We start from the raw sequence: 71,596 nt of genomic DNA, 5'->3' as shown, positions 1-71,596 counted from the left end.
GGTGTAGAGGACAAATTCTTTAGCAATCAAATAGTGTTCCCAGGTCTTTAATGCTCTTACAACAACATAAAAATATTTATCATAAGTGGACCATTTCTTCCTGACTTCGCATAGATTTTCACTAAAGAAGGAAACTTGTATCTTTTCTTGTGATAACACAGCCCCTATGCCGACTCCACTAGCATCACACTCAACCTCAAATAATTTGTCAAAGCTTGGCAGTGCTAAGACAAGAGCGGTGCATAACTTCTCTTTTATGAGAGCAAAACTTTGCTCTTGTTCCTCTCCCCATTGAAACCTACCCGTTTTCAAACACTCAGTGATAGGAGCTACAATGCTACTAAAGTGTTTGATAAACCACCTATAGAAAGTTGCTAACCCATGAAAACGCCTTACGTCTGTGACGTTCGTTGGGGTTGGCCACTCCCTAATGGCTCACACTTTCTCTTCATCCACCTTAATTCTGTCCTTACTTATTATGAAACCCAAGAACAACAAACTATCTATCATAAAAGTACACTTCTTTAGATTAAAATATAGCTTGTTCTCCCTTAATGCACTCAATACCTCTCGGATATGTCCTATGTGCTCATCGACAGTTTTGCTATAAATCAAGATATCATCAAAATATATCACAACAAATTTACCAATGAAAGGGCATAGTACCTGATTCATCAGTCTCATGAAGGTGTTGGGTGCATTAGTTAGTCCAAAAGGCATGACTAACCATTCGAACAATCCATCTCTGATCTTGAAAGTTGTCTTCCATTCATCTCCGGGATTATCTGATGGTAACCACTCCTGAGATCAATTTTGGAAAAGACCACAGTCCCATCAAGTTGATCAAGCATGTCATCCAGCCTGGGAATGGAAAACTTGTAGCCAATAGTGATTTTATTGATTGCTCTGATGTCGTCAACACACATCCTCCAACTCCAATCTTTCTTAGGTGTTATTAATGTTGGTACTGCACATGGACTCATGTTGACCTGTATATGACCCTTTCTTAACAATTCTTCTACCTTCTCTCATAAAATCTCGCTCTCTTTAGGGCTCATCCTGTAGTGTGGCAGATTAGGTAGGCTAGCACCAGGAACAAAATCAATGTGATGTTGGATATCTCGCATGGGTGGGAGCTCATTAGGTAACTCGTCAGGAACTACGTCATGAAACTCGTCGACTAATCCCTACACTTCCACTAGGATTTTATTCTTCCCTAGTGATTTACTCACACTTTCTCCCTTTACCACCAGCAAGTGGACCTCGCGGGTATCCTTACATTCTCTTACAAACTCAGAGTAGCGGTGTGTTATGGTAAGAAAATTCCTCTCTTCTGCCTTCGAAGCCTTGGTTGGGTTCTTTTCTACCATGGGCAATAGTGTATAGCGCACACCCTCTTTCTCAAGCTGGTATGTTTTCTTTCTACCCAGGTGTTTGGCATCTACATCAAACTGCCAAGGCCTACCAAGCAAAATATGGCAAGCATCCATATCCACAATATCACAATAAATCTCATCAGTATACTTACCAATAAAGAATGGAACCTTACAGCGTTCCTCCACGCATACACCCCCGACTTCCTTGATCCACCCAATTGTGAAAAGGTTCGGGTGTTTCTTAGGAAGTAGTTGCAATTTCTGTACCACATCCCTGTTAGACAGTCTTGTATGCCCTTAGCTTCAATCCGATTTGATGTACTTTTGTTATTTAGTGGAAATAAATAAAGTGCATGTTTGATTCATGTTGTTTGATTTAATTCTGTGTAAGACCCTAAAACTGGACACTTACAGAGACTCGTGTTAGTTTTAAATATTCACAACCGTTGGATAAGTCTGGAGAGATTTATCCTGCCAAGACTGATACTTGTGTGCCACCAAGTGTTGGGATGGCCTGTCTCAGCCACCAGGGTAAGACCCAAGGCACATGCAGTATGGGATTACTTGAATCCTTGAACTGGACTAGATTTCCAGTGTTGCCCTAGACCTTGGAGACAGATGGGCAAAATTGGAAAGTTACACCTGACCCCTAGACTCGATTATGACATTTCACTAGGTGTCGGATCGGGCTGTCTTTGATATGCCAATCAGTGAGATCCTTAGAAGGGGATCAAAACCTGGGTATGTTGGGACAGTCTGAGAATTCATCTGAGTGGGTGATCATAGTGACAGGATCAGCCCCTTTGTCGGACAAAGGGTAATGATCGGGAATGCACTCTCTCTGATGGAAACCAAACTGCCGACAGTTGATTTCAATCGTTGGAATTTTGTTTTGCAAAATTAATATATATATATATATATATATATATATATGTATATGTATATATACGGTTTCGAAATGTTTGCAAATGGTTTTAATTCCCGGGATCCATGTGTGGAGAGTGTGGCATTGTTCCTTGCAGCCGAGGGAGAGGTCCTCTCTTGTCGGGCAGTGCTTGATCATTAAGGGCTGAGAGGTTAAGTGTAAGACCATTTAGGATAGTACCTGATGGGCTAATCTTGCACCTGCCCACAGTCCCTGGGTTTTTATAGGATGGCTTGGCCCAGGGACCACTTAATGTAAGTGTTGGGCCCATAGGGTCCATATGATGGGCTCAGGGGTTTACTGAGTCTTTCAGTGAATTCGGCTGGGCCTTGTATTAAAGGCTGGGCCGAACCCATGTGGCTGGTGTGTAGATCAATGCTTGGGTCCCACGCCATACAAAGAAGCCCAACTGGGTAGCAGATTGGAAACTAGTTAAACACTGAACATCTAATGGGCCAAAAGCCCATTTCGAGCTGGGCTGATATGATCACCCATCTATGGGGCAAATCTGAGATTAATGTTAGTAAAAGGATTGGGCCTTTAACCTTATCCACTCCAGGAGACCAAATTCATATTAGATTTGAATCTGGTAACCTCCTGATAAGATCAAGAGTAAACTAACTTAATCTGTAAATAGGATTAAGATAATCCCCTATCCAAATATAGATTTGGATTGGGATAACTCCTGATTAGGAGGTTTCTTAATCAAGAAGAAAAGAGGAGAAAAACAAGAGGAAATACATCAGAATTCAAACTAGGGTTTTGGTGAAAAGAGATCTCCCTGCGAATTGAGATTAGATCTCATTCATACTCCAGAGAGAGAAGAAAAGCATTTCAACCTTTTTCGCCCTTGGAGTTCTCCTCCTGCCGCCGCCATCTACCTTTGCAAGATTCGATCTTTGCAGAAATAGGAAATCAAGAAATTTGTTCTTGACATCAGTCTTACAAGAAAGACTGAAAAAGACTCAGTGTTTAGTGCTTCCAGAGGGTTCTTGCGAAGGATCCAGTGTGTAGGACGCACCCTGCTGGTTCTGTTCCATCCACAGCTGTGTCATCTTCAACAGGAACGGATCTTGGTGCATTCTTTGGGCGTGAACACCAACTTTGGGAGATACTGCTTCTCCGGATCAGGTATATTCCTCCCATTTATCTTTTGGTTCAGATCTAGTTTGATTATGGTTCAAGTATGATCCCTGAATATTGTATTCTAAATCTAGGGAATATGATTCCCAGTTGGGAGAAGGTAGGAAATTTTTGAAATTCGCCTCACCCATTCCGCAACCTTTATGGCGTCCATTAGATGGATCCTACCATTCTTTCAATCCCTGCAAATAATATTTTCCTGACTGCCGCTGTCAATAATTAATTCAAATAGTTTACCCTGTACAGTACACCTAGTGCGAAATAGTCGGTGTCGTTGTGTGGTATCCTTGCTTCTCTGAGATAGCATTAGCTTCCTCACTACACACGTGTATTCTTCATGCTCATAGGTACTTTCTTCGTCCTCCCCATCGGGTCCACAATATACTTCATCGTCACACACTTCTTCCTCATCCATCTCCACCATGTTAACTGCCTTTATTCTGGGACAGTCACTAGACCTATGCCCCACTTCATTGCACTTGAAACACTTAAAAGGAACAGGTTTTGCATAGGGATTAATGGCTTTAGGAGGGTTTGTAGTATTACCTCGATTCTTTCCTCCCGTGGCGGCTTTATTGGCGTTGGCTAGACTCGGTGGGTGGGAGGGTTGTACTCCTTGGGTCAGCTTGCCCTTGTCGACTGTTGCCAGCCTGTTGCCGCTCCCACTATACTGTCGATAGTTATCGCCTCGGATTCTTTCTTGGAACATTAACTCAGCCTTCAAGTTCATTGCTTCTTGTACACTCAGATCCATCTGGACGCCAATCTTGTCTCGAATAGCAGGTCTCAAACCACTCAGATAATAGGCTGCCTATTGATTGTCACTTTCTGGTAATTGGTTCCATTCAGCCAACCTCAGAAATTCTGAGGTGTACTTCGTTCACGCTTCTTGTTCCCTGCGCACACCGTTGATATGACTCAAACATATATTGCTCATAATCAGGAGGTAAAAACCTACCTCTTATTAATTGCTTCATTTGCCTCCATGTTCGAACTGGACCTCTTCCTTCTTTGATCCGAGTCTCCCTCATTCATCCCCACCAGATAAATGCTCCTCCCTTCAATCGAAAAGCTACTAATTTCACCCTTCTTTCTTCCAAGATCTCCATGTACTCGAAGAAACGGTCGACCTCGGTGATCCAATCTAGAAGGCCCTCTATATCAAGATCTCCACTAAAAGTAGGAATATCCACCTTGAGTTTAAATTCATCATTATTTCGACGGTGATTAAAATTGTCGGGATTTCGCCAATTCCTACCGATCCTGCCATCACCGGGAATAACTGGAGCAACGCCGAACTCTAGCTCATCGTCGCTATCATCATCAATAATAGGGTTCCTAGGTATAGGATCAATGATTAGCCTACCGTGGTCGTCTCCTCCGGCTTGGTACAGCGTGTTATCCCTATTCCTTGGAACATCCTCCCGTAACAAGGTCCATAGTTGTCCAACGATCTTTGCCAACTGATGCTCAATGTTACGTGTGGTTGTGCGCTGCTCTTCGATTGCTCTCCAAACAACTTGTAACCCCTGATCTCCGTCACGGGGTGGGTTGCGACTGCTACCGTCTTGGTTGGCCATCTGACTGGGCGAACTCCTGCTCTGATACAACCTGACGCAGCATGACGCACTCAATCGAGTGACGACACAAGCCCGGATGATCAAGCGGCTTCGTTCGTGAAGCCTTACGTAAAGACTAGGCGTATGCCTTCGTAGAGAGAGAAAACATGGCGAAAGAAAATTCTTGTGTGCCTCATTAAACTCAGAACAAAACTATTTATAATACATACTGGTAGTCTTGTAGAATAACTAGGAAAGTAAAACAACTAAAGCAACTAGGAACTAGACTTGACGTCCACCATCCGATAGCCACTATCATCCAATGCAGGTTGGATACGTGAGTTGTCGACATAATCCACTGCATGGTTCTCTCTAGATGTCCTTATCTAATGCAAGTTCCCTTCTATTTGTGAGTTGTTGTCAGCTGGTTCGGTGGGTCGTGAGCTGGACCTCCATCATCCAGTAAAACCAAGGCAACAAGTACAGAGAATTTGATAAAGTCATTGCTGTTTGTATCAACCCTTTGTATTAGAGCATAGAGCTGGTCCTAATTCGGCTTAAGGCGATGTGATATCAATAATGAACTGTCGAGAACAAAGATAACTATGCCAACTTCTATTATGTGTTTCCCACAAGACATAAAATTGGGCATTTGTAGGGACGGCCAAAACTAGCAAAGCTACTACATTGCATTACGAGATCACATCGATTAACGCCCCATAAGCAACTAGTGTGCATTGCGAACATCTCCTATGTTTCTAATACAAGGTTGGGATGTGTTGTGGGGCATTGATGTAAATTCCTCCATTACTACTCAACAAAGAGTGACAACAAAATGAATGGAGGGCCAGAAAGACTACTACATCACAGGAGAAAGCAATAAAGCAGTTGAGAACTCTCCATTTTTTAAGGGTACAATGGAAAGGAGATTGTGTCGGCAACCAAGGAGAAAAAGGAAAAAAAAAGAAATTGTTTAAAAATCGATTCCTTTTTCAGATTTTGAGAGGGGGAAGGTCATTCAATGGGATTTTGGTTTCCAGATACCAAAATACCCATATTCTTTTTTTAGATTTATGTGGGACCCACAGAAAATTCATTTTTTTAGGTAAGTTATACCCATCTCCTAGATAGATAAATAACTTTCTCACTCAAGAGAAAGTTGTTAACACTTGGATAAAACAAAACTGTCCCTTCTAATAATGATTTTTTATGATTAAAACGATAAGCTAAGAAATAAAAGAACATGGTAACAGAGAATTTGATAAAGTTGATGTTGTTCGTATCAACCCTTTGTATTAGAGCATAGAACTGGTCCTAATTTGGCTTAAGGCGATGTGATATCAATAATGAACTATCGAGAACAAAGATAACTATGCCAACTTCTATTATGTGTTTCCCACAAGACATAAAATTGGGCATTTGTGGGGATGGCCAAAACTAGCAAAGCTACTGCATTGCTTTACGAGATCACATCGATTAACGCCCCATAAGCAGCTAGTGTGCATTGCGAACATCTCCTATGTTTCTAATACAAGGTTGGGATGTGTTGTGGGGCATTGATGTAAATTCCTCCCTTACTACTCAACAAAGAGTGACAACAAGATGAATGGAGGGTCAGAAAGACTACTACATCACAGGAGAAAGCAATAAAGCAGTTGAGAACCCTCCATTTTTGAAGGGTACAATGGAAAGGAGATTGTGTCGGCAACCAAGGAGAAAAAGGGAAAAAAATTGTTTAAAAGCCGATTCCTTTTTCAGATTTTGAGAGGGGGAAAGGTCATTCAATGGGATTTCGGTTCCCAGATACCAAAATACCCATATTCTTTTTTTAGATTTATGTGGGACCCACAGAAAATTCATTTTTTTAGGTAAGTTATACCCATCTCCTAGATAGATAAATAACTTTCCAACTCAAGAGAAAGTTTAACACTTGGATAAAACAAAACTGTCCCTTCTAATAATGATATTTTATGATTAAAACGATAAGCTAAGAAATAAAAGAACATGGTAACAGAGAATTTGATAAAGTCATTGTTGTTCGTATCAACCCTTTGTATTAGAGCATAGAACTGGTCCTAATTTGGCTTAAGGCGATGTGATATCAATAATGAACTGTCGAGAACAAAGAGAACTATGCCAACTTCTATTATGTGTTTCCCACAAGACATAAAATTGGGCATTCATGGGGACGGCCAAAACTAGCAAAGTTATTGCATTACGAGATCGCATCGATAAATGCCCCATAGGCAGTGTGCATTGCGAACATCTATGTTTCTAATACAAGGTTGGGATGTGTTGTGGGGCGTTGATGTAAATTCCTCCATTACTACTCAACAAAGAGTGACAAAAAAATGAATGGAGGGTCAGAAAGACTACTACATCACAGGAGAAAGCAATAAAGCAGTTGAGAACCCTCCATTTTTGAAGGGTACAATGGAAAGGAGATTGTATCGGCAACCAAGGAGAAAAAGGAAAAAAATTTGTTTAAAAATCGATTCCTTTTTCAGATTTTGAGAGAGGGAAAGGTCGTTCAATGGGATTTTGGTTCCCATGTACCAAAATACCCATATTAGTTTTTTAGATTTATGTAGGACCCACAGAAGATTCATTTTTCTAGGTAAATTATACTCATCTCCTAGATAGACAAATAATTTTCTCACTCAAGAGAAAGTTGATAACACTTGGATAAAACAAAATTATCCCTTTTAATAATGATTTTTTATGATTAAAACGATAGCCTAAGAAATAAAAGAACATGGTAACAACGAAGTAGGGCTTATGAGTCAAGGTGGAGGGGATTGTCATTTCCTATAGAATTGTCGACTCTCCTCGTCGCCTGGTGACAAGGGGTATACTTATAAGCACTAGTATTATATAAGATATATACTTGCCTTCCATACAGATCATAAAAATTAAATTCAAATGCAATACCATATATCATATATGGTTTAATTCTCATTTGCACACTTTCTTCAAAAAAAATCTCACTTGCACACGTGCATAGCATTAAACCATATATGATATGTCCATATATTTTACTTGCATAGGTCCATGGCACTTGTCTTTACACTAATAATAAAAAGAAGAAAATTATTACAACATTGACCCTTGTAAACCTAAAAAGAAAATAAATGTTCCATAAATATAAAAAGAGAATAAATGAGTTCACAACCACAAACCATCACCCAAGAGGAATCATCAAGTAAGCTTAATAACTCTTTGGTCCCTCCCTATTCAATGGGATGATAGAGATTGTCCTTAGCAAAAGGTTTGTTATTTATCACACTTTGGTGCGTGGTTTGTCCAACTACATTTTAGCATTCAACTTCAGCAAAAATTTGATGGATTTTGATTAGAGGGTAGGTCGGTAGGAAGGCCCCCCTAACTGCTAGAAGAAATTATCCACAACCATGGTAACCATGGTTCTGAGCTCGAATCCGGAATCCTCCTCAATGTGCAGTAGAGGATTTCATAAACCATGGTTTTGAAAATTGGACTGGACCAGATGGTCAGACTTGATTTGGGAATTGGTCAGACAATCGATTCTGTTTCACCCCAAAACCTGTTTTGGGCCAAAAATCATTGATTTGATTAGTGATTCATTGATCTGAGCGGTCGAACCGTCAATTCAGATAATGGTTTTAGCTGTTTTATTTTAATTATTTTTTAAAATCAGAACCAGTCATTTGTTCAAATTAGATGGTCGGATCGTTCAACCCAGGAACCAGTCCCTAAAATGGTTCCATGTCCAGTCCAGTTTTTAAAACCTTGCATAAACCTGTTGCGACTACGCTAGGCTTGTCAATTGGTGGTTCTGGTTTGGGCCAGGTCAGAATAAACTCTATCACAAAGCAATAAAAGAACATGAAGACTTGGACCTGGCCCAAACGGTCCCAACCTTGCCCTGATAGTCCAATAGACCCAATTTGAAGCATTATTGGCCATTGCATTGAGCATAACTTATATATACTGAAACATGAAATAAAAACAAATAATAGAGAAATTTGTAGTTTATTTCCCGTAAAAAAAAATATCTATTGGTTTTCACTTTTCAGAATGTATTATCCCAAACTATCACCTATACTATAATACCCCCTTATCTTGTGATAGATGACCCCATCTCTATCTATCTATAAAAACCGATAATAAGCCCATATGTTTTCGTATGGACTATGGAGGACTCTAGCTTAAAGCTTGAGTTACAACCGAGGGCAGAAGTTTTAGATGTCCAGTCCATGCTAATTAATTAATTCCAAATGTATTTAGCAAAGTTGCATTTAAATAATAAATATATTACTGCTTCTTCTTCTTCCTGGTTGTTGAGAAAGTAAATTTGGTTTATCTCCAACCTGCCATAATTTCATGGAGCCGAGTTGAGCCTAGTGATGATCGTGTAAGTTTGTGGACCTAAACACCTCTCATCGTGTAAGTTTGTACCAATAAAAAGAGTAAAATATTTAAACATATCCTAAGTTTTTATAAATTGAGATTTATACATACCCTGAGTTTTGCAATTAAACTTGAATATACATTTCCACCTTTATCTTTGACAGTTTGAACAAAAAGAAAGTTTTGCCCTTAGTTGTGAAGTGAAACAGGATTGATTGTGTTTTACTTTAAAAGACACTACCCCACAAGCTCTACTTTCTTAAATATAAAGAACCAGTCATCATCTATTTATTAAAATGGAAGAAAACAGAGGCAAATGGACTGTCCTGGGCCCTGGCTGATTCATGGTCTTCTTGTTAAGTTAATAAGCGACCCTTTTACTTCTAATTTCTAACAGCCCAATCATATTATATGGGCCCATCTCAAGAGTCCAAGGCCGGAAGCTGTTTCAAGTCGGATGAAGGTTTTCATTTTACAGACTACTTCATGAGGAGATTGATTACCAACCATTTGTATGAATACGCAACCTTTGGGTTGGTAGGCTACTGCAAGGACTGGGACACACTGGGGGCATCAACTGTGCTGTGGTCTGCATCCGACCTACTCAGCCTCACACAATTTTGGGGCTCCAACCGGATCGATTTGAATTGAGTAGTGGTAGATTCAAATTCGATTTGTTTATATTTGAATTCCGATTGAATCTTGTCCATCGGATTTATATTGAATTCATATTGCAATGGATATTGAATAGCATAAGAAAATTAAATTTAAAACTGATCAAAATATTATATGTTATTAATGAGAAGAATTAAAAATTGCTTTCATATTGTATTTCATGAACAAATTGAATTGAAAATTGCTTCTATTAAACTTGAACCTATGATAATTAAGACCTATTCATGGGTCAGTCCCATTCAAATTTTGCTAAAAGTTAAGCCTGTCCAGGAACAGGTTTAATGACAATAGTAAAAACATAATTTCCGAGCCAATTTTAATAATAAACACAATAGAATTTTTTTTAAAATATATATGAGCATATATATTTAGACAGAATCAAATTGGATTGTATTAAATCGAATAGGGAGTGGACCCATATTTGGTCCAATTATAAACAGACCAAATTCAAATGACCCTTAATTGATCCCATTTGAATCCGAATTCAGACAATGGAATACCGTTTGCAGCCCTAATGCTCAATCCAAGGCACAGATTAGTAGTAGCATTATATGAAATATCTATCGATTTGGCAGAATAGTATTCTTAGATGTGAGAAGCCCTTACAATGAAAAAAATTTATTGCTTAGTTACCAACAAAGAGAGCTCCGGCTGAGGGAGAACTCTATGTTGAATAGGTGCTGCTCTGCTAGAGAGCTGTTGATCATCTCGCTGCAAGAGAAAACTGATCTTACTTAGAAATTGTTTTCTGTTTTTCCTGATAGTCTCTTGTCTGTGGTTCGGTTAGAGAGGAGTCAATGGAGATTACTGAAGCAGGAAAGGAGAAAGAACAACCAAAAGCACTGATCGAGAACTCTGAGAAAGGGTTGGTCTCTATGCAAAGGTAATCTCGGATAAGCCCCTTAATGTATCAGGAGTAATAGAACAAATCAAAAACATGTAGTGGTGGGTTAAAGGGGAGATACAGATAGAACGAGCAAGTGAAAACCTTCTATGGATTTTCTTTTCTAGAGAAAAAGATGGAAAGAATGTGACGAGGGATGAACCGTGGGTAGTGAAAGAGCCTCATCCTGAAAGAATATACTGATGACATCTTGCCTTCAGATGTAAAGCTAAACACTCTGGACATGTGGGTAAGAATTCTGTATGTACGAATGGCCTACAGAACCGAAGAATCTGGAGCTCTTCTGGCTCAGACTGCTGGGGAGGTGGTGGAGATGTTTGAGACTAAGAGTGAAAATAGACATTACAAAACCACTTGAAGTGGGAGCAAAGGGAAACTTAGGGGACGGGAAGGAAAGCTGGTTCTCATTCCAGTATGAGAACTTACCAATCTTCTGTTACAAGTGTGGAGTGTTGGGGCACCTCAAAAAAGCTTGCAAAGATACTACAGATACCAGCAAACAAATGGAATCCTTAACTACCAAAATAAAGGAACAATGCTTGGACGAATCCAAAGCCTTGACTGGATATGGGCCATGGCTGAGAGATGGAGTTGGAGAAGAAGATGATAGGTTCCTGAATATTGAGAAGAAGAAAAAAGAACAAGGAAGAGCCAAGTCTGAGATCCACAACCAAAAAGAAGAATCCACAAATGAAGGAAGAACAGCAAGAAAACCAGGAGAGGTCTCAGATGAAACCAGTTTGGATGGCATGGTCGAATGAAGAAAAGATCTGGAGGATAGAACAGAAAGTGCAGAATGCAAAGATCTTACCAGAACCCCGGTGAGAAGGAAGCTCTTCAATGAAGAGTACGGCAATGAAGAGGGTCTGACTCCCATGGAGGAAACTCACCGGAGCTTCAATGTAGTTCTGTCTCCGGCGAGCTTTTTCCGGCAAAGCAGGCCGAGCAGAGAGGAGGTGACGTGGAAGAGAAGCAACATCAACACCAGCCGCACAAGTTTTTCCTTGCCTGGCTAGTGGCTACCTAGGAGGGAAAGGACAAACAGATCTGGTTACTGATCTGCACAAAATGGGTAAGACGTGCCTAACACTGCAAGTCTTTCCAAACATGGAAGGTGAAAGGATTTTTTCGAAAACAGAGGAGAGGAAATGCTTATTTCTATCAAAAAGAAAACAGAGGATGAGATGGAAGCATCCTCAGAAGTTATCGATAGCTGTGCCAATCAAGAAGAGAAAAACAAGGAAGGTGAAGGGATGGACACGCGCAGGCGATCTGATACAGTGAACACAGACCAGAATCCGGATCCAAACCCAAATAAAAACCTGGAAGCAAACGGGGATCCAAATCTGAATCCGACCACGGTTTCTAACCTAGACAAAAACCCAAACTTGAAAATGGACTCAGATTTGGACCCAAACCCAAATCACCAAGAAAAAAACTGTGGAAAAGGGGATCTTCGACTGACTGAACTAAGCAGAGAGAAGAGGGGGAGATCTCTGAGCCAGGAAGAGGAGGCGCAAGACTTGACCAAACGAAGGAAGAAAAGGGCCAAGCAATGGATGATATTGAAGGTGAGATCCTCAGCTTCTTCAAGAGCGATATTGAGCAACAAACACCAATCACCACAACCTGGAGGCTGGAGCTGGCCGGCGAACAGTGAATAAGTATGTCAAACCCAGTTGGTTAAATCTACTTCACTTTTTTTCAACTCAAATGAGCTCTCACTAGATAGCAATATGAAAATAAATTTCTTGCATGGTACAGTAGATTTGTTGCCAACTTCCATGCCAAATAAGTGGATCTTGCACAAAAAGAAAAAAGGGAGAAAAAAAGGAAAAATGAAAAAACCTGAAATAAAAAATTAAAAAAAAAAATGGTGCTCAATGTTTAAATGTTCACTAGGAAATAACAGTATAAACACAAAAATCCAAAATAGTCCAAAAATGAGTACCTTGTGGAGAATAATTGTCGGAGCCACAAAAAAGGAAAAATTATCTGGTCAGCAAGATTAAAGGTAATGGAATTAGAGATAGACTGTTCAAAACTCTATATTTTTTCTCCTTGTACAAAAAGGAAAATGCAGTTTTTAGGACAAAAGGAAAAAATTTAAAAAACTTCAAAAAACATCAAATGCAATCCAATTATGTTGAATTAAGTACTCGGGATCTTAGTGGGCTTGCGGGAGTTGACCCCAAACAACTCCCTATGGGGAAATGAGGTCATCTGCTGGAACTGTCAAGGTGTGGATCTCCCTTGACAGTTCGATCAGCAAAAGAGGCCCAAAGGAAAAGTAAGCCCAAATTGTCTGAAACAAAGTGCAGTTCTTAGTTTGTAGGATTGGAACTGCTGGGGTGTACATAACAAGGGTTTGGCAGGTGGTCTAGCCCTCTTCTGGGATGCAAGTCTGAGCATTAATGTTCTAGCAGCAAATAAAAACCTAATTCACACCAAAATTGTTGAGGTTTCCAAGAGTGAAATTGCACCTTTGTTTATGAAGAACCAGAGAGAAATAAAAGAATGCAGTTTATTGAGAAAATAAATTTCTTAGCAGGCAGAAACTTAGGGCCTTGGTCTTAAGGGTGTAAACGGTATCCAATTATCCGATTCCGAATTACTTAATTGAATCGAATTCAAATGGTTCACGATCGAATTTGAATTTATACATTTTACCGATTAGCTTATTGAATTCCAATTCGAATCAGTGTTGATCCGATTCAATTAAAATTCTAATTCGATTAATTATATACATTTAATATATATTAGTAATAATTATATACATATAAAGTCTTAAAGAATGCTCACTTCCCTCATAAAAAAAGCTGACAAATGATGTCACCTTCACCTACCTACTTGAGTGGTCACCCTTCCCCTCTCTCTCCCTCTCTCGATGGCCCTTCCTCTCCCCTCCCTCTCTCTCTCTCTTGTCCTTTCCTCTCCCTCTTTTAAGTTTTAATTTCATTCTTCTTCCTCCTCTTCTCTTCCTCCCTCTCCCTCCATCTTTTCTATTCGCACTTTTCTTCTCTTCCTCTCTCTCTCTCTCTCTTTTATTTCCAATCTTTGCAAACTATCAGCACCAATGGCAGCATCAATGATAGCAGTCGAGCCACTACCATCTCTTTTGTCGCTGCTCAAACTCAAACTCAACGCCTCAAGGCCCTCAACTGTCCAACATCAAGGGTCATTGTTCTACAACAGTCCAACATCACCGGCCAACACTGCTCACTACCATCGCATTTGCACCGTCAAGAACCCATGACTGTCGCCGTCACACACTCACACTTGGCCCACCGCTGAAAACCCATGACTACTGCCGTCAATCCCATGCTTCTTTTCTCAAGCTAATTATTTGCTTTTCTTTCCAAAATCAATCATTTAAGATTATAGGCCTCATGTCGGTCGAATTCGAATTGATTCGAATATTCGATTTAATAATAGAATTCAAATTCGAATTGAAATATTCGATATCCGTCGGATATTGAATCGAATTCGAATTTGAATCTAGCCTAATTCTATTCGAATTCGATTCGTTTACAGGCCTACTTGGTTTGCATAGGTGATTTTAATATGATTTTTAACATGGATGATAAAGTAGGGGGAAAAGCAATCAAAGTGGGTGAAATAAGGAGGAATAGAAATGTTATGCATAATTGGCGGTTGGAAGAAATTCAAAGCTTGGGACCAAAATATACTTGGAACAATAAAAGGGACAAATAAGCAAATATCAAAGAAAATCTAGATAGGGGACTCTATAATATATAGTGGAAAGAAAATTATCCTAATGCAAAAATCTTTATCTTCATAAACCATGGCTCAGATCACCTCCCAATCTGTTTGGACACAAACCCAGTAACCTTTAAAATCAGGAAACCATTCAGATTTGAAGAAATGTGGCTCACCCATAAAATCTGTGCAGAGTTAATAAAAAATGTTTGGACAAAAAATCACAATGACCACATAGGTTTCAATGTTCCAAAAAAATGTGAATTACTAAGTAAAACCCTAAGAAATTAGAACAATAAAGAATTTGGAAAAGTCCAGGTGTGCATAGAGAATCTTCGGGGGGAGCTCACTATGGAAAGGGAGAAAAAGGGATCTAATTATGATCAATCCAAAGTAAATCAAATTAAACAACAATTAGATGAATGGTTAAAAAGAAAATAAATCATGTGGGCCCAAAAAGCTAGGGCTAATTGGCTAAAGTTTGGGAATAAAAATACAAAGTTTTTCCATAATCAAACAATTAGAAGGAGAGCAAAAAACAAAATCTTGAAACTGAAAGATGAAAATGGAAAGTGGATAGAGGGGCAAGAAAATATCCAAAAAATCATGGAAAACCATTTCCAAAGAAATTACACATCTTCTAGGCCTACAGATATGGAAATAGCCCTGCAAGGCATCCAAACAATTTTAAATGAAACTCACAATGAAAGCTTAGAAATGGATGTCTCAAAAGAGGAGATTAAGGAAGCCTTGTTCCAAATGGCTCCCAGGAAAGCCCGGGACCAAATGGTTTCCCAAACTTATTTTTTCAAACTTTCTGGGAGACTATAAAGGAGGATATAGAAAAAGATGTCCTAGCTTTTTTTAACTCAGGAGAAATGAACAAAAATCTCAATTCAACTTTCATAGCTCTAATTCCAAAGGTCAAAAATCTAGAAGAAGCTTCTCAGTTCAAACCAATCAGTCTGTGCAATACTGTTTACAAAATAGTTGCAAAAATTTTGGTAAACAGAATGAAGCCTATTTTATCCCTAGGAGAGCTATAACTGATAATATCTTAATTGCCCATGAAGTAATGCACTATATGACTCATACAAAAGCTAAGCAAGGCTTCATGGCAATTAAGTTGGATATGAGCAAGGCCTATGATAGAGTTGAATGGGATTTTCTGAAGTTAACCATGCAAAGAATGGGATTTGGTAATAAATCTAATGTTTGGATCATGAAGTGTGTATCCACAGTTTTCTATCAAATTTTAATAAATGGATCCCCATCAAGGAAAATTTACCCTCAAAGAGGGCTAAGACAAGGAAACCCCCGGTCCCCTTACCTCTTCCTTCTATGCTCAAAAGTTTTCTCATCTATAATAAGGGAAAAAGTGACCTAGAATGAGCTCTCTGGAATTAAAATATGCAACCTAGGTCCAACAATATCTCACTTGTTTTTTGTAGATGATAGTTACTTTTTCTCTAAAGCAAATCCCAAGGAAGTTAGTGCTCTACTGGAAGCCATCTCCCTCTTTGGAAGAGCCTCTGGGTAATAGGTGAATTATCAAAAATCTGAAGTCTTCTATAGCAAAAACATGTATCCTAAGTTCAAAAATATGGTTTCAAAAATTCTTAAAATTAAAAAAAGTAGAAAAGCCTACTATTTATCTGGGATCCCATCCTCTTGTTAATAGGAAAAAGAACCAAAATTTTGAACATATCTCAAAAAGGGTATCAAACAAAGCCAAGGGTTGGAGAGGATCCTTGCTTTCTCAAGCAAAAAAAGAGGTCCTAATGAAATCAGTCCTGACAGATATTCCAACTTATGTTATGTCTTGCTTCCTTCTCCCAAAGAGCATCTGCAATTCTTTGGAAAAAGCCAAAAATCTTTCTGGTGGGGAGATCAATAGTAGAAAAGAAAAGTAAGATAGTTAAACTGGAATCAAATCTGCAAATACAAATCAAATGGGGGATTAGGCTTTAGAGACCCTAGAGCTTTTAATCTTGCTCTGCTCTCCAAATTGGCCTGGAGACTTTGTTCTGAGACTAAAAGCTTATGGGCAAGAGTTTTAAAAGAGAAGTACTACCATGACTACCACTTCACCCACGCAAAGCTAAAAAGTCAACCTTCATGGGGTTGGAGGAGTGTCATAGAGGGGAGGAAAGTTCTAGAAAAAGGCATTTGCTGGAAAGTGGATAATGGAACCAATATTAAAGTTTGGGAGGATCCCTGGATCCCAAACATAAATGGTTTCAAATTAATGGGCCCAAGGCATCAAAATAGTGAGAACTTAAGGGTATCTGATCTAATAAACCATGAGAGTAGAAGATGGAATGATTAAATGATAAATTCTACTATACCTGCTAGTTTTACCCAAGAAATTCTAAACATTGAGATCCCCTCAAACCCTTGGGATGACAAATTAATCTGACTAGGTAGCAAAAATGGGAAATTCACAGTTTGATCACCATACTTCCTAGCTAAACAAATGCAAGAAGAAAACCAAGCAGTTCCTGAAGACTCCACACAAATTAAAAAATTCTGGAATTTGGTGTGGAGACTTCCATTAGAACCATAAGTTAAACATTTACTCTAGAGATGCTATGTAAATGGTTTAGTTGTTAAAGAAAATCTTGCAAAAAGGGTTTTAGGTGATTCTAATATTTGTGGAAGATGTGAAAAGGACATGGAAACAATTACCCATGTTCTACTCCTATGTGATAAATCAAGATGCATTTGGTTGAGGTCTGGTGTCAGTATTAATCCAAATTATAGTCAAAACTTTCCAAGCTTCAAGGATTGGTTAGTGCATATCTTCCTCAGTCTGGAAAAGACTCATCTGGAAAATTTAGCAGACATTGCTCATGTTTTATGGAGCATATGGAAAGATAGAAATTTGTTTTATTTTGAAATTGAAAATCTAAATCCCTTTGTTGTCATCTCTCAAATTTGCAGGTCAATAGTGGAGAGATATCATCTCTGACAGCAGAAATCAGAAAACTCTTCCAAGATTAGTCAAAGCATGAAGGATGTTTTTTGGACTCCACCAAAACAAGGCATCATGAAAGTTAATATTGATGGTGGTTTTTTGGAATCTTCTAGACATGCTTCTTTTGGCTTCATTATCAGAGACCATTTGGGGTGTTGCTGGGGTGCGGGTTTTGGGAAATCAAAAGTTTTGTCTCCTTTGAAATCAGAAACTCAAGCTCTCCTAAAGCGGTTGTTTTTGCAGATAAAATGAACAAATCAGATCTCATTTTTTTATCCGATTGCAAATATTTAGTTGATTGGCTAAATGAAGCTAATGGCTGTGAAGACCCGAAAATCCTCTTTTGTTGTAGGGATATAAAAGAAATTATATCTAAAAGAGACTTCACAGTTCAATTCTGTCCGAGGGAAGCAAACCAAGCAGCGCATACAGTGGCCAGATATGGCTTTTCAAGAGATTTTGAATGTAGTCTTGCTAGCCCATTGTCTCTCTAATATAGTTAATTCGGACTTAGCTTTCTGTAATCGTTTGTAGGTTTAATTTCTGGTTTTCTTTTATTGTAGTTTTTTTTTTCTGTCTTTATGCCTATCTCAGGTTGTTGTAGTGTTTGGCTTTTTCTGTTTTGAAATGAATTTCAGTTCCCACCAAAAAAAAAAAGAGTAGCCCTTACAACACTCCCTTGGAAAGAGTATGCCTTGTAAGGCTAGAGAGGGGTAGGTGTCTCATTTATAATCTACATGATTTGAATGATTTACTAGCCTAAGTTCAAACTCCTTATTGTTAGTAAAGAAGTGAATGATACATCATATATGTATTTATGAATTTTACTGAAACCTTATTATATGATGAATTTATTTAAATACAGAAATAAACATTTTATATAGAAATTATATTATTTTTTTAACATGGGAATGTATTTTTGTTAATATATATTATAATATAAAATATTGTTCTATTTGTGAATAAATTATATAAATATTAGTACATAGCACATTGCTTGTTTTATTATTGGTAAAATCTTAAGATAACAAGAGTGAGAATGTGGATTTGAGTTTGAGAGTAGTCACTTTCAAAAAAAAATGTCAAATATTAGGTCTGTTTTCGGTCCTTTTCTCCCTAGACCTTAGATAGTTGGGACCAAGATTGGGTAATGGTCTTCATACAAAAATAAAATATAAAATAAAAAAAAAGTGAAAATTTTGCTGAATACATGTTTCCCTTAGTTTTCTGTTTCTCTTACACTTTTGGTCCCAAGTAGGGGTGTCAATGGACTGGTTTTTGAATTGGACCTTGTCCAAACCAAAATCAATTTGGATGGATTGAATGGACTAACAAGAAACATTGAGTTGGAATGGTCTAGATTTGATGGTCCAAAGTATTTATTGGATTGGATTGGACCTGGTCTATCCATAATGAATTTATATTGGATTAGGTTGGATTAAGATATAGGTGTTAATGGACCAGGTTTGGCTTAGAATTAATCTAAACTAAAACAAATTTGAACAGATCGGACAGTCCAGACATTGAATTGGACTGATCCAAAATAGTCCAAAATATTCATTGAATTAGATTGGACCTAATCCATTTGTAATGGACTCACATTGGACTAGATTGAATTGGACCAAATCCAGTCCAATTGACACCCCTAGTAGTCCCAAGCCTAGACAAAAGGAGAGTTGTGCAGTTGGGCAATAAAACTTTGCCAAACTCTGATGATCATGGATCATGATTTAATAACAAATAATATATGTATGAAACTTATATTATACTTTTATGTATACAATATTAAATATAAAATAAAAACAACACATAAATATACCTTATGTTTAATCAATGAATATAAATAACTGCAGGATGGTCCTAAAGTTTTGGACCAGGCCTGGCCGGGCCTGAATACAAAGCAAGGCCAAGCCCGGAATTTCCGGGCAAGGCCAGGCTTAAAATGATCACCACTACTTGCGAACTCAGATTCTGGCCAATTTTGCGAAGTTGAAGGTGGCCTACTCCCCAAGGGGCAAGGTTCACCTATCTTGGCTGTACCCAATTGAGTTGATTTTCAACATTAGATAATGCCCACAGTCGCTGTTTTTCTCCTCCATTCTGCTCCTGTGCTCCATCTAGGCTCTAGGGGCATCATAATTAGGCCAGGTTTTATTTAGTTTAGCGCAATTAAAATAGACAAACTCGTATTCTAAATATTCTGTTAAGGTACGTTTGTTAATTTATGGGAGGATGTATGTTTTAATAAATTGGTACAGTGGATGTTCTCTGTATGCTGCTGTTGGCAGCATAATTCGCGCTGCTTTGCTTTGTTTGACAATTGTTTACAACTCAACTTGGCTAAGGATGCCTAGGTCGCATGTGAAAGTGAAACAAAACAAAGTAGATTGATTTTTTTTTTTTTTTTTCTTTGGACCAGGTGCCTTCCACTCCTCAAATTGGGACACTAGTCAAACTGAACTTCACTCCCAAACCTTAACCCCAATAATACGTGTAGGGTTGGGTTGGTTTGGCAGCCTTCAATCCATCTCACTCTCCCACCTCAATCCTTTTAAGTATTTTGGGACAGAGAGTATTGGGCTTAAAGTGTAAGCAAGCCATATATACCTTGTATTAAAAATTTAAAGGTAATAATTATTAAAAACGCTAAAACACTTGATCCAACCGACTTTAATACTACGCCAAAGACCAATAATTCAACCTAATAATAGATCAAATGAGGTCTCCGAATGACTTTTTATTCTTCTTCTATGGAACCTAAGACAGCAGTTCAATACATGTTGCAGCCGCTAACCGAGGCAGCATTATCATGTAGGAACTCTTGACTCAAAATGATTTTTTTCTGTTTTGTTTGTTGTTATTTCAATCAAAATTCAAACCCATACTCACTCTTTATATGTCATGACAAACTCCGTCTTCTAGAGTTCCTACGCCGACACCCTCTAACTACTTCAACAGGGCCACAATTTCTGATTTTCTGGCCAGTGTGACTCATTGCCGACAGTTGCCGACACTTGTGCCAATTGCATCATTTCATCTCAAGCCGGGTTCAACCAGGTTGGTGGCCCGGATTTGAATTGACCCCACCCACACCGGCCGCTCTCGAGCCCGGGTATCAAAGTAAGTCTCATTCTGGCCACTGGCCTAGGACTGTCTGATGACCCATCACTGATCAAATTGATCCAATTACAACTTTAAAGTCACAATCAATTACTCTTCACTCTTGAGCCGGGCCTATACCAACCCTCATTCCATGTGAGGACACCTGCGATTCGTCGGCCTTTGGGCACATACTTAATTTCAGTTTGGTAATTGTAATTGGTACCAACCTTCAACTTTCCTATGTTCCTTCCCCACCCCCTTCTACGCGTTACTATTATTCTAATTTGTTCCGTGTTCTGTTCTTGCGTGTTCAGTGTTGGTTTATTACTTTTATACTCTTGCAATTATGTCTCTCGCATCCCATTACCCCCATTTGCCTTTCTTTATCCAGATTCATCCCTTCTCTGTTGTGGATCGGGTGCATCCAAATCCATATGAATAAAGGGGCGGCTTCTTGTCTCTTGAAGTCTTGAGCCTTGCCAACGGATCGAATTGAATAGGATATTAGTATATTTAAATTTTACTTGCTTATAATCAAATTTGAATTAAGATTGTATGATCAGATATATCGAATCAAATTCAGATTATAATCAGCTATTAAATAATATAAAAAATTAAATTAAAATTGATCAAAATTTATTTATTATTAATAAGTAAGATAAACTAAAAATGACTATAATATATTTTATGAACAAATTGAGCTGAAAATTCGTGGTATGAAATTTGACCCTATAACAATTTAGTGGAAATACAGCATTTAAAGCAACTTTATTTATTGATAGATATAATATCAATTTTATAAATGGAAAAACCTATGATATAGTGAAGACATATTACCAGAAAGACTTTGACCCATCAACCCCCTCTCATGAATTTTGATGAAAACTAACATGGTTATCACTTCAGATGCCAACTGATTGATTATAAGTTTTTCTTTTCCCTGTATCATGCTTTTTTGGCATCACCGTAGAACCCTTTAAGTATATATGAGCACATATATTTAATCAAATTGAACCAGATTATACAGGATTGGGTAAAGGTGAATTCATATTTGATCCAATTATAAATGATAGAATTTGGATGACCCTTGTTAATAGGGTCAAATTAAAATTTAAATTCGGGCAATCTCAGATGATGAGCAAGGTTTAGTTGAACGCTTTGGCTGCGGGCTGTGGAACCAATGATAAAGTTTCATAGGGCCTTCACGTTTTACAGTGGAACCCATAAATTTATTATGAGCGTAGAATCTCATCATTGGTTTCACTGAACAGCCAAAACACTCAAGCTAATCCAAATTCCAATCAGATACCATTTGCAGCCTTACTCTTGACTAAACTTGTTTATGGACCAAATAGCCCGGCCCATTTTGTTTTTAATTAGGCTTGGACATAAATTTAGGCCTGCGCCCAAATTTTTTACCCAGGCTCAAGCTTTCTCCAAAAACCCAGCCCGAACCCTGAGCCCAACTTCGTAATTAATATATTATATAAAAAAATATATATTATTTTCCTCAAACCATAGTAACTTTTAAATTTTGAGATTTTTTTTAAATAAATAAATGAATTTTATTATTAAATAAAAACAGAAAAATCTTTTTTTTTTCTCAATTTTCTGATGGAGCTTTGGCCTCTCTATATGAGGGCCAGGTTCGGGTTCCAGCATGAATGTAATTATATTAATATAGCGAAAAAACACGGCCCGGCCCATAAACAGTTCTAATCTGACCACGAATTACTGATACAGGATCCGATCCGTTTCATAAGTAACCACTAACCACAAACCATGGGTCGTTTTAGTGGTTCTAAGGACCAGTCCCCCTTTTCCAGGGCAGGTAGATTTGGAAGTTGGAACCTTCCATCACGTTCACGTTCACGTTCACCTTTTTATATTTTTAATTATTATTCAATTTATTAAATATTTGGGCAGGAAAAAAGCAAGAAGGGTTAATGTGTCAATGTGACACGGTGTTTGCAGCTTTTCTTCTATTTCTTTTGATTTTGATTCCAAAAGCTATTTACTTTTTTCTTTTTCTTTATACCAATTTCCCTCCAAAGTTTATACACACGAGCGCTTTATACTTTACACCCATGTTTAGCTGTTCCTACATCCCCTCGATCGGGCATTACCTTGATCACCTCTTGCTGCTACTTCTAACAGGTCACACCCACTTGATTTGAATAGATTCAATGCACTAGATAATTTCTTCTGAGTTCTGAGAAACTTGTTTGGATGTAAATCTATCGTAATTCACGAGACGCTTGTGCTACTGCTCTCCGTAAATTGACGACTGCTGTACGTGGGTCGACAAGGTCTGTAGTGTTAGCCGTTACTGATTATTCACGTTGACGAAAATGCCCTTGACAAAGCCTCCAAATCATTTTAAAGACCACCCAGCCGGCCAGCGTGAACGTGGAGCCCAAGAAGACCAAAGAGGCCGGCATTTTGGACTGCTTCGGTGCGGGTGCGAAGTCCAATCCAGCTCGATGTGTCGTCGTTGGCCTTCTCCAAAAAACGGTCAACCTTTCCCGTTTTACGCTTTGCTCTGTGTGATTGAAACTTGAAAGGCAGGAAGAGAAAAGAATTCCCAAAAATACCTAACAAAATAAAGGATAAACCAGAAGGTAACGAAATTTTGATACAGCCAAGGAGTTTTCCGTTTTCATGGCTGAGAGGGAGTCTTGAGGGAGGGAATGACCAGTATGACTCAGCTTTGCCGGAAAATCGTCCACTTCAACGTTAAATGGAGGCTTCTCGACCGAGTTGTGTTGTTCCGCAGATTCTTTCGATTCCTATGGGACCGAATTCTTATGTGTTCTTTGGGGAAGCCACCCAGGTACCGGCGGTTACCGCGCGGCCTCACTTCCCCGTCTCCGACCACGAACGAGGGCGATATGGTGTTACGGGAACGGGTATCGACTTCCAGCGATTATGATATGGATTCGGACTTGGTGAGTCTGAAGATTAGCGTCTTGGGTGATTGTCAGATTGGGAAAACTAGCTTCGTTGTGAGTATCTATTATTTTCTTCTTTCTGGGTTCTTTATTGGAACTCTGTTTTGGAATTCATCTATGTTCATAGGTTTTCGGTTTTAGTACATTTTCACTTCGAGTTTATCTTAGTTTTCGTTTGTTTTGTGGGGTTAATACTTCCATTTTTTTTCTTTGTCTGGTGCAGATTAAGTATGTAGGAGAAGGGCAAGAACAGAGAAGCTTGCAGATGGCGGGATTGAACTTGATGGATAAGATATCGTTTGTTAGAGGTGCCAGGATTGCTTTTAGTATTTGGGATGTAGGAGGTATGTCGAATATCAATATATATATACATATATATTTTCCTTCTTAGATAAATACTAAAGATGGGTCCTTAGTCTTGAATGGATTTTCTGAACTTTTGGATGCAGGGGATTATCAGTCTCTTGACCATGTCCCAATTGCATGTAAAGATGCAGTAGCGATTTTGTTTATGTTTGATCTTACTAGTCGATGTACTCTAAACAGGTTCGTTCTGAACTTTTCCGAGAACCATTCTTATTTTCAGTCTCTGCTTGTCATCTCTGTTCTTCTTCAGTTCTAATTACCACTGAAAAAAAGGAAAGATTTCTAAATATAGTGGGTTGAGTTAATATGAGCTAGTTCTGGATTCCTTTTGTGTAGTAAAAGTGCAAGTTTCTCACTGGTTATTGAGGTGTTGATTGAAAAACTGTGGATTATCTTTTCATGATTGCAGTGTTATAGGCTGGTATCAAGAGGCAAAGAAATGGAATCAGGTAGTTAAACTCCTGCCCCTTCATTTTCATGTTTCTTTCTTAATTATTTCCAACTGGGTCTGTAGAATCAACAGGTTGCAGCAAATAGCCTTGGTTCTGAGGCCTGAGATTATCTGATAATTTTGAAAAGACCCATTTTGTAGAAGCATTTATTAGGCGTGATTAGGAATATGTCTCTGTACTTCGCTAGTTAAATTTCTGAGAACATATTTGAACAGACACCCCATTTTACAAGGGTCGTGGTTATTGAATTTTCACCGTTCTTGTAGCTGATAAACAATGAACAGGGATTATGTATGTTACTTCTTCAGCTCTGTAAATTGATTCCCGGTTATGGTTTTGCTTTGTAGACTGCGATTCCTATACTAATTGGGACCAAGTTTGATGATTTCATCCATCTTCTTCCAGATCTCCAGAGGACAATAGTGACCCAGGTAAAATTTCTAGATCCCTGATCATCAAATCGGACAATTAGCTTTACATAGAATAGTCTTGTCTCGAAATAAATGAATGGATGAAAAACCAAAGAAGAATAGGTCATTGATCTTGAATGGACCCTATTTTACTTTGTCCTGTAAAATGTACTCTCACCCCAACAAAGTCTTTGAGTTATTCAATTGGAGGGTCCCAACATTTATGGTCCATGTATGACAACCTTGTTTAATGAGTTATACCTTCTTTGAGCTCTATTCAATGGAAGGTAGTTCACCCATTTGAATGGGTCCGAGCAAATGAAAGATGGGAAATGTAGAAAAGTGGATTTTCGTGGGTCACGTACGTCTGTGGAGTGTAAAGGATTTTCACGACTTGGAGACACCCCCATCATCTTTAACTTATCCTAAGCTAAGACTCAAGAAGACAAACACTAGGCACCCATCACCAAGGACAAAGCTCTCCTCTCTCTCTCTCTCTCATATTTCTGTTGCGGGTATCCAATTGGTTGCTTTGTCAATTAACATGTATATTTGATTAAAATTAAATCTCGACATATACCAACTTTTGGACAAGACAGCACCAGATTTTGCCAAGAGTTTTTCACTGTTGTAATTTGAATTTAACATGCATTCAGTTTTGTTGTTTTCGATCAGGCAAGAGCTTATGCGCGGGCTATGAAAGCTACGCTCTTCTTTTCGAGTGCCACTCACAACATAAACGTGAACAAGATCTTCAAATTCATCACAGCCAAGCTCTTTAACTTGCCCTGGACAGTGCAGAGGAATCTGACAATCGGAGAACCCATAATCGATTTTTAATGGTTTCTTTGTTATAGACATCTCACTGGCAGACAATCTGTAAATAGAAACTCCGATGATCAGTCGTCGGAGCTCTAGTCTTCTGTAACAAGTTAACAACTAGTCTTTTTTTTTTTTTGAATTTGTATGGTGGGAGGGAGTTGTTGAGAGCCCTAGTTTCCTTTTTTTTCTTTTTTTGGTGAAGTTTCCATGTCTCGATATCACCGTCAAGTGGTGTTAATACATTTTCCAACAAATGTAGCAAGTAGCCTTCTCGTCGGAGGGAAGACAATGACCAAACGTAATGGTACAAAGATTACAATACTTCTTTCCGCATTAAATGAATCCCTTGCTGTGTTTGGTTTGACAGAAAATTGGAGCTGCAAATGTATCTGATTGTCCGAATTCTCAAAATTGAATTTGATCCTAGCATATCTGAATTCGATCACTTTATAATTGGATCTTATATCAATCCACCCTTAACCGATTTTGTATTATTCGATTCAATTCGATATAATTAAATTTTATCTATTAATAAATTTGTTTTAAATCTCATGGTTTTTACTAAATTGTCATATATTCTGATATTTTTCATTCATGTAATAAATTTGTTTGATGCCCATTCTTTATGTTTTAAGCTTAGGTCTTTATTTTATTTGATATTTTTTGTATATAAATTTGTTATTTCATTTAATAGATTGGATCAAGTTTGTTTTATTTTTAAATAATAATTCATTTTATGAATCTACATTATTTGAAATGAGCTTTTTTTCCTTTTAATGGAGCTAATTACCCTGAACTTTTTGAGAGTGTAGTTAACTACCATTTTAAGTTTATAGTTTTTCTTCAGTGAAAAGACACATGTACCAAGAAATGTATCGTGAATAAAGATTTTATTTGAAAGTAGGAATAATCGCTTTTGAGATGCTCTCAAGAAAACAAAATGCCACTTGTTTGAAGGAGAAACTCTCTAGTAAGAGGATTTGATTATGATATCGAAAAAAACTTATAACTAAGGGTGAGCATGGATTGGTTTGGTTCGGTTCGATTCAGTTCAGTTCCATGGGAAAATCTAGAACCAACCTTGTTCCAGGTTTTTGGAACTAAAACCTACCCTATGAAGGTCGGTTTTAGGGTTGATTCTAGTCTTTGTGGTTTTGAGGTCGGTTCCACAGGTGTTCATTCTTTTACTTTTCCCTTTCAGGAAAAAAAAAGCATTTTATATAGTTTAAAACTTATATTATCTTTATTGATTAAATTGAATATTTTAATATGTAGAATAGCATTATATGGTTTAAAACATATAATTTAAACTTAAATTTTGTAACTATCAATGTCGAGAGAATCGGAGAAGGGAGAGAGGTTCATGGGTCATAGGTTCAACCAGGGTCGAACCGTGATGATGTGGCATATACATAAATATACTATGGGTCATATAAATACTATATAAGCCTTTTAACTTACATTTTCTTTAAAATATGTGTATAATAATACAATATATACAATAAATAGTCATTAATTAGCATAAGTACAGAGGTGGATTAGTGGTCATTAAGTAATTCGTGAAAATAAGAGGTCTTAAGTTTAAATCTTGTTAACAATATTTTAAAATTTCACTTATATATAGACACGGGCAATTTCATGAAACTGACTAGTTCGCCGATTTTCAGCGGGTTTGGAGTAAGTTTGGTTATTGGGGTATGACCGAACCGATCAGGGCTTGGGTCACGATTCAATTGCCCGATCCGGTCTGATTGTCTAAATAATGGTAAATATTACTTTTACATTATTTTTTGTATACATTCAAATATTAAAATGAAAACAAATGATCAAATGACTGAAATCACTTAAATAATTCAATGTTGAAGTGAGACAATGGCCTTTATAACCATAAGCGCTACATTTAAATCTTCACATTCCAAAAATATTTAACGTTTATTTTAAAGCAAATTTGATTCCAAAACAGTCTCCACCAAGATCAACCAAATCTAATTCATCGAATCCGTCCAAAATCAATTCCATTCGATTCGGATGAAATCCACCCATTTACTCACCTACGTATAACGTCATCATCATTAAAATCAAATAACCAATTAGGTAGATTTTCATCAAAATTCGATGGGAGGAGAGTTTGATTGGTCAAAGCCTTTTTAAATGTCATATCTTTTCAGCACATTCAATCTCCGAGGCAATTGTAACTTCAATTCAATTTGAATTCAATATAAAACCAAGATTGGATTAGAATATAAACGAATCAAATTTTATTGAGAAACCTTCGCTCAAACCTTTTCTCACTTATTTTCCATCAAATGAAACATAGATGCTTGCTTACGTAAGTAAGCTTATAATACACAATTAATTTTTTATATAACACTTCCAAAGAGGCGGCGAATTTGGTCTTGTAAATTATTATTCAAATGAAGAGAATTACCAGACAAAGTAATCAAATGGCATTGCTAGTAGGAGTAAGCTTTTTAAAGGGAACCGGGGTTTGTTGGGGTGAGACCCATGAGATGTGTGGTTTGGATATCGTTAGGCTTTCATAGATGTTAGCCATTGTCTAGGAAACCATGGAGGACCCAACTTGTTTGCACAAAGCAAAACATGAATCTTGTGGGAAATCATGTCATGTGTTGATGCATAAAGTGGAATTAAAAGTTTCTCCCTACCTTTTGCGGGAACGCTCATGAATCTAGGTATCTGATGTCAATATAAAGGGCGTAATGCGTGCTGGAATCGATGATGGAGAGAGACAAACAATGCCCCCACCCCACCCCAAGGTTTTAAATATCGATATGTATAGATGTATTGGATGGTATTAATAGTGTTATTTTATTTTTTTTAAATTGATTCAGGGGAATCGATTTAAGGCTCTTCCATCCCTTAAATCAGTTAGAACCCCGATACACTTTTTGTAAAAATATATCGAGAAACTCCTGAAATGATGGATATCAACCGATACAGATTAATACGTATCGATATTTTGAACCTTACCCCACCCTATTTGTTGCAGTGTAGTGTGTAAGTGCATAGATAAGGATTGAAAAAAAAAAGTGAAAAAAGCAATTCATTCAAAGGAAAGAGAAAACAAGAGAAAAGTCAGACACAAACAGACCAACTAAGAAGTAAGAACAATACCCTTAGACCTAGAAACTAAGTGTTAGACAATTTTGTATGCCCTTAGCTTCAATCCGATTTGATGTACTTTTGACATTTAGTGTAAATAAATAAAGTGCATGTTTGATTCATGTTGTTTGGTATAATTCTGTGTAAGACCCTAAAATTGGACACTTATAGAGACTCGTGTTAGTTTTAAATGTTCACAGCCATTGGATAAGTTTGGGGAGATTTATCCTACCAAGGCTGATACTGGTGTGCCACCAAGTGTTGGGATGGCCTGTCTCGGCCACCAGGGTAAGACCCAAGGCACATGCAGTATGGGATTACTCGAATCCTTGAACCAGACCAGATTTCCAGTATTGCCCTGGACCTTGGAGATAGATGGGCAAAACTGGAAAGTTACACCTGACCCCTAGACTCGATTATGACACTTCACTAGGTGTCAGATCGGGTTATCTTTGATATGTCAATCAGTGAGATCCTTAGATGGGGATCAAAACCTGGGTATGTTGGGACAATCTGAGAACTCATCTAAGTGGGTGATCATAGTGACAGGATCAACCCCTTTGTCGGACAAGGGTAATGATCGGGAATGCACTCTCTCTGATGGAAACCAAACTGCTGACAGTTGATTTCAATCGTTGAAATTTTGTTTTGCAAAATTAATATATATATATATATGTATGTATATGTATATGTACGGTTTCGAAATGTTTGCAAATGGTTTTAATTCCCAGGATCCATGTGAGTGGAGAGTGCGGCACTGTTCCTTGCAGCCGAGGAGAGGTCCTCTCTTAACGGGCAGTGCTTGATCATTAAGGGCTGAGAGATTAAGTGTAAGACCATTTAGGATAGTACCTGACGGGCTAATCTTGCACCTGCCCACAGTCCCTAGGTTTTTATAAGATGGCTTGGCCCAATGACCACTTAATGTAAGTGTTGGGCCCATAGGGCCCATGTGATGGACTCAGGGGTTTACTGAGTTTTTCAGTGAATTCGGCTGAGCCTTATAATAAAGGTTGGGCCGAACCCATGTGGCTGGTGTGTACATCAATGCTTGGGTCCCACGCCATACAAAGAAGCCCAACTGGGCAGCAGATTGGAAACTACTTAAGCACTGAACACTTAATGGGCCAAAAGCCAATTTCGAGCTTGGCTGATATAATCACCCATCTATGGGGCGGATCTGAGATTAATGTTAGCAAAAGGATTGGGCCTTTAGCCTTATCCACTCTTGGAGACCCAATTCAAATCAGATTTGAATCTGGTAACCTCCTGATAAGATCAGGAGTAACCTAACTTAATCTGCAAATAGGATTAAGATCATCCCCTATCCAAATACTGATTTGGATTGGGATAACTCCTAATTAGGAGGTTTCTTAATCAAGAAGAAATGAGGAGAAACCAGAAGATAAAAACATTAGATTTCGATCAAGGGGTTTTTGAGAAAGCAAGAAAGCTTCCTGCGAATAGAGATTAGATCTCATTCACACTCCAGAGAGAAGATAAACAATTCAGCCATCTTCGTCCTTGGAGTTCTCCTCCAGCCGCCGCCATTCCTTCTTGCAAGATTTAATCTTTGAAGAAGAAAGAAGTCAATAAATCAGTTCTTGACATCAGTCTTGCAGAAAAGACTGAAAAAGATTCGGTGTTCAGAGTTTCCAGAGGATTCTTGCGAAGGATCCAGTGTGTAGGACGCACTCTGTTGGTTCCGTTCCACCCACAACTGTGTCATCTTCAGCAGGAGCGGATCTTGGTGTCTTCTTTGGGCGTGAACACCAACTTTGGGAGATACTGTTTCTCCGGATCAGGTATATTCATCCCTTTTCCTTTTGGTTCAGATCTGGTTCGATTATGGTTCAAGTAAGATCCTTGAATATTGTATTCTAAATTTAGGGAATATGATTCCCAGTTGGAAGAAGGTAGGAAAATTTTTGAAATTCGCCCACCCATTCCGCAACTATCTTGGCGTCCATTAGATGGATCCTACCATTTTTCCAGTGGTATCAGAGCTACAGGTTCGAATCTTGAACCAAAAGAAAATCAGATCTGAACTTGCGCAGATGGACAGAAGATGTTCTGCCAAGATTTGCGTAGATTGTTTTCTTTATTTCAAGAAACTGTTTCTTGTTAAGGGCGAATGATCTGAAATTAATTTCTGTTAAATCCAAAATTTATTTAGAACTATTCTTTATTTATTTTGATTTAATGGACTGTTCGAACCTGGAGATCGCAGTGCAGATTTGGCACAGATGGTCTGCGCACCCTTTTTCATTTATTTTATTCAATTCGGTCTGTAAATAATTTGTTTTTATTTTCTAGACTGAATGTATAGGATTTGATCAAGAATGTAATAAATTAATAGAAATAGGATTTTTGTTTTTTATTTTTCTTGATTAAAGAAGAAGGAAGAAGATGGCGGCGCTGGAGATTTGCAGATGGAGAAATCGCTTTCTGCGATTTGCAGTTTGTGAAACTGCAACCTTGGTGTTTAACCTCTGTTTTGCAGGTGGTGCGAATAGTCCATAGTTGATTTGTGAAAATCAAAATTATTAATTTCATATCTTTCATAAATTAATTCTTGAATTGAAAATCAGTTTCGGACCATTTCGGACTAGATTGGACCAAAACTATTTGGACCGAATCTAGGGTTCGAAAGGGACTGTTTTTCAGTCCATTTTTCTCACACTTGTTGTTCCAAATCTGATGTTCAATTACAGGGATTAATTCAGCCCACCTGTAAAGCCCAGTTTTAAATGGTTAAAACTGCAAAAGCCCACTATTATGAGAAAAGTTGTATGGGCCGAACTGCTAACTGCGATTCAGCCCATATACCTAGTCGACATTAATTGTTAATGTTATGGGTTTTAAATGGGCTGTTAAATGGGCTTTATAGCAGTTAATTGATTGGACCAATTCTTCCTTTACATGTGATGTTTGGATGTTGATGTACTGCGACCGTGGGCCATAAGCACTTGGCCCATGATGACTCGTTAGTGGCTCTTGCGCACTTGACGTCCATTAGATGAATCCTACCATTTTTCCAAACCAACTAACAAGTAAGAACAATACCCTTAGACCTAGAAACTAAGGACTTACTACCAACTATGATTATGATTATGAACACTCTAACAAATGATTACAACAACACCTTAACGGTTCACTAACCAATCTGGTGGAGAATTCTATTATCAAAGCCACGAAAAGCTAAGGCATGAGCTAGCTGCCTCCTTTCCTACGCGACTAACAAAAGAGAAGTTCACAAATACATCATTACAACTAAAAAAATATATCCTTATTTAAAAAGGAATATTAAAACAGAATCTTTTGGCCCATCCTTAGGATTCTTAAGAAAGAGATGACCCCGGCCATTAATTAATTGAGAGCAGTAGTCCCATACAATGATGCTCCCAAACTCAGAATGTGTGAAAAAAGGACTCTTGGGGCTGGAAGAGCCTGCTTGAGAGGAGAGAGGTACTTCTCAAGGGTGTCTCTTGGGCGGTGAGTGAAGGTCAGAATGTGAATATCTGGCTAGACCTCTGGGTCCCAAGTCTTAAGGGAATCAGAGTAATGGAACCAAACCCAGGACCTATGGGACCCTCAAAAGTGAAAGAACTAATTGATCAGGGCAGCAGAAGTTCAGTTGGCAAGATACTTTAAAGTCTGGACCCCACATTCAAAAGGCTTTATTTTGCAATTAAAAACAGTTTTGGTGCCTTCCAATTGAACAGAAAGTTAAGTCTTTCATCTGGAAGTGTGTTAATAAGGCGGTGGCTGCCAGAGTCCTATGGAAGAGGAAAATTACTGATTCCCCCTTGTGTCAAAATTTGTCAGGAGCAAAATGAGACTGGTTTTCATGCTTTATGTGCTTGCCGGCCGGCTAGAATAGAAGTGTATGGTTTGGTTTGGAGGAAAGCTTAGTATCCTTGTTTTTTGGCTAAAAAAAATTTATTAATAAGAAAGGATGGGGAACATAGACCTTACCCCGAAAGATCAATACAATAGAGCATGAATGCTTAAAACTATAAATGGAAAAAATAATTTCAAGTAGAATACCTTTATTTGCCTTGTTGATTTGTGCATCGAGACCAAATGCTTATTTAGGTCTTGATCCATTTTAGATTTGCGACCTCTTCTTCTTTTGGACAGAAATGAAACCATGATCAAGAACGCTATCTTTTAAGCCACTTTTATCTAGAACCACAATGTTCTCAATGTCGACTAATGTTCTGGCTATCGGTTTTCAAGTCAACAGTTTGACCATTCGGGTTGAATGGTTCTGATGGTTTGCATTAGGGCAAATAGTTATATATTTATATATGAGAAAGTAGAAATGGAGAAAAGAGTAAAGAAACTGTTGTGGGCTGAGAAAGAAGAAAAGAAGGGAAGAAAAAAAAGAATGAGAAAAGAAAATAAGGAAAAGGAGAGAAAGGAAAGAGGAAATGAGGGAAGAAGGAAGAGGAGGAGAATGATTCGACGGTCACCGGTGATGGCGATATGGTGACAGCGACGGCGAGATGGCGGTAACAGACGCAGATGACAGATCTGAGATATGAGATATGAGTTTTCAAATCTCAGATTTGAGATCAATTTTTCATTTTTTTTCTTAGATCTCAGATCTGAGATCGATTTTTCATTTTTTTTCTTAGACCTCAGATCTAAGATCGACTTCTCTTCTTCTTCTTCTTCTTCTTCTTCTTCTTCTTCTTCTTCTTCTTCTTCTTCTCTCTCTCTGTTGGATCTCAAATTTGAGTTTGTGTCTCAGACTCAGACTCTCAGTTTCTCCCCTCTCTGCAATTTCTTAAACTGCGAACCAATGTCCGGGTCAAACGAGTCGACGGTCTGACCACTCGGGCCAGTAGTTTTCTAACAAAGTCAATGGTTTTTAACCCAAGAATGGGTCAAGGGTGAAATGGAATCGGTTGCTACGATGATTTCCAGGCTGAATGGTCCAACCGTCTGGGTCAACGACGGTTCAAAAACATTGATGTTAACAAACCCTAGGATAAGCATTAGGGGTGTCCATGAAAAACCGAGAAACTAAATCGAACCGCCGAACTGCAAAATGCGGCTAATTGAACCGATCAATTCGGTTTCGGTTCGAAATTCTTGAAAAACCAAAGGACCGGTTCAGTTTTCGGTTAACCTACAAAAAACCAACAATTAACCGAACCGACCGGTATATATTATATATATATATATATATATATATTTAATATAGGTCACATATTTTCTATGTATTATATATAAATATATTTTTAAAATATTTATAATATATTATATATCATTTGTCATTTATAATATAATATTATACATATAAAAAACCGAAGAATTGAAACGGTTAAAAACCAAAACCGACGGACCAGTTAACTGGTGGTACCAATTCGATTTCGATTTGGCGAAATGAAAAAACCGATACCAGAGGTTCGATTTACAAAAAAGGACCATGGTTCGATTAACGGAACCCTAAACACCCCTAATAAGCATTAGATTCTTCAGTTTTAGTTTCCATGCCAACCATAACAGATGTAGTTTCTTTCCCTTTTTGCTTTGAATTAAAATCCCGTTTGACATTAAGACGTTTTTGAATCATAGCACTAAACCTTTTCAATTCCATAATGTCAATCATCTCTACTTCTGATTGAGAGTCATCATCTTGCCCCAAGTTTGAACCTTTTTCTCTATTATGTATATTAGAACAAAAAAACATTCTCCTGTGTCAATCGGATTTGGTAATGGTGAAATGGAAGTGTCCTCATTGTCGACTAATGCCACGGGAGGAAAAACATCAAAACTATTTTTCCATCGATCAAACCTTCCAATCAAGATGAGAAATTCTATAGTTGGTGGGGTTGAGTTAACTTTTTTGCCAAAATCCCAAAATGGTCTGTTATAGTCAGCAAGAAAAAGGTCCTCTTTAACCATAATACCTTGTTTGTGAACAGGCATTGGGTAAACACTCGCATTAAATGGACCTAAAATAACTGGCATTTCAGATTCTTCATTTATATTTTCAGCAAACACCTCCAAGTTTTCTCTTATCTAAGGGAGTTTCCAATTATATCAATTTCCTATTGAGAGGAGATTGTTTATACTTTGTTTTCATGGCCACCAGCCAACTAGCAGGAATCTTCACCATATTGTGCTATCAAGCATTAGCGTCATGAACGCGAGATGGATGTTTCTTCCTATTGATCCAGCTCAATACAAACCCAAGTTGCATTTGTTCTAAAGAGACTTATAGTTACAGGATCAAGCTTTAGCAATGGGCCAATGGCTTAGGCAATAGAACACAATAAACCTTCCAAAAAAAAGCTAATCGGAAGAAAGAGGAGATTGATCCAAACGGAAACCACAAATGGCCCCTAGCCGAACACAAAATATGGCATCCACTTGAATAATTTAAATAAAAATGATTTGATTTTAAAGATACCACACAACCACACTTTGAAAAAATCCTCCAATATAGCGAAATGGATCAAAAACATGTTTTGAATCCAAAGAAGTAACTCAAACCACACCTTTTAAAAGAAAAGAATGAACAATCAAGTCTTGAATCCCCGGTAGTGTTAGACGGCCATTCATACACTTTCCGATCAAGGTCCATTTGAAAACTTCATAGGGCTGCTACAGATTTGCTCTAGAGGAAAAAAAAAACCGTTGGTTCTCCCTTCTTTAGACTTGCTTACGAGGGAAAGAGAGAGAAAGAGAGAACTTACTATCACAGCAAAAAATTTCACTAGCAGATCACCAGCCAGAATAGTCATGTTTCTGTCGAAGGAGTTATAGGAAGCCGATGGATCACTGGCTCTACGAATAGGGAGTCGCACCCCCGACGGCAGCTCTCCTATAGAGAAACCCTAATTGCACCCCTGGTGGTGTCTCTCCTCAAAACCTCTATTGTATTATCCTGACAGATACCTATTCAACACTTGGTGAATAAACTTAATATGCTTTCCAACAATAAGCGGGTCAAAGAGGGTTGGGCTTAGCTTAATACTGTACCCTACCTGTACCTATACAGGTTGTAGAATCCTAAAACCCATCCCCACCTCAAAACCCATCATTCAAACAAAATAAACCCGTCCCATCAGGGAGGGTTGGGGCAAGTACCCACCAGGTAGGGTAGAAATTGTCATATAGCCCTTTCACTCTGGTCAATATGGAATTTCAAAAATGGTATTATATTTGAAGGTACTAATACAGATCTGATTCATGTTCTAAATTGTATCAACAGGAAAGTGCAGGAGAGGCTGGACTGCTTGGGGACCAGGTCCCAGGTGAGCCAAGCGGCTGAAAAAGAAGAAACTAAAGCATGCTTTTGGGTTCCTCCGGACTATGGTGCTGTGAAAGTGAATATAGATGGAGACTTTTTTGGTGATAAAAAATGACCCTTTAGTGCAGTAATCAGAGACTTCAGAGATAGAATTCTGGCAGGTTCTTGTGGTGCTCTCAAGGTTTCCTCCCAGCTTCATGCAAAGGTGATGTCTTTTGTGGAAGGGGTCAGGTTACTGAGGTCCATGATCGAGGTTCAAGGGTCAATTATTATCGAAAGCGATTGCAACTTTCTAGTTGCAGCTGTCTCTGGATTAGTCGAGAACAGCCCTCCCACAATTTTTTTTTTTTTTTTTTATCAATGATTTCAAAGAGTTGCTCATGAGCCGACTGGTTTGGTTTGCCTGAAAATGGCTTTTGTACTATGGATTTAGCAAAAGAAAATTAGAGTTGGTTTTGATTTGAAACATCACACACCCATTAAGAGTTTTTTTTTTTTTAATGAGGTGGCATATTTTAAGGCCATTTCTAGATGGTTCCCATCCACAAGCTATTACCCACTTCTAATCCCTGGTAAGATCTTGTGATTTCATCAATGTCACAGTAAATTAAAAAAAAAATAAAATACTATATCTAATATAATAAATAAATAAGATTTATCTCTTAAAACTTGTTAGTGTAAGCATGTGCTACACATGTAAAAATTTAAGTATTGACCTTATATGATGATACTCTATTTAACTTTTATGATCTTGATCAAAATAAAGACAAATATTTACATTATATATATACAAAAATATGGAATTTTGCTAATATTACAATTTATAACCATACTGCATTACAATTTTTAATGAAATTAGTTTTAAGGCTGTTGAGACCCTGGCTATTTAGGGTCTTGGGAGTTATGGACTGTTCATAGACCATTTTTATTGTAAAAATTAAATTTAATATACAATACCAACTTATCTCTTTACTATTTGCTTGTGAATGTGCATAATTCCTTAAGTGTTAAATATTAAGCATGACAATAAAAAATGAAGTTGCTTCACATCCAAACCAGAAATCACACCCTTACTTCAATCTAGACCAGCAGGTTCGTGTTTAGCGGTGGCAGAACGGCAGGGATGCACACGTGGGTCCACTAGCATTCACAACGCAGAGGGCCTCACAGTCTACCCACCCTTCTCCAACTACAATAAGAACGCCCAACTCAAAATGACAAATTTGAACTACTGAAATCTATGCTATAAAATGCACTTCTAAATCGCTAGATCTTAATAGAGTTAGTCAATTAATTAAACCATAAGAGTAGTTTAAGAAATTTATTCTTCTAGTATTAATTTTCAATCAGTATTCTATGTATTTGGCTCGAGTGGTAATTTGGTCCTTAAACTTAAAATTGCAATAATCAAGTATTCAAACTTTTAAAACACAATAATGTAATACTTGTCCTTAATCAGCCATTAAGTGGCATGTGAAAAGATACAAATGCCCTTTAAGTGTCATTTAATTTTCTTTATCAACCATCCACTAAAATCAAAACAAGCCACCAAATTTTTCATCCGTGCAACAACACTTTTTTCTTTTATCAATAACACCATCTTCATTAAATTAAAAGAAAAGAGGGAATATAGATGCAAAAGGAGAGATAAAATAACTTAACTCCCCAAAAACAAAAAACAAAGGGAATGAAAAGAAGAAAAATTAAAAACAAGCCCAAAAACAAATTCCCTACTTCTCCTCTGAATATTCCGTCATCTTCAAACTAAAACCAAAGTAATTTATAGGAGAAAATTTTTTCTTTAACTATTGTAATTATCTTATCTAAAAAACTGAAAAAGAGAAGAGTCTCCAGCTACCATCATTGATATCTCTTTCTCTCAAGTATCAAGACAAGTCATCCAGTTCTCCTCTCTTTTACCTATAGGAATAAAAGAGAGTTTGGGCTTTGTTGCAAGGGTTGACAAAGATCTTCATGATGAATAATTTTGACATTTTCAAAATTCTTAAATCGTACATGAAGTTACACATGATACATGTAACTGACGGTCTCCAAAGTTAAGATACTGAATTATCGTATTTTAAAATCTGGGGACTAAAGGATCCCCTTTTTTGTTTGCAGAACATGGGTCTGTGCAAGCTCGTCGACGCCATCTTATTTTTCTTTTTCCTCCTCATCGCCGTGGTGGCTCCGCTCATCGACGCCCAGACCTGTCTCCCTCTACACATGTTTCCCGATTTCCTGGTCGATCTCAAATCCTGGTACGCCCGCGAGTACGGCGATTATTTGATTGTTGAGAAACCAGGTTTTTTCGTGGGCATTGTGTGGCTAGAGCTCCTCCTCCAATGGCCTCTCTCCATCGCTAACCTCTATGGCATTGTCGCGAAGAAATCCTGGATGAAGACTACTTGTTTGATCTATGGCGTCTCTACCTTGAGTACCATGGTACGTCCTCCGATCACGTTTATGCTTAAGTGCACCGAGGGTCTTGGGGGCTAGTACTGAAATTTATTTATCAAAATTAATATAGATCAGAGACCAGAAATGGGTGAAGGATCCATGAACGTTTAATTTCTAAGTAATTAATATTTATTTTTGTTTTTATGTTGAACACATTGAACATTGAAATTTACAGGTTGCTATATTAGGGGAATTAATGGGTTCGGGCAAGACATCCGATAAGCTGCTGAAAATGTACTTCCCCTTTCTGGGTTTTACTGTTTTAGCGATTTTGCGTGGAGTCGTGCCACAGAGTAACAAGGCTTCTTCGGACAAGCTCAGCAGACCCATGATGGATAGAAAGAAGAGGATTGATTGACGACGAAAACCGCACACCCATCACCTTCGTCTTTGTTGTTTGTTAAGATAGAGATTTTTGTACTCGGGTCGTTCTTAGACTTCCTTTGGTGCTCCTGTTTTTTATCCAGAAAGTCTGATGTACTACTGAACCAGTCTTTACTAATGAGAGCCAATTGTTGTAGGGCATCAAATGGATCGAGTTATACTTACATCCCCTTCAGAAAACAGGGCATGGGTGTCCCGTCTGAGACACCCAGAATTCAAAAATTTTCCCACACCCTTAAATGAGCTAACCAAAATCCCGCATCTCATGGTGGACTTTGAAAAGCCACTATAGGAGAGTTCTGGTGGTTTCCCACACAATGTTTTTAAGACTGCAACTATTTTTGCTCTTGCACCAGCACCCATCTTATTTAATCCAACAGCCTGCTGCATTTTCATTTTTCATCTGAAGTAAAGATAAGACTTGTTACTGTAAGTTGCTTCTTGCTACTTCAATGGCTATCGTACAGAATGCAGAGGCATAGAATCTTCATGAGACGTAAATTCTTTAGTTGGTTACTTTGCTCCTGTCAATTTTATCCTAAATTGAATAAAACATTTTTAAGGAGCAATTCTCAAACAACTCCATCACGTCTGCTCAGGAATCGAGCGTGCATATAAAACATTTTTAAGGAGCAATTCTCAAACAACTCCATCACGTCTGCTGAGGAATCGAGCGTGCATATAAAGAGCTAGAACCTTGTCTACAAGATGGAATTTAGAATCAAGATAACATCAAAGTAATGACACGCAAAATATCATGTCCAAGTGAGTAGAACAACTGCCTAATGCCTAGATAATAATAAGAAACAGCTAATGGAGTTTTCTGTCAGGCAAGAGCGTAAGACAGCTTTTACCTGTGTCTCTGTGATATAAGATAAAAAATGAAAAAGCCAGATATTTATTGATAGTGAGTTTTAGTATTTTCTCTTCCATGATGAAAGACGCATTAGTGGAGTTTTCTAGTACAAGAAGGCTTTTAACCACACGATCATGCAGTCACACAAGTCCTTAAGTTGCTCCAGCTTGGCCAGGTCCACACAAACAGAACATTCAGCAGTTGTAGACTTGTAGTCATCTCCGTAGTGTAGTCCATTCATCACTTTTTAAAGGGTATAAACTAAGAACCGAAAATGAACAAACGACCAATATTGAAGAACAAAGTTGGAAGGGCCTTTGGGTACAATCTCATTTGCGCCAGTAACTCTCAACCATCTGATCTACTTGAGATTAGTGGTTGAGCTTAGGTGGGTTCGGTGGACAAATACATGTGGACAATACAGGTTTATTTGGGCTGAAAGAAACCAACGGCCCTGATGTGCATCATTAGTATTCATTTGGTTTTATTTATCTGGACGGAGTTGGACTCTTCTTGATATATTATACAGTCATGAAGAATTCAAGTTAAAACTGAAATACCGCAAAGTGAGAAGAAAATCACCGCAACCCAAGACAAATATACCCAAAAATTGACAGGAATATCTTAGTCCAAAAGAAATCTATACTCAGATAATGGCTTTCAGATGATTAAACCTCGTCAGATTATCTACTTGCATTCTGGAAGGCAAGAGCAAATAAAACAGAACTTGCTCTAAAATGGCCACGGCTAACGCTATCTGGTTCATAAAATTCAGCATTTTACAGAATATCCTTGTAGTTTCAGGAGCTTCAACCATAAAGGGGATAAATCTGCACAATCTAAAGTTAGAACCACTATTTAGTAGCCAGAACCGAAAAGCTTGAAACAGTTGAATTGGATTGTGAATGCCTTGCAACAGGCAGAACCTACAATTGTGCAAGTGGAACATCCCTGGATCTTTAGTGTGCCAAAGAGCACAATCGCAGTGAATTAGTTCGAGGGCTCCACAGGCCATATCCATACTCATTACTCCACTGAGTTCTCGTGCAACATTACATACTCTCGGCTGCAACCAAGGGAAAAAATGTCATACACAGGAGTCTTGAATCATTTGTGGTGGCCATAGAAATAACTAACCCATACAAGCAGGTATCAAAACAGAAGGCCCTAAAGTTCCACTGGAAGGCCACAGAACTAAGAATGTTTAGGATAACTCAGAAATGAAGTAAACAGATCACCATTTCCATGGGTTTTCTACAAGAGCTAAAGCTCCAAGATACAACTCTATAGCCCATTTTTATAACAAGTAAATAATCCTGAACCAAAGATATGTCAATAGATAGAAAGGAAGACAAGTATCAAGAAGAAATTTTAATGTTTTGCATGTATATGACATACCCACACTTATTGGAGAAGGTGAAACAATTATAGATCTATCCTGAATTTCAAATTTGATGTAGGGAAAAAATAAAAGTGCGGGTGGGGGGAAAGGGAACTAGGAAAATAAAATGTGGCATCCAAGCTATGGGATGAACCACCAATATTAATACCAAGAAGGAATTCAATAACAGAATTATGGTTTAATTACAAGGACAAGGGACACCTAATATCAACTTGGGACTTCCATTTTCCTTTGTTTATTGAATAATACAAAGATAATAAAAGAAGATACAGAAACAACTTGGATTATCAGTTATCCTAGTTTAAGGATGCTGCTATCTTTTATACATTCTTTAAAAATTCAAGTGTCTTACCTTTCCACCTTATGTACTTTGATAGAGGAGAGAAAACCCCACCCCTTTGTTCTATAGGCTCAGTTTGGAAGGAGTACAAAAACAAATATGTACAGTACAAATACATATAAAATAATACAAAATACAAGGTTTTGCGCTGTGTATTTGTATTTGTACTCCTTCCAAATGGAGCCATAGGTGAATAATTTGTTATATATGTAAATGTAATCTTAAGGTCCCCTCACCTGGAGAAATTTTGGTGTTAAAACTTTAAATAGAAGTATATAAAGGTAATCTCTTACTGTCATGTCATGTTTACCAAACTCGGCTTCTCAACAAGAAAACATTATACAATCAGTGCCAAAGAAAAATAATGTCTCATCAAATCTGATGCAAGGCAATGAACTAATTTTATCTCCCCCTTTGGCAATTTGAATGCAAATGCAGAATAAAAATTAGAAACTTCCAAGTACCAGATATAAAATTTTCCCAAGAAAGAAAACACAAGGACAAAGTTGGGCAAAATTAACTACATCTAAGGTCAAGAACAATAATGCAATTGTTCCAATACAATTGCTTAAATTCCATTGAAATTCTCAAAGTTTCAACATTTTGTTATGATTTTAACAGTAACTGGAACAAAGCAGGCATGTAACATAGAGTGGATAAGTACTAAACAGGAAAAAAAAAACAAACAGGTACTGACATAGAAAAAATAGGATAAAAACATGGAATATTTTGAAACTGATAAACATTTTTTTCCTTAGATATCACTTGAAATATTGAACTCTTCATGAAATTTCAATTTTTTTTGGACACCTTGAAAATATAAAATTTAAATCCTGGGCCCACAAATAGGTAAGAAGCCTCATCAGACACCCAACATTAATATAGAAAAGCTGACTAATGACTAGTCATGGGGACAAAAGTTAAATACCACACGACCCAGAAAACACTGAGCACCACCTTCAGCCTGAGGTTTAACCCCTAAACTTCAATTGAACAAGTATCTCTTATTCTTCCTGGTCACTAGGCAAAAACAGAAATCAGAGAAGTGCTATAATAGTGGACCGAACTCCACTGACCTCCAAGAATCAGGCAAAAAAGGCCTGAAACTCCAGACCTAATAGAGTCTCATGCAGCTGGCTAGGTTAAAAGCATACATGAGACCAAAAACTAAACTTAAACCTGCTCTGATACCAACTTGAAATATAGCTGTAACAGTCCTAGGTTTAGTTCAAAATCTGTTCAAGAAAAGAAAAGAAGAAAAAAAAACAAAGAAGAAGAAGAGAGGGACAAGAGAAGGAATGAGAGAAAGAGAGAGCAGAATGAATAGGTTCGGCAGCCCCCCTCATTGGCTTTTATATTACTTAATAAAAAGATGATGCAATGATAAAAATACCCCTATCAACTGTGACAGAGAGAAAAACAAAAACAGCAGCCTGAAACAATTACAAATTAAGATGGGGAGCATATTTCTGCATATAAGAAACAACTAAGTATCCCTGTCTACATCTCTACAAAAGAGAAGAAGAAGAAGAAGGGAGGAGATGCTGTTTTATTTAATGTGTGTCAGAGAGAAAGAGAGAGAAACAGAAAAGGGGCAAAGGGCAAAAAGAGGTTTTTATTTCTGTCTCATCTTAAAACCCTTGGATTTTTAAATTTCATTAGTAAAACTTTAATACAAAGTAAAAACGATGTATATAGTATAGAATAGAATGCATAAACACATATGCGGATGACTAGCAACATGAATAATATTATAATAATTAATAAGGTGCCTGCAATATCATTTTTGTCACCTAGGCGGATGACTAGTCACCTATATAGGCGCTTTGTTGCTATAAGCAAGGTGTCTAAGCAAGGCACCTAATCATAGTATTCAATATCAAATTCAGGGTTAATTCATCAACCATAGCAAGAAGCCAGGTGAGGTGCACCCAACAAGAGAGATACATATAAATTTCTCCATGCACAAGAGAGAGACATATGATTGCTCCATGCCTGAGGGGCACCTCTTAAATCCATGCACAAGAGAGATACATATAATTTCTCAAACAAAAGGGAGATCCTCCAAGGCAACGCTGTCAAAATTTTATGATTTACAATACAATTCACGATTTGAATCATGAATCCCAAGGGTTTCAATTCGAATCTTATGTCCAAATCCTTTTCTGCAAAAATCTTACTATTTTTGTTTGAATCCTACAATTTGATTCATAAATTTTATGATTTATGCGATTCATTATGATTCAAATAAATTCAATTAAGAATTAGTTCTCTACTTTGTTATGTTTTTGTTAATATTTGGTTTTGCCAAGGGAGACTTTTCTTAAAACCCTTACTAGAAAATGATTTATTTACATTACTTAAGACTAAAAGTTGAGTTTGTTTTCCATAATATGTAGGTTAAAGAGGAATTATATGTGGATTCTATTGTATAAGTAGTAAATTCTATTGTTTTAGGTACATATTTGGTAGATATAAATTAAAAATAGGGTAAAGTCACTTTCCTATATATATTTAGCCTTCTAATATATCTATATTTAATTTTTTCAAGTTTATAGAAAATAGAAATAATCTTATGATTCACGATTCGATTCGATTCAACTTTCTTTACGATTTACAATACAATTACGATTTTCAAAACATTACTCCAGAAGACAAGTAAGAAAGGAATCAAATGGACCAAAAGCATTTGCCTTACTAGAACCTCAAGATATCTGTTTCACTAACTAATTTTCCAGGTGCAAGTGTAATAAATTATGATTAACACTCTGGACTACCTGCAAAAGAAAAGGCCTTTCTTGTGTATTTCCCCAAACTGGTGCACTCTTTGCAAACCCAATGGTGAATGTTGTTATCATTTACTCATTTCCTGTTCCTTTGCTGCAGACATTTGGATTTGTTTTTCTCTCTATTTGGGTGCAGGTGGAACATGCCAAGGGAGAGTAAGTTACTGTTTGACTCTACTACTTTTGCTTGGCCAAAAAGAAGGGGAAAAAATGCGGAGGTGAACTAGAGCAGTAGTGATTTGGACCCTATCGGAAGAATGAAACGTAAGAATCTTTCAAGAGAAGGAGAGAAGCAAACAATAGATTTTGGACTGTGTAATGTCCAAGGTTTTACATTGGCTACTAACTCTGGGTTCATTTAGACAATTCTCTTTTGATGATATTTGGAGGAATTGGTTTCTAGTGGCATCTAGTTTAGTGCAGAAGATCAAGCCAAGACCAGTGTGGACACCTCCTTCTGAAGGTTTTCTGAAATTAAACTTTAATGAGAGCAGTCAAGGCAATCCAGATCCTTTGGGAATTGGAGGAGTCATAAGGAACACAGAAGGGATCATACTAGCACTTTATTTAGGACCGGTGGGGATTGGAGACTCTTTAAAGGGTGAACTGTTTGTAGTATTACAAGGTGGTCAGGTTGCAAAAGACAAACTTGGAGAACCTAGTAATTGAAGGGGACTCCAAGGTGATAGTAGGTTGGTTAAGAGATCCAGACTCAATGATTTGGTGTTATAGATGTTAGACAATGTATGCCCTTAGCTCCAATCAGATTGATGTACAGATACATTTATTGTAAATGAATAAAAGTACATTATTATTTCATGTTGATATTGGTATGTTTTTGTGAAATTACCCCTTAAACTGGACACTTATGAAACTCGTGTTAGTTTAGAATGTTCTCAGCCATTGGATAGGCTTGGAGAGTTTATCTTGCCAAGACTGACACTGATGTGCTGCCAAAGAAGTTGGGGCAGCTTGTCTCAGCTACTAGGGTTAGACCCGAAGCACATGTAGTGTGTGTTTGGTTGAAACACTGAACCCGGACCATTTTCCATTTATGCCCTGGACCTTGGAGATTGATGGGCAAAACTGAAAAGTTACACATAACCCCTAGACTTGATTATGGTACTGCACTAGGTATCGGATGGGACTGTCTTTGATATGCCAATTAGTGAAATCCTTTGTGGGTCAAAACTTGGGTATGTTGGGATAGTCTGAGAATTCACTTAAGTGAGTGATCATAGTGATAGGATCGGCCCCTTTGTCGGATAAAGTGAATGATCAGATTTACACTCTCTCTGATGGAAACCTAAACTGTCAGCAATGGATTTCAACTGTGTTTGAGATTTGGTTTTGCAATATATATAAATATATATATATATATTATGTTTTATGAAAAGTGTTTGCAAAAGGTTTTAATTCCCATGATCCATTCGAGCAAAGAGTGTGACACTACACCTTGCAGCCAGGGGAAAGGTCCTTCCCTGTAGAGCAGTGTTTAATCATTATGGACCGAGAGGTTAAGTGTAAGAGACCATTAAGGGCTGATTACCTGATGGGCTTTATCTTACTTAAGTCCATTATCCTTGGGTCTTCATAGGATGGCTGGATTCAAGGATCATTTAAATGTAAATGTTGGGTCATTTTGAGCCCATAGTGATGAGCTCAGGAGTTCACTGCATTTAGTAGTGAATTCGGCCAGACCTTTTCACAGAGGCTGGGCCGAACCCATGTGGGCTTATTTGAGGTCATTGTGGGGTTCCACGCCATACAAATCAAACCTAAATTGGCCAAGCAACACTCTTGGGTCATGAGCCATGTAGCTAACGGGCCTAAGGCCCATAATTAATATGATTAATTAAGATGTCACATGACAGCTTAAGTTGTCATGTGACATGGGGCGAATCTGGGTTTGGAAATGGGTATGGAGCACCCATCCTCTTAAGAGGATGAGTCTTATTTCTTAATAGAGTCTAGATCCAAATAAAGATTTGGATAATCTCCTAATTTGATTAGGAGAAGTGCTCCATAAAGAGATAAAAGAAGAGGGTGAATTGATCAAGAACACTGGTCAATTCTGCTCTATCTTCTTCTTTTGTCTCCCAAGATACCCTAGTTTGACTACAGCTTTTGGGACTGATAAAGATCAGTTCTCTCTAATTTTTGCAAGAAAAATTCAGAGAAATTTCGTACTCACCTCCCCAGTTCAACCCAAGCAGTTGGATTGCAGTTTTGCTGAAAATTGCGTTGTTGAACCGGCTTCAAGATCAAGTTGTGCCATCTTCAGTGGAAAATGGTTTTAGGAACTGATTTGGGCATGAACTTCAACCTTGGGATCTACACTTGTGGTATCCATATCAGGTATACATCTCCTTCTTTGTTTGGTTTCAAATCTGGTCCAGTTCAGTGCAAGACCGATCCTAGAAAAATGCAGTTTTTCGAAACTTAAGGAATATGATTCCCGGAAGGTTTAGAAAATTTTTTAAATTTTGCCCAGCCATCTAGCATGGTTCGGCCATCCATATGATGGATCCTAAACATTCCTTCAATAGAAATGAAATGAAGAAGTTCTAGTGATTAACACAACAGATGAATCTAAATATACAATGGGTGGGAGAGAGGCTAATGCGTTAGCTGATTCATTAGCTAAGCAAGGGGTAATAAGGGATCAATTGTATTGGGTGCAATTGTACTTTTGTACTAGCTCTGTTCTAACAGTGAGGCTGCATCTCGCGCCTCCCTGTGGGATGCTTGTAATGAAGCCTATCTTTACGATTTTCAATGAAATTTAATGATCTTTTACTTATCAAAAAAAAAAAAAAAAAGAAGTTGAGTTGTATGATAACTAGATCATACCAGGTAAATGCTAGCAATTTCCACATTACAAAAGCAACTGTTAGGAACCTGCCTAACTCGGGGCTCTTCGAGGGGCCAACCTCCTAAATTCTTGGAAGGAGAGAGAGAGAGAGAGAAAGAGAGAGAGTTTAATGCTGAAAGAGTCATTCCCTTATTCCTTTTCTGCTCTACTACTTATAGTTTTACAATCTTGATTGTTACAGTTGTTACAAGTGGATGGTAGTTGTTGTTACAAGTGGATGGCAGTTGTTACAAGTGGATGGTTAGTTGTGCTGATGTGGCCTCCTCTTGTAAAACTGATTAACTGCCTTTTGTTCCTCTTGTAAAACTGATTAACTGCCTTCTGTTGGTCTGTTCCAGCAGTCTTGACAATCCCCCCTTCCTTTAGAGCGACCTTGCCCTCAAGGTCTAATGTAGGAAAATTTGAGTCCATGTGCATGAATATGGGCTGATCTGGATCTCCTCTTTGCTTTGTTAGTGTTGCAAGACTGATGGGCCTTGGGCCCTTGCATGTTTGCCCTTGTAGATGGACTGTAGAGTTTCCTGATGTGAAGTCCATGGTGAGACGGGCCCAGTCACAGACCACGGGTCCTAGCTGTCTTAACCATTGAATGCCTAGCACCATGTCTGCTCCACTGAGATGGAGAGGATATAGGTCCACCGCAAACTGATGACCCTGAATCTTTAGTGGTAGGCCCATGCAAATGCTATTGCAAGATAGGTTGTTACCATTGGCCACATGAACCGTAAAGGTCGTTGTTGATTGAACCGTAAGTCCCATTTTATCCACCAAGACTTGAGTTATGAAGTTAAGGGAGTTGCCACTGTCTATGAGGATTGACACTTGGCATCCTAGAATCAGCCCTGCAACTCTCATTGTTTGAGGAGACGCAAGTCCCGTAAGGGCTTGTAAGGATATTTCAGGCGTGTCATTGGATTGTATTTCCCACCCTGGGTTAGATTCTCCATAACCGGTGATATCGTCTTCCTCTTCAGCATCTGTTTGAAGGAGAAACGCTTGTCATTTCCCGCAGCGATGGCCCGGCTCAAATTTCTCTTCGTAGTTGTAACAGAGACCTTTGTCTCTACGGGCTTGCATCTCTGCCCAGGTCAGCCGTTTGAAAGGAACCCGTGGGCCTGGGCCCAGTACTCCTTCTTCCTTGTCTTGTGTTGTCGTCTTTTCTTGCTTCTGGACCGTATGGTCGCTGCACCTTGCTTGCTCGACTGAACTTGTCCTCATACAATCTTGCTAGTGTTGCCGCATTGATGACCGAAGTGGGCTGCATCGCTTTCACTTCCAATCGCAGTTCTTCTTTTAGGCCACCGACGAAGCTTCCCACCAATGCCTTTTCCGTCCACCCTTGGACTCTCACGGCTAGCCTTTCGAACTCCATCTGGTATTCTTTTATTGATCCCACCTGCCGCAGCTTTGCCAAAATTTCATCAAGATCTTCGAACCCAGATGATCCAAAACGGACAGTCATGGCGTTCGTGAAGTCTGCCCAGGTTTGACGAGGGTGCCCCCTTTTGTACCATTGAAACCAAAGGATAGCTTCCCCTTCAAGATCCGCAGAAGCCAGAGCTACCCTATCTTGCCCCGGTGTTTCATGGTAATCGAAATACCTTTCGGCTCTGAGAATCCAGGGAGTTGGATTGCCGCCTGAGAAGATGGGGAAGTCGATTTTGCCTATTCTTGTTGTCGCCCCTGTTCTGCGGCTGTTTTCATTGCTGCGCTCTTCTTGGCTTCCTCTATCAGTGTTCGTTGCCCCATGATCCAGTCGAAGGAGGAGAGCAGTGAAGCCTTCCTTCATTTCTTTGAGATCTGAAGACATTCGATGGATCTCTACCTCCATCTGATCCATTCGAGTGTCTACTGACGTGTTTCTTGTGTTGGTCATGCTGGCTCTGATACCAAATTGTTAGGAACCTACCTAACTTAGGGCTCTTCGAGGGGCCAACCTCCTGAATTCTTGGAAGGAGAGAGAGAGAGAGAGAGAGAGAGAGAGAGTTTAATGCTGAAAGAGTCATTCCCTTATTCCTTTTCTGCTCTACTACTTATAGTTTTACAATCTTGATTGTTACAGTTGTTACAAGTGGATGGCAGTTGTTACAAGTGGATGGCATTTGTTACAAGTGGATGGTTAGTTGTGCTGATGTGGCTTCCTCTTGTAAAACTGATTAACTGCTTTTGTTCCTCTTGTAAAACTGATTAACTGCCTTCTGTTGGTCTGTTCCAGCAGTCTTGACAACTCAGTGCACCCAGCACTATTTGAACACCTTGTTATTGATGTTTGATTAGTTTGTAAATGTTTCTTTACCACAACACATCCAACTACCAAACTCATTGCTTGTTCCTAATTTCTTTATGTGTTTGAGGTCTTTCCATTTACAACTGTAACTTTATAAGTTAAGTTGTTTCTAGGGTATTGGATGCAATTGACTAGATGTACAAGCAGTGATTTAAAAGGTGCAAAAGCACTTTCAAAAGATGCATGCCTAGTACGCCTTTTGAAAATTGTACGCTCTTTAGATTTTTTTGAAACTAGCGGCTGGGTCGAGGGCTCCACCCCCGGACCCCAACCATGCCCCTTGAGGCAAGCCCAAACAAGTCCATGTTAGGGTCTTAAATTCTTAATTCTCAAACAAAAAATAATGATTTTATAATTTTAATTGCCTTTTAAGAAGATATTTTATTAAGATGAATGAATGAACAACATTAGCAAATATGGGTTCTCGGAGCGAACCGAAGCAGAGTAGAACCCCCTATTTGCTAATGTTGTTCATTCATTTTTTTAATAAATCGTTGTTCATTCATTCATCTTAATAAAATATCTTCTTAAAAAGGAAATTAAAATTATAAAATCATTATTTTGTGTGATAATTAAGAATTTAAGACCCTAACATGGACTTGTTTGGGCTTGCCTCGAGCGGGTGGCACAAAGGTGACTCGTAGAATCAGGAATGTAATATGTTTTACATCACATTAGCTACTTGAAGTAATGCAATTGAGGATAAAAACGAGATTGTGGGCTTTACATGCTTGAAAATGTTTTATATGTTTGATTTTATTTTTAAATTTTCATTTGAATATGCTTTACATGTTATGTTTATGCATTTTAATTTTAGACAATAGGAGACAATAGGTTTTTTAAACAATTAATTTTAAAATCTAAGTTTATATTTCTTATTAATATTATGTTTAATATTTTTATTTTTTGCTTTTTTTTTATTTTTTGGCATTTTTTAATTTTATGACTTTTTTTATTTTTTAGCAAATTTTTGTATTTTTACGCCTTGCTTCAAAAAGGCGTGTGCCTCGCTTTGACCCTTGTGCCTTGCACTTTTAAAATACTGTGTACAAGAGCAACATGAAGTGAAAGAGAAAATTCATTTGCCCACATGCACACTTTCAAAAGCATATTGTGTTGTGTGGCTAAGTTTCAATCTAATAGATTTGGGATTCATAGTCATAGCATAGTTCCTCCTAATTCTGTTCTTGAGACAGCAATTCAAGTGTCTATGTTTCCGCTTTTTAAAATCCAGTAAGATATTTAACAAGAAGCTTTCTGTTTTAATACTCTGTTTCATGAACTCTTATAGCCTAAGACCGCATTTTCAGTCCCTAAACCAACCCAACAATCACCCTTCCAATCCCTCCACCAAAACCACAAGATTCAAAAAGGGAGAGTGGGGAGAGGAAGGAAATAACGAAAACATGAGATTCAACCTATTGTCTCCTTTTAAATGTATTGACGTTCCATGCCCTATAACCTGCAACTACACTCACACGTCCACTACTAGTCAACCACTTATGTTCTATTCAATCTAAGTTCATCCTTTCTATATTCCCCTTCATATTTTCCTAGCAACCCAACCCCAGAAATGCTGGTTCTTATCCATTCTTACCAATTAGAGTAATCTTAACTGTTCAACATTAATAACCCAATTTCTGTACATTCACTCCACCATTTTTCCCTGTACACTTTCCAGTCAAAAAAAAATTTGATAGATAAAATTCAATTGATTTCATTAGACTTTCCAGTCAAAATTGCAAGAACCAAAATGCTAACTAGCTATTCTACACCATTTCAAGACCCAACAACTATCAAAGCTAACAGAGTCTTATATGAGTAATATATGCCCCCATAAGAGAGTAACCAGTTTATGCATGTTCAGATTTTAAAAAGCATATTAAGAAGCATAATTATAGTGCAAGCTATTAATGATTTTTGTGTTGGCATGAATCATAATCTGAACAACAATAAGATTAAATGTTATACAGATTAGATATTAACTTTAATTGCCTACCTACTATTACCAAACTTAATGGTGTCTTTTTCAAAAAGTTCATAAAGCTAACAGAGTCTTATATGAGTAATATATGCCCCCATAAGAGAGTAACCAGTTATGCATGTTCAGATTTTAAAAAGCATATTAAGAAGCATAATTATAGTGCAAGCTATTAATGATTTTTGTGTTGGCATGAATCATAATCTGAACAAAAATAAGATTAAATGTTATACAGATTAGATATTAACTTTAATTGCCTACCTACTATTACCAAACTTAATGGTGTCTTTTTCAAAAAGTTCATAATAACGTTGAGGTTCAATACGATTATCCTGCACCAAGTAAAATCAAGTGTCAAATAAAAATTACTGCATGTGTATACATTTATATATACATATATAGATGTACATTTATATAATAAAATGTACTAATGAATGGAAAACTGGCAATGCAGTAAATGGCTTACATTAATGAAAGTTCCATTTGTGCTTCCAAGGTCCATCAAATAAGGCCTAGTAAAGTGCACATTGAATAGTAATTAGCACTAAGAAATCTAATCAATAAAGAATATTGGTAATAATCTCTTTTTAGGTATTAGGTAAAGTTTATATAATATATATATATATATATATATATATATATATATATATATATTACAAACTATCTTGTTCTTACCTTACTTGCTTTAACAATCTGCCATCAGGTTGCTCTTTTTCCACTTGCCTGAAAAATACGAGATAAATAATTACTAAGTGTTCTTAAAAATCAACCACAAAACAAGATTGCCAAATATAAATCTACCGGAACTGAACGACAGCATGTTGCTTGCTACAGGAAGGGTGATCTGTAGGGATGTCTGCCACCCTTCTTTCTCTCCCAAAAAGGTAACAGCTCTGGCGATGTATGTAAAGGGGCTCTGTTCATCAGATATTCTCCTCAGAAACATAAATTGATTTAATATAACAGATGTGGAAAGTAATTAAAGACAAGCCATAAGAATAGCATTAATGAACTACAAAATAGACACCAAAATTAAATTGATGTCTCCAACTTTGCAAAATGTAATGAACATGCATCTCTAAATTTCGAAATAGTTGAGTCTGCTAAGAAACACAATAAACTAGAAAAAATAGCATTAGTAACCTTAGAGATGAGATTCAATTGACAGAAAATTATGAAAATATCAAAAACACAATTGAGCAAACTAAGAGATAAAAAAACACAGCAACATTCTTTTTTTATATATAAAAACACAGCAATATTCAATCAATAAAACAAGACTCCCATATAACTGAGCTCTGAATTTCTAATGTTAAATAGCTAGGCTACCAAAGATTGGGATAACCCTCAAGTAAGAGGGCAGCCACGTCATGCTAAAATGCCAGAGGTTAGTCTGTATCCAATCCACCCCTCCCAAAATCCTGGATAGCCAGGACCAGGACTGGGTAATGGAAATTTTATTTTACTATAACCATAACTGAATTCTTCATCTCTTCAATTGATCAAATAATTAATAAAGGTTGAAACGACTCTTAAAACTGATGTATCTGCACTTTCAAAGCAACAAACTAAGAATAAATAAAAGGTTTTACTCTATTTCAAAAGTTTTGTACTTTTGTCGATTCAAATGTGCCATCAGAGATTAAATCTTTTGATATGAGGTTGCCTTAATTTTAATTTTGCTAAAAAGAAAATAGTCAAATATCAGGGATTAAAAAAGGCATCAAATCAAAAGAATTCTGATAAGCAAAACATCATACATGTTTTCTGGTAACTGCCACTTTTAGGACTACAATAACTGTCTATGTTCATATAAGGTGGCAGGAAAGTGGGAAAAAAAAAAGCATAATCAATTGCATACCCCAAGTACAGTGAGAAAGCATATATGAAACAAGCAAAAGCACTTTAAGAGTGTTACCATTGAGCACTTCACCAGCCTTGAAAACATATAGTCTCCATCTTATGTCTGGCTTGCGTGCATCTGGTGGCTCATTAAATAGCATTGTCACACCTGAAATTGGAATCCTTCAATTAAAGAGTGACATAATAATATTATTGTATCAGTGTAATCTAGCTTCAAACAAAAATTCTTAGCCATCATTCAACCACCTCCCATTAAAAATTACAGGCAAGATTTGTTCTTATACTCAACATGTTAACAGGGAAAACTGCTGCCTGGTTCAAAAAATAATGGTTGCATGCAGAAATATCTATAGCCTGAAAGCGCATCTATCTCATTCCATTAGGAAACAACATAGCCAACTCCAACTCCATCTTATGTGATAGTTAAACACTTGAAAAGGTGACCATCCAAATCTGAAGATGACAGAGGCAAGACGACCAAGATAAAATGCCATATCATCATCTGATCTGACACTATCTAAGATATTTAATGGACACTCCTACAATAAAACTCCTTACTTGACTAAGAAATGACTGTTTTTCTGGATGGTGCCTTTCCCCAAATTGGTGCTGCTTGTGTGAATCTAATGGTGAATCTACTCTTCACATTTTCATTTCTTGTCCGTTTGCTTGTGGTATTTGGGATTGGTTTTTCTCTCTTTTTGGGTGCAGGTGGAATACTCCAGACAGCTTGGACAGGTTGTTTGATACTTCTACTTTCAGCTGGACAAAAAGGAAGGGAAGACTGATGTGGAGGTGTACAAGAGCAGCAGTAATCTGGAACATATGGGAGGAAAGAAATAAATGTATATTTGAGGAAAAGAAAATGAGCAAAGAAGCATTAATTGAAGGAATTATGGCAAAAGTGGCTTTCTGGATAAAGACACTGGAGTTGCTTTCAGCCTTCTCTATTGATGACATATTAAGGAGCTGGAGAACAATTGCAGCCTCAACTTTAGCTAAGTGGAAGGCACTAAAGGGCTGGGAACCCCCAGAGTTAGAATTCCTGAAATTAAACTTTGACGGAAGTAATTTTGGGAATCCGGGGCCATCTGGATTTAGAGGGGTTTTAAGAAATGAAAGCGGAGTGATCATGGGTATGTACTCAGGCCCCATTGGAGTGTGTGATTCTGTAACAGCAGAACTGAACACAGTAATTTATGGGGTGCAGAAATCTATGGAAATGGGGATACAAAAGCTAATAGTTGAAGGTGACTCCAAAATAGTAATAAGTTGACTAAAACAGAATGAGAAGGTTCCTTGGTTTTTCAGAAACAAAATCAAACAATTCAAGAGGTTCTCAAGGGATATGCAGCTGATAATTCAATGGACTCCTAGGTCGGAAAATGGTCTAGCTGACCAACTAACAAAGCAAGGGGTAAATAGGACAGTGTGCTTCTGGACTCAGTTGCAAGACTAGATATTAAATTGTCTTTGTATTTTATTGGTGGTATCCGAGGCTGCCTTTGCTCTGTACTCTCTTCTTATTCTAAGTAATAAAATTTGATGTTGATTGCTGATCAAAAAAAGATGACAGTATTTTTTGGAGAGTAGTGAATTGCATCAAAGCACATTAATCATATGGGTTTTGAGCAATTATATGGTGGTGAATGTTATGGGTACGGGCAAAATAGCTTATAAAGGTGAGAAAGAAGAGTAGAAAAGAAATTGGTAGTTGTCACAAAAAAGAAACCAGAAGATTGGAAGAAAATAGCAGAAGGCGTAATTAAAACTCTGAAGTTGAAGGGCCCTACTTTCATCACTCTATTCGAAGATTGCAAAGCTCTGTTTGACCTGCTGGAGAATGAAGTGGATGTTAAAGCTTTGAACTTTCAGGTAGCTGGGTAAACAGTCACGGTTATGAAGTGGTCCCCTGTTTCAAACTCAAAAGATTTGGAGCTAGTAGACAGGGTCACGATCAGGATTGTTGGTTTGCCTATTCATCTGTGGAAGACAGAAGTGTTTGAGTCAATTGCTTCGTTATGCAAGGCCCAACTCGATGAGGTATTCGTACTGGACCTCAGGTCAGCAGCCATAAGACTAAGTGGAGTTAAGCCAGAAGAAGTTCCAAGGAAGATAGAAGTTTTCTTTGAAGACTGTTTCTACCCTGCGTGGCTTCTATCCTCCATTGAAGCTACCTTGTGGAGGGAGTCCAGGGGGGAGGAGGAAGAGAAGGTAGAAGAAGAATACCTACACGGAAATCAGAGATTGGCGGAGACTTGCGCATTTTTGGAAACTCTGAAAAAGAAGAACTCATAAGAGTTGTCTACAGGGGAAACTATGATGCGTACAAGACAAGGAAGTGGTTTAGGCAGCACAGGACCTATGCCCAGGTTCTGACTTCTGGTTTTAACAAAGAGACAATTGCTCAATCTTCAGGTGTGTTAAAGGAGAGTGTATGCCAGGCTGGGCTTGTTTTCGAGCCGTTGAAGACAGTGGACGCTGATTCAGGTTCGCCACATGGGGAGGAGGTTCAGTCGAGTAGAAGAGTAGTGGGTGTGGAAGTTGAGGCCACTTTAAGGTCTCTGCAGATGGACCTCCAAGTAAGCCCATTAAAAAGTGTAAAGATGTACCAGAGGGGGGCCCTAGGTGTAAGGGGCTGAAGCAAGTTGAGAGACCATGTAAGCTTTAAGTGGTCATGTGACTAACTTAGGAACATCAGGTGACCACTTAAGTGGTCACATGACCAAGGCAGAACCGAAGATGATGGACCATTGTTTAGGTCTATCATCTTCCAACTCGAGACCTGGTTCGAAGAGAGGCGGATCGAACACAGCAACGATGGAGGGTTTCAACTGGAGACCTAGACTAGTCTCCTATTCCACGACCCCGGAGCATACAAACCCAAAGTTTGATCGGCGGAGGTCTGATGATGATAGTTTCGACTCAGAGTGGGTAAACTGTGAAGAAGAAAAGGAAGATGATGTTCTCCTCGAGGATTCCAGCATAGGAAGTGTGAGAAATAGATGCTCGAAAGGTTCCTCTCTGGTGGATGTAGACCTTGGAACAACACTCCTTTTTGGAGAAGAAACTTTGCCTAAGCTTGTGAACTCTCTAGAACCGTCAAAAAGCTTGGGAAAGGGAGGCAGTACTTTGGGGGAGATGAACGTCTTGGCCAAAATCAGAGAAGAACCTGCCACGAATCCAGATCAAGGGTCAAGGTGCCCTTCCCTTATCCCCTGTTAGTGCAACACAGGATGATCCTAAGGAGACTTCTCCCAGCAAACTCCCTCAAAACCTAGGCGGAATTGGTGACACTTCGGATTTTGGTGATTCTGGTATGGTTTTTCATGTTTCTGTTGTTCCTCGAGTTTTTGGTACTAATCTGTCCCCTTCCCCAGTTGCTGTTTTGTCTCAGCCTGCAGGTGAAGCCGACACTCTTCCAAAAGCTGCCTGTCCTAGTGATTCTATTGAAGTAACAGAGGTATTAGAGGATGTGGAGGCTTTGAATGATACTGTGGAGGAAGGGAAAAGGATTTGGGGATTAATCTTGCAAACCTTTAGACTTCTGGTAAAGGAGGAATTAGGGGAGAACTTTGAAAAGGAACAGAAGGGTGACACAAAAACAGAAAAGAGTGGAAGACCAAGATAACTCTAAGAAAAAGCTTGAAGGAGGGACACCCAAAAGGAGGAAGAATAAACTGAGTGAAGTGGAAAGACTGAGATGTGAAGTGGACTATGATAAGGGGTGTTCTAGGAGAAAGGGAAGGTAGTCAGGTTAGCAAAAGGTGTTGTCTAGGTCTAGGGTTTGTTCATAAGATCGTATCTCAATGAATATTATTAGTTGGAATGTAAGGGATTTGGGGCGTTCCAAGAGAAGAAGAGTGATAAGGGAAATGCTTAGAAAAGAGAAGACAGATGTTGTGTTAAATCAAGAATCAAAATTATCAAAGGTGGATAGGAGATGGGTGAGAAGTATTTAGTCAAATAGAGGATTGAGTTGGGCTTTTGCACAATCTTGGGGGGGGGGGGGGGCTCAGGGTGTATTCTGACAATGACAATCTAGAAAAATGAGGATTTGGATTGTACAGAATAATTAATTGGTAACTTTACAGTTACTATGAAATTAAGAATAAGAGTTGATGGACTGGAATGGGTTTTAACAAATGTTTATGGGCCAAATTCATATAGAGAAATGGAGGAGTTAGCAGCTATACGGGGATTGTGGAAGGGACCATGGTGTTTGGAAGGAGACTTCAATGTCATTAGATTTGTCAATGAAATAAATAACTCCACCATAGGAGTTAGCAACCATTGCCGTTGTTGCAAGCTGAATATACCTTATCTAATTTCCAGGAACAGCCACTTTGTTGTAAGCTAGACAGATTCTTATTCTCTTCAGACTAGGAGGAAGTTTGGAGTGGTTTGGTGATGAGGGCCCTACCTAGACCTACGTCAGATCATTGCCCAGTTAGGCCATCTCAAGAAAGACTAGGAGGAGGGCCTTGCCCTTTCAGATTTGAAAACATGTGGCTGCTACATCCAGACTTTCAAAAGAAGGTGAAAGAGTGGTGGGAAGAGGATCAGGTTGTGTTTAGATGGAAAGGCTATAGATTCTACAAGAAGTTACAAAAGCTGAAAGCCAGGACCAAAGCTTGGAACAAAGAAGAGTTTGGCAGAATTGAAGACAAAAAGGAGGCTATTATTAAAAGGATTCAAGAGCTTGATGTTGCTGAAGCAGAGAAAAGATTAAGGCTTAAAGGAAGGGAAGAGAGATGGAAGTTGAAACAAGATTTAGAGGACATTTTCAGAAAAAAGAAGAAATAAGTCGGAGACAAAAATCAAGATGCAAATGGTTGAAGGAAGGAGATGGAATACAAAACTTTTTTCATAATTTGGCAAATGGAAGGAAAAGGAAGAACACTATTGAAAGTTTGGAATGGAATGTAGTGCTGACAAGAGAGGAAGAGATTGCAAAAGCTTTTGTGAAGCATTTTAAATCCATTTATGGCAGTCCCAGTAGAGTAAGAGAGTCTCTATCTGACTTTGAATGGCATGCTGAACAAAGGGAGTTGTTGGAACCCCTGGAAAGGCCTTTTGAGGTTCAGGAAATAAAGGAGGCAGCATTCTCTATGGAAAGATCAAAATCCCAGGGCCCGGATGGATTCACTTTGGCTTTTTATCAAGACTGTTGTGATATCTTAGGTGATGACCTGGTTGAGGTTTTCTTGGAGTTCTTTGAAAGAGGAAAAATAAATGCAGGTGCAAACAATGATTTAAAAGGCGAGGCGCATTTGAGGGGCTGGTCCCTCAAGGCCAGCCCAAACAAGTCCATGTTAGGGTACCGGAGCTTCGAGAATCCCCTAATTGGTAATGTTGTCCATTCATTCATCCTAATAAAATATCTTCTTAAAAGCAATTAAAACTATACAATTATTATTTTTTGTGTGAAAACTAAGAATTTAAGACCCTAACATGGACTTGTTTGGGCTTGCCTCGAGGGGCGTGGCACAAAGGCGGCTCGTAGAATTAGGAATGTAATATGTCACATTAGCTACTTGATGCAATTGAGAAAAAAAAAGAGATTGTGGGTTTTATATGCTTGAAAATGTTTTATATGTTTGATTTCATTTTTAAATTCTCATTTGAATATGCTTTACATATTATATTTATGTATTTTAATTTTAGATAATAGGTTTTTTAAAACTTAAGTTTATATTTTTATTAATATTATGTTTTATAATTTTTTGCATTTTTTTTTATTTTTTTGCATTTTTTTTAATTTTTAGCTTCTTTTTAAATTGCACGCCTCGCCTTGCGCTTTTAAAACATTGGGTGCAAATGCTACTTTTACAGCCTTGATCCCTAAGATGGTGCTTGCAGTTCAGCCCAAGGACTTTAGAGCTACCAGTTTGATTGGGAGTTTGTATAAGATCATCTCTAAAGTTCTTGCCCTAAGACTCAAGAAAGTCCTCCCTTCCTTAATCTTACCAAACCAAGGAGCCTTTGTGAAGGGGAGACAAATTATTGATCATATCTTAATAGCCAATGAATGTGTGGATTACAAAAAAAAAAGGGGGGGGGGAAGGGTCGGATCTGTAAACAAGACCTCGAAAAGGCTTACAATTTGGTATATTGGGAATTCTTGCTAAAGTGTTGAGGAATAGAGGCTTTAAGGGAGAGGTGGTGTAATCGGATGAAGGGTTGCATTACCTCTTGTCACTTTTTCAATCATAGTGAATGGAGTAGCTAGGGACTTCTTTCCTGCAAAGAGGGGCCTTAGACATAGAGACCCTTTGTCACCTTTCCTCTTCACCTTAATAGGGGATGTCCTGAGTGTTTTGATTTCCGGGCTGATACAAGGAACCTAATCAAAGGTTTGAGAGTTGGGAGGCAACAAGTGGTTGTCACTCACCTACAATTTGCAGATGATATCATTCTCTTTTGTGAAGGGGAACATGAGGAGATGGATAATTTGAGATTGGTGGTGACACACTTTGAGAAAGTCTCCAATCTGAAAGTCAATTGGAATAAGAGTTGTGTAGCGGGGGTGAATAAACAGGAAGATAAGGTGCATTTGGTGGCTAGGTCTTTAGGCTACGAGGTAAGTGGTTGGCCTTTGGTTTATTTAGGTCTGCCCCTGGGGGGAAACCCTAGAATAGAAAGCTTTTGGTACCCAGTTTTGGAAAGATTCACTAAGAAGCTAGAATGGTGGAAGAGAAATTATATCTCACTAGGGGGTAGAATCACTTTAATCAAGTCCACTTTGGCCAACCTTCCAGTGTATTTTTTGTCTACCTTTAAGCTACCTATCAAGGTTGCCAATAAGTTAGAGAAGCTCATGAGAGATATTTTGTGGGAACCAGATGACTCAAAAAAGGACCATCTAGTGAAGTGGGAAGTAGTTTCTAGGAAAAAGGAAGTCGGGGGTCTAGGCATTGGCAATATCATATTAAGGAATGTAGCATTGTTAGGAAAGTGGTTGTCGAGGTTTCCTTCAGAGCAGGATAGTTTATCGCACTTGGTGGTGGAAAGTATTCATGGGATGACAGCTAATGGATGGGATGTTGGCGTCAACCCTAGGGCTTCTCATTTCTCCCCTTGGAAAACCATTGCTGGAGTCTTGCCTTCCTTCTAGCCTTTCATCAGACCTGATGTGTACTCAGGTAATAAAATTCTGTTTTGGGAGGATCTTTGGCTTGGGAAAAAACCCCCCTTAAGGATAGATTCCGGTAATGTATTCTCTTCCCCTAAATAAATTCAAAACCATCTCCTCACTCTATGTGTTTGAGGGGACCTGGGATTTGGGTTTGAGAAGAGGGTTGAGGGATTCAAAGTTGGCTTTTGCATATGAGTTGTTCACTGTGTTGACTTCACTTTTCCTAGATCTTTCTTGCCCAAACAGTAGAAGTGTGGCCTTCTCCTGTGTTGTGCCTGTCTCTTTTCCAGCTAAAGAAGTGTGGTTTTCTTGCAAATGAGTTCATTGTGTTGACTTCACTCATCTTTCTTGCAGATGAGTTCCTCTTTTTTCAATGCCTTAGTTCAACCTTCTGTTGTGTCTGTCTCTTTTCCTGCTAAAGTGTGGTTTTCTCCTGTGCCGCCAAAGATTAGGGTTTTTTGCTGGGAAGTGGCTCTCCAAAATATCAACACTATGAATATACTTCAAAGAAAATGGCCGGATTGGTGCCTTTCCCATGTTTGTTGCCTTTGCTTAAGAAATGATGAGACGGCGACTCATCTTTTGATTTCTTGTCCTTTTGCTTCTTATTTGTGGGATTGGTTATCTCCTCTTTTTCGTTGCAGTTGGAATCCCCCCTCAAGTGTGTTGAACCTTTTTTACTCTACCTTCTTCCGACAACCAAAGAAAAGAGGCAGGGTAATGTGGAGAATAACAAGAGCATCCATCCTTTGGTCAATTTGGGAAGAGAGAAACAATAGGATCTTCCAAGGGCAAGAAAAATCCAAGGAAGCACTTCTTGAGGTTATCACCATCAAGGTTATGCATTGGTTGAAAGTGCAGCACCTCTTCAAGGACTTCTCCTCAACAATGTTTTAAAACGCAGAGGCGTGACGCGAGGCGTTCCACTACCTAGAGGTGTGAGGCGTAGTTCAAAACGCAAGAGGTGTAAGCCTCCTTAAGAGGAGGGGCTTAGGAGGAGGATCTCACTTTTTCTTTATTTTTAATAAAAATCTTTTATATTAAGAAGAATAAAGACGCATAACATTAATTGAAAGGGGGGGCAGCTACATCGAAAAGGGGGTGGAGGGGTCTGGGGGGTGAAGCCCCCCAGCCGAAGGGGCAGGGGGCAAACCACTTTCTTTCCCCTTATCTTTTCTTCCCTTACCTTTTCTTTTCTTTCCTTTTCTTTTCTTTTCTCTTTTTTCTTCTCTTTCTTTTTCTTTCCCTTCCCTTTCTTTTCCTTTCCTTTCCTTTCCTTTCCTTTTTTTTCTTTTTTTTCTTTCTTTTTATATAAGATGTGCATGAGGCGCATGAGGTGTACGCCTCATAGGTGTCAACGCCTCTGGCATATGCCTCAAGGTGTTTTGGGAGCGCCTTGCCTGGAGGCGTGCCTCTAGGCGTACGCCTCCCACGCCTTTTTAAGACACTGCTCCTCAACTAATTTAATTAGGAATTTGCATGCTATAATTGTATCCTCACCTTCCTCCCCTGCAATTCAAGAAAGTTGGTTACCACCACCTCAATTCAAGGTGAAGTTAAACTTTGATGGAAGCTCCTTGGGTAATCCAGGCCAGTCGGGAGTTGGGGGTGTTTTCAGAAATGAGGAAGGAAAAGCCTTGGCCCTTTTACTCAGGCCCGATTGGGATAGAGGACTCCTTAAGGGCAGACCTCATGGCCTTGTTCCAAGGCCTGAGATTGGCGAAACAATGGGGAATGCAACACTTAGAAGTGGAAGGAGACTCCAAGCTGGTAATAGGGTGGATGCAATCTAGAAACTTGGGAGTATGGTCATTTAGACAGCCTCTAAGAGAGATTATTAGCTTAGCAAGGGAGATTGGGATGCATTTTAAATAGGTAAGAAAGTCAGCAAATGGAATGGCTGGCACTTTAGCTAAGCAAGGAGCTACTAGGGAGGCTTTGTTTTGGGCTTGTTTGTAAGGTTCTTGTTCTGATGTTCCACCCATCCTGTGGGTGGTAAATTGTAATTGTAATTTTATTTAAATTCATTAATGAAAATTATCGTTTCCTATGAAAAAAAGGTAGATACATCCTAAACCATGTATAAGCTTGCCAACTAGTTTACATAAGATCCAGTCAGTTATTGATTTGTCCTTTTGACATCGTTTGCTTCAACACTCTTTGCACTTGCCAAATTAAGTGCTAAACAAAACAACAATAACTGGCATTTCATAGATTCTCCCCATCATAAATAACAGAAATAAAATGGATATAGACCTCTTCAAAAACAATAATATATCATCCTATCATTTAAGATAGCTAAGGGACACAAGCATGAAATGATATTACATACTGGTAGAATCAGATGTAGCTAATTCCCCCAAAACAGAAACTAATGGAAAAGAATGCTACTACACACTTGTCCACATCCAGATGAAGATAGGAACTAGAGATTATTCAAAGAATTCAACCACTCCAAACCTTACCCCTTACTCGATTTGTTTCTGCAGCAAGCTTCCCAGACAGCTCAAATGAAGGTTTTTGCTGCATTTCACAGGACAAGCTACTAAGGCAATATATGAGGAAATGTCACCTAAAAGTCTAGGTTAGCAAGAATAAAACCATGATACTGCTAAGACTAGATAGTAAAAGAAGATTAATTACTGCCTTTCATTTCACCTCCTTCAATTTTCATGGTAAAAATAACATACTAATACAGAAGCACACTAACTCAGGTGACCAATCAGAACCAAGTCCAATCAATACCTTCTGCTTGGTTTCTAGAGCCTCCTCAGCAGCCTTCATCTTAGCTATTGAATCATTCTCACTATCCCTGCTAAAATAGGAATCTACCTCAACAAAATATCACATCAAAAAGCTATCAAAAATGAAACATTTTCTCAGGAATACAACTGGCATAGAAAACCAACAGTAGACTATATTATCAAAGATGCAAATGTATGGATGCAAAATGACAGCATGGATATTGCAAAACAGCAATCAGATCTACTTCAGCTAGGTCTGCAAATAAAGCCCAACCAAACCCAAGTTCTTGCATGAAGTAGGTTTGGGTTTTCAGGCTCTGGGCTCAGCCTGGAGCCCTGGACCTAGGAACTTGAGCATGACGTGACCCCACCTCCAATACAAGTTGGGCTTGGGTTGAGGCCCCAGATAGCCCAAACCCAGACCAAGCTCTATAATATATGATCCCATGTATGCATATGTGCATATTATATTGTGTATTTTGTCTTTATACTATCATACACAGAATCTTTTGCATTTTGTGCATGCAGGCCAGGGGTTCACACCACATGCAACCATACTCACACCTACACCATACATGGTATGTATATGTCTAATGATATTTTTCTCTTTTCTTCTTTTATTTTATTTCTGAATTCAACTGTAAAGCCCAAATGAAATATAGAGAAGTCAAATATACCAATATTGTGTGGTACCCCTAAGTGACAAGTTTCATCCTTTCAACCCTTCATGCAACAAAAACCTTCAACTGACCCAAAGGTTTTCTTTACTTGTGCTCTATAAAGCAATGAAATCACTTAAAACTCAACTACTACTAAAAGGGGAATAAACTTATGCATTTTTGGAGTGTGTAAAAGAAAAGGAATACCTATAAATTTACAACAGTGTTAAGTATTATCAGATAAGATTTTAAGAAAATACTTAAATTCAAGTAGAAACTCACCTATACTGTTCATCTTCTCTTGAGTTTGTTACCTGAAACAATAAAATTGATCCACCAGTTTTATAATTTTAAAACATCAATCCACAAACCCCAGTTGCTAACAAATAAAGAAACAGTACCATATATAAAAGAATGCCCACAGTAAGAATGATCTCAATTTTAGATATAGTAGGAAAATGTATGACTAATATCAATAAAAAATGCAATCTCTGTATAGTAAAAAACTATTATCAAAATAAAAAAAAAATCAGGGAAACCAACAAAACCTACTCTCAAGATAATCAAAGCTAAATAAGGACAACCTCTTAATAAAAAAGTAAATAGTAACTTCCACTTTGTTACATAGATATATAGTTTTTTTATCAATAACAAAGAATTTTTAAAAGAAAAAAAAAAAAAAAAGAGGAAGACAAGCACAAACTCATAAATCCAAGTGGGCCAGTCAGTCCTATTGGCGGGCCAAACATTTTAATAAAGAAAGGGGCTTGCATTCTAGCTTAGTGAACAACAAGCCCCAAGTTAATTGGGCTTGTTTGTAATGCAATAAGCATTTAATGGGCCCGCAATAGAGCCCATTTAATGGGACAGCAGGCCCTAAAAGAATTAAATCTATAAAAATTAATTTTCTTGTGAGGTGCCCCACTTATTTATAAGGGGATGCCACTTGTCCTATTCTAACAAGAAGGCTTTTATTCCCTCCTCTAACCACTTTAAGTGGGAGGACACATGTCACCTTAGGGGAGAGAGTTATTTTCCCTCTTCCAACCACTTTAAGTGAGGGGCACATGTCACCCTAGGGGAGAGAGTTATTTTCCCACCTCCAACCACTTTAAGTGGGGGGACACTTGTCACTTCAGGAAGGAATAGTTTTCTTCTCCCTCCTTAACCCACTTTAAGTGGAGGGACACATGTCACCCTAGGGGAGAGAGTTATTTTCCCTCCTCTAACCACTTTAAGTGGGGGGACACTTGTCACCTTAGGAAGGAAGAGTTTTCTTTTCCCTCTTTAACCCATTTTAAGTGGGGCGACACTTGGCACCCTAAGAAGAGAGAGGTGGGGAGTTACTTAACCACCTCCCTCTTCTATATAAACCCCTCTCCTACAAGGAGAAGGGGTTAATGCCATTTTGTTGGCTAATACTAATTTATCTATAGGATTTCTAGCACTAAGAAACAAGTAGAAAGAGAAAAGAGAAGATTGGTGTGGAGAACATTAAAAAAAAAAAAAAGAGAAGAGGATGGTAGGGAATCTTGTTTTCTTCCTACACCCCTTTAATATGAGATGGAAGACCATATTCTTTCTATTCCTCTCACTCCTTTCTTTCTTTCCTTTTTCTTCTTTTCTTCCTTGTTTCATATTGAAATACATGTAAGGAGATAACCATCTATAGCCTTGTCTATGAAACTTGGCTAATTATGGTGCTGAACCTTTTTTACTCTAGCTTCTTCCGAAAACCAAGGAAAATAGGCAGGATAATGTGGAGAATAACAAGAGCAATCATCCCATGGTCAATTTGGGAAGAGAGAAACAATAAGATCTTCCTAGGGCAAGAAAAATCCAAGGAAACACTTGTTGAGGTTGTCACCATCAAGGTTATGCATTGGCTGAAAGTACATCATCACTTCAGGGACTTCTCCTCAGTTGACTTAATTAGAAATTGGAGTGCTATAGCTGTATCCTCACCTTCCTCCCCTGTGGTACAAGAAAGTTGGGTACCACCGCCTCAGTTCAGGGTGAAGCTAAACTTTGATGGAAGCTCCTTGGGTAATCCAGGTTAGTCGGGAGTTGGGGTGTGTTCAGAAATGAGGAAGAAAAAGTCTTGGCCCTTTACTCAGGCCCAATTGGGGTGGGAGATTCATTAAGGGCAAAAGTAATGGCCTTACTTCAAGGTTTGAGACTGGCGAAACAATGAGGAATGCAGCAATTAGAAGTAGAAGGAGACTCCAAGCTGGTAATAGAGTGGATGCAATCTGGAAACTTGGGAGTTTGGTCTCTTAGACAGCCTCTAAGAGAGATTATTAGCTTAGCAAGGGAGATTGGGGTGCATTTTAAATGGGTAAGAAGGTCAGCAAATGGAACGGTTGACACTTTAGCTAAGCAAGGAGTTACTAGGGAGGCTTTGTTTTGGGCTTGTTTGTAAGTTTTTGTTTTTTTCCATCCATTTTGTGGGTGGTAAGTCTGTAATTTTTTCAATTCTTTAATTAAAGTTACCGTTTCCTATCAAAAAAAAAAAAAAAAAGCTTCTACGTGAAGTTTCTTCAAATCCTCAAGGGGTCTCCACCCGCACTCTCCCTTTCCTCTATTCTTCACATTATTGCTGATATATTAAGCTATTTTATGAAAGGACCAAGAACTCAAAAATGAGATTGGCTAGAGGTGGCAAATAGCTCCTTCAAGAAGGAAAGGGTTTCTATAGTATGGATTCCGCCGCCAGAAGGTTGTGTAAAGCTGAATTTTGATGGAAGTAGTCAAGGCAATCTTGGCCTCAGGTATAGGAGGGGTTTAAGCCTGTACACGGGTTAGTTTGGTTCGGTATTACATGATTTAACCAACCAAACCCAAAGTATCGGATTGAATCTTATACAAAACCGAAACCAACCACTTAACCATCAAACCGATTGAAAAAATAATATTCACAAAATAGTCGGTTTAATCGGTTTGTATTAGACCGACCGAAATACATAACTATACATTATGGTGATGACTAGGTAAAAAGACTGATACAGACGAGGCCGAACGAATGTCAGTGACAAACTGACAATGTAAGACCTTAGACCTGGATTGCCACAAGACAGACCTATTGTGGTTTAGGGCTAGGACCCTAGGGTCTCTTTTATAGCCTTTTCCTCTTTCACTTTTGTAGGATATAAAAGTGGGAGGTGGTGGCTGAAAAAATAAAATTATTAAATAAAAAAAATAAACCTTATATCGAGGCTAGAGGCTAGGATTATATGAAATATATATGTAATCGATCGGTTTGGTTGTAGTTCAATTAACATCATAAAAACCAGCAACCGAACCAAAGAGTCAAGTTTTATAATTTATTAAACTGAAATCAACCGAACTTAATTTAAAACCGGCCAAATCGGGTCAAATCAAGCCGGTTTGATTGGGTCTTATCCTTTTGTGAACAGCCCTAACCTTTACAAGTTATTCAGATCGCTAATCAACTTGGCATTGAGAATCTTCAAATTGAAGGAGACTGAAAGACTCAAGATTGTTGTGGGTTGGTTAACAAATCCGAACTCAATCATTTGGTGCTACAAGAACCTCTCAAAAAAGGCCAGCTGGTTATTAAGAAATATGAATGTTAGCGTACATTGGGTTGGCAGGTCTGCAAATGCTATGGCAAATTATCTTGCTAAATAAGGGGTTTTGAGGGAACATTTGTACTGGGCTACCTTGTAATCTTTATCTTTAGTGTTATGTGGTCTTCACAATTTTAAGGGATGTCGTACCTCACGCCTCTCAGTAGGATGCTTGTAACAGTTCTCATCCTTTCTTAATAAAAATCCTCTTCAATTATCAAAAAAAAAAAAAAACAAGGACTCAAGAAATGGATCTACAATTTGCACATAATACACTTCAATTTCTTCAAATAATGGCACAGAATTTGGCAGAAATGGAAGGGTTATTAAGTGCTTTGAGATGATTCCAAGACAAAAGTTCACTTGGCAAAAAGCAGATTGGTGAGAAGCAACATATCAGTAGAAACTTATGAAATAATCTCAGACATTTTTCTTATTTCCCAAGCAAAATGTGCTGAATCATTGTGAGAAAATCATGTGAGATGTGATGTGACACAAACTGATGTCAATAATTGACAAATTAGCCCCCTAATACTATCTGCTTCCATTTACAACATTTCATCAGCACACCCATGTTTAAAGTGTGCATGTTGGCAAGTACTTATGAAAAACATCACCAATCTCCACACAGAAACACAAATTGTGCATATGCAGACTGCAGTGTTCAATGACAGACAAGAAAGAAAGAAGCTTTGGAGCTTTTTCGGACTATGTCAAAGAAAAGGTACGGGAAAATATTAGTATGCCATTAAATTAGAACATAATTTTCTCAGCACATTGGTCAACAATGAAACCCCGGCAGCACATTATATATTAACAGCATGGTTCTTCTATAATTTTAAGTTACAATAGTTATCTCCCCAGTAATCTAGTAATCGAGGAATTCCTCTTCTATCAATGCTTTTTCCAATTAAAATTTGCGATTGGTCATGTAAATGCAGTAACAAGAGAATCGAAAAAATAAATTGAAAGTAACAACATAAGCGAGGGGATATCACCAGACACCTCGTGACGTGCTTCAGTCTTAGCCCTGGGAGGAGAGCGAGAACTATGTCTGTTCCTGCGTCCACGATCACTCGGCGAGGTTGACCGCTCACGTTTTGACCTAGAAGAACCTCCTCCATTAACTTTATCCCTTGTTGACCTTCTCTCACTTCTACCGCTGGGAACTTCTCTGTCTACACTCCTATCCTTATGCCTCACATTGTCACTATCCCTACTGCTCCCATTCCTCTCGCGTTCCCTTTCAGAGACTCTTTCCTCCTCTCGCTGGGCTTGTTCTCGCCTTAGACGTTTCGTACGCGGTGAAGGAGAACCCGAAACGGGTGAAGTCGACCGCGCATTTTTCGGGGACCTATCTCGAGATGAAAGCTTCTCTCTTGCGGGCGACCTCGCTTTGTGGGATGAATTGGTTCTACCAACAGGAGACCTGGTTTTCGGAGAACTCCTTTGTCGAGCAGGGGACCTTTCTCTACGAGATGGACTCCTCCTACGAGGAGAACCCCGTCCCCTCACTGGAGACTCCGAACGCTCCGATGAACCACGCCGAGATGGCGATCTCCGATTCACTGCTGGACTCATCCGAACAAGAGCAATGGTAAAGTTCAAGCTCCCAGTGTGTGTATTTCTGTAGGTACTGAAGTGGATTTACCTTCTGTTCTGTTCTTTACGACCATGCGCCGTATGGGCCCGACAGTTATCGAGCCCCGTCCACCATGTCCTGGGCTTGGGATGTGTTTTTACTTTTTAGGACGTGGATCGAGAACCTGTGTAGTTTGTTAGCCCAATTCCATTGGACCATGATAGGCCCGCTATTACTTATTTACTACCGGGACCCGTGCGATGTACGGATTTTGTCAAGCGAAAGTGAAACAATGAAACATAGAAGAGTAAAAAAATTTTGTATGTTTTCCATCGTGACATTACAAATTGATAACACCATAGGACAAGATAATAATTTCTACTAATTTATGATAATATTTTGTATTTATTGTTATTTTTCTACTACTTATATTACTTTTTGGTAATTATTGATTTGATAATTTGTTTATTTAATTTAAATAATAATTTATGTAGATAATCTAATTTATTGGATTTAAATTATTTCAGTATTTTTCAATAATTTAACGAATTAATTAATTTCAGTAATATCAGTAATTTAATTAAAATAATTACAGTAATTTCAATAGTTAAAATAATTTCAACAATATCAATAATTACAATAATTAAAACAATTTCAGTATTTTCAATAATTTAATTAAACAATTTCAATAATTTAATTATTTCAGTAATATCAAAAAGTAATTATTTTAATTAAATACAAAATTTAAAATATGGGCCATTTGCTAGTTATTATTGAAACCCCGGTGCAGTTAGACAGTAGTAGTTTTGGCCCATTGAGACCCCAACCTTATGGGGTGTAAACAAACTGAAAACAAAGGTTTTCTCATAAGAGGAATACCTGAGATAAATAGACACAACTTCCAAATCAAAGTAAATAGAGTGGGATGGATCTTTCAATTTTTTCTTCTCTTCATTTCAAAAGTAAATAAACCCAATAAACTATCTACAATTTAAAAAAATACACACACACATACAATGAGATGGAAACAAAAAAGCATCACCTTTCAAAAGTTGAAAAGAAAATTAAAGAAAAATCTTTGAATGTGGTTGTCACGGTTCAGCGCTCCACTAAAACTCAAATGGATAAATTCACAGTTATGTCCTCATTTGAATGAATCTCTAAAACTCAAATCAAACTGTCCACTAGAACTCAAATTACTATGAATGAGATGAATCTCCAATATTCAAAACGATAAACTATTTGGGGTGAGGTGAGACATGAAAAACTCAAATCAAACTCCCCTCTGAAACTCAAATTATTGTGGTTGAGATGAGTCTTATAAACTTAAATCGATAAACTCTTTGGTGAGGTGAGATGAGTGTCTAACTACCTTAAGACTCGTACTGGCTACCACAATACTTTACTTGGCTAATAATGCATGTAAATGGCGGGACGTGGGAGTTCAAATCCGCGCCCCACCGCCGGGCACCTCACAAATGCCCCACACGATGAGAATGTGCCACATGTCCAAGCGCATCATTTCACTACTCTTCCCGTGTGCAAGGCTAAGGAACAGTCGTTAATTTGTCCCATTAGCCCCAAAACGAGCTCAAAACCCATTTTTACTATTCTTGCTCCCGCCCTCAACCTCAAAAAGGTGAGTTCATGTCTAAGAACCCCCGTTCCATCCGAGCTTGGATCCAACGCTCTCCCATATTTTTCACACTCTTTTTTTAGGGTTTGATCTTATCTAATATTTTCTTTTTTTTATTTCAACACATATGAGGGGAGTTTTTTCATCCACCACCGGCAATAGTAAACAGGTGGTGTATTTTTTTAGAAAATATGTTTATTTATTTATTTATCTATTTATTGCATAATTATAAAAACACTATCATGTGTAAATTGAATCATCTTGGATTGGACCATATCAAAACCAACAACTGAAAAAGGTGGGAATGTCTTAGGCTAGCATGTTCAGTATTTTATCAGTCAGGTGATCCATTACTTTTACATCCTAAAATTCCTTAATAATTTTCTCATTCTTACTCTTACTTATTTTCCATGGAGCCGTACACAACATGAAGGAATTATTTAATTGATTGAACTGCATTTAACTTTTTTATTATGCTATGGCGATGAAAATTCCTTATTTGGTTTGGAGGTTTTGGCTACGGCTATGAATTGCATCCCGCTTTGTAAGCGAAATCATTATATATACTAAAAAAAAATGATAAAAGTAGAAAGGGTGAATGGTGTAGCGAGTGGTTGAATAGTGGGAAGAGGACTACTATTTTGTAAACCTAATTTAATTTGTTTTGCTGTATGTTTTGAAGAGGACTTTGGTACAGATACACAAAGCTGAATATGAATGTGTATAATCATTTTCTAAACAGTGGTATATATTTTTTGCACTTTGTCCACTAGAAAATACGGAATATGAATGCTTTACCGATGCATAATCATTTTCTGATAGGTTCAAGAAGTATTGGATGAGATTGGT

The 71,596-nt window shown here is 38.1% G+C and overlaps 3 protein-coding genes and 2 long non-coding RNA genes across 15 annotated transcripts; 3 read left to right on the top strand and 2 right to left on the bottom strand.

Annotated features, from left to right (window-relative positions):
• Positions 1–10,557: 10,557 nt before the first annotated feature.
• Positions 10,558–18,004, top strand: LOC104610881 (uncharacterized). The gene is made up of 2 exons (XR_737518.3): positions 10,558–12,635; positions 17,635–18,004. It is a non-coding gene; the product is annotated as an uncharacterized LOC104610881 (long non-coding RNA).
• A 5,175-nt stretch (positions 18,005–23,179) lies between these two features.
• LOC104610880 (septum-promoting GTP-binding protein 1) lies at positions 23,180–26,109 on the top strand. Of its 2 annotated transcripts, none has more exons than XM_010277712.3 (6): positions 23,180–23,775; positions 23,945–24,065; positions 24,171–24,267; positions 24,497–24,536; positions 24,887–24,970; positions 25,625–26,109. In XM_010277712.3, the coding sequence occupies exons 1-6, from the start codon at positions 23,461–23,463 to the stop codon at positions 25,787–25,789; spliced, it is 822 nt and encodes a 273-aa protein (XP_010276014.1). In that variant the 5' UTR covers positions 23,180–23,460; the 3' UTR covers positions 25,790–26,109. The 2 variants fall into 2 exon arrangements, with proteins under 2 accessions (XP_010276014.1, XP_088750674.1); XM_088894548.1 differs by having other exon boundaries at positions 25,606–25,867.
• Positions 26,110–35,286: 9,177 nt separating this feature from the next.
• On the bottom strand, positions 35,287–35,985 carry LOC148803940 (uncharacterized). Its single transcript, XR_016068519.1, has 2 exons — positions 35,608–35,985; positions 35,287–35,528 (listed from the first exon to the last, which is right to left on the bottom strand). It is a non-coding gene; the product is annotated as an uncharacterized LOC148803940 (long non-coding RNA).
• A 2,064-nt stretch (positions 35,986–38,049) lies between these two features.
• Positions 38,050–39,506, top strand: LOC104610879 (Transmembrane protein 97, Putative). Its single transcript, XM_010277710.3, has 3 exons — positions 38,050–38,201; positions 38,286–38,609; positions 38,800–39,506. The coding sequence occupies exons 1-3, from the start codon at positions 38,139–38,141 to the stop codon at positions 38,980–38,982; spliced, it is 570 nt and encodes a 189-aa protein (XP_010276012.1). The 5' UTR covers positions 38,050–38,138; the 3' UTR covers positions 38,983–39,506.
• A 958-nt stretch (positions 39,507–40,464) lies between these two features.
• Positions 40,465–69,180, bottom strand: LOC104610878 (uncharacterized). Of its 10 annotated transcripts, none has more exons than XM_010277707.3 (11): positions 68,535–69,179; positions 64,222–64,253; positions 63,282–63,351; positions 63,002–63,059; positions 53,454–53,546; positions 52,337–52,451; positions 52,211–52,258; positions 52,002–52,047; positions 51,797–51,867; positions 40,795–40,930; positions 40,489–40,703 (listed from the first exon to the last, which is right to left on the bottom strand). In XM_010277707.3, the coding sequence occupies exons 1-10, from the start codon at positions 69,108–69,110 to the stop codon at positions 40,891–40,893; spliced, it is 1,149 nt and encodes a 382-aa protein (XP_010276009.1). In that variant the 5' UTR covers positions 69,111–69,179; the 3' UTR covers positions 40,489–40,703; positions 40,795–40,890. The 10 variants fall into 10 exon arrangements, with proteins under 10 accessions (XP_010276007.1, XP_088750668.1, XP_010276005.1 ...); XM_088894544.1 differs by having other exon boundaries at positions 40,489–40,694; XM_088894546.1 differs by having other exon boundaries at positions 63,282–63,348.
• Between the last annotated feature and the right edge of the window lie 2,416 nt (positions 69,181–71,596).

Source organism: Nelumbo nucifera, chromosome 1 (assembly GCF_055504915.1).
Source record: "Nelumbo nucifera cultivar China Antique chromosome 1, China Antique-T2T, whole genome shotgun sequence".
NCBI lineage: Eukaryota > Viridiplantae > Streptophyta > Magnoliopsida > Proteales > Nelumbonaceae > Nelumbo > Nelumbo nucifera.
This window is presented reverse-complemented; position numbering and strand designations above follow the sequence as displayed.

What these genes read in the sequence shown, in the direction of transcription:
- LOC104610878 (XM_010277703.3), bottom strand. Translation starts at nt 69,110, where the DNA reads ATGAGTCCAGCAGTGAATCGGAGATCGCCATCTCGGCGTGGTTCATCG. An exon ending in AGAAACAAATCGAGTAAGGG is followed by an intron (nt 53,547 to 63,001) that starts GTAAGGTTTGGA and finishes TTCCAATTTCAG; the next exon opens with GTGTGACAATGCTATTTAAT. An exon ending in GGCTGGTGAAGTGCTCAATG is followed by an intron (nt 52,452 to 53,453) that starts GTAACACTCTTA and finishes TCTGATGAACAG; the next exon opens with AGCCCCTTTACATACATCGC.
- LOC104610880 (XM_010277712.3), top strand. Translation starts at nt 23,461, where the DNA reads ATGACCAGTATGACTCAGCTTTGCCGGAAAATCGTCCACTTCAACGTT. An exon ending in TAGTATTTGGGATGTAGGAG is followed by an intron (nt 24,066 to 24,170) that starts GTATGTCGAATA and finishes TTTTGGATGCAG; the next exon opens with GGGATTATCAGTCTCTTGAC. An exon ending in AGGCAAAGAAATGGAATCAG is followed by an intron (nt 24,537 to 24,886) that starts GTAGTTAAACTC and finishes TTTGCTTTGTAG; the next exon opens with ACTGCGATTCCTATACTAAT.
- LOC104610879 (XM_010277710.3), top strand. Translation starts at nt 38,139, where the DNA reads ATGATGAATAATTTTGACATTTTCAAAATTCTTAAATCGTACATGAAG. An exon ending in TGAAGTTACACATGATACAT is followed by an intron (nt 38,202 to 38,285) that starts GTAACTGACGGT and finishes TTTTGTTTGCAG; the next exon opens with AACATGGGTCTGTGCAAGCT. An exon ending in TCTCTACCTTGAGTACCATG is followed by an intron (nt 38,610 to 38,799) that starts GTACGTCCTCCG and finishes TGAAATTTACAG; the next exon opens with GTTGCTATATTAGGGGAATT.